This window comes from Rattus norvegicus, chromosome 4 (genome assembly GCF_036323735.1).
Source record: "Rattus norvegicus strain BN/NHsdMcwi chromosome 4, GRCr8, whole genome shotgun sequence".
NCBI lineage: Eukaryota > Metazoa > Chordata > Mammalia > Rodentia > Muridae > Rattus > Rattus norvegicus.
This window is the reverse complement of record NC_086022.1, coordinates 43,396,737-43,468,825: the sequence shown is the minus strand read 5'-3', so window position 1 is coordinate 43,468,825 and position 72,089 is coordinate 43,396,737. Positions and strand designations below refer to the sequence as shown.

At 37.7% G+C, this 72,089-nt stretch overlaps 1 pseudogene; it reads left to right on the top strand.

The window, feature by feature from the left end:
- The first annotated feature begins 40,797 nt into the window (after positions 1–40,797).
- Hnrnpa1-ps53 (heterogeneous nuclear ribonucleoprotein A1, pseudogene 53) lies at positions 40,798–41,885 on the top strand (annotated as a pseudogene).
- The last annotated feature ends 30,204 nt before the right edge of the window (positions 41,886–72,089 follow it).

Genomic DNA, 72,089 nt, shown 5'->3' with positions numbered 1-72,089 from the left:
CCACTCTTAGTCTCAATTCGGTATTATAAATCAGGACATTTTTGAATACAAAATCGAGGATGGGATGTTTCCCAGAATGTCAGCAATGGGTTCCTTGGGTTCAGGGACAATGGTGACAATCCCCTCTGAATTCTTTGTACAGGTTAAGTGAGGATGTATCTGTAGACAGACAGATGGAGTCCCGGATGTTTGACCGAATTGGAAATCTTATGGGATTAAGGTATGGGACTGAGTACTAGAAAAGAATACTGGCGAAGGAACGTGCACTTTGCTATAGTTTTAATATCACCTTGGAACACATTGTCATGGGACTGTATTCCCAAAGGGAAGAAAATTAAGTAGCAAAGACTTCAGAGTTAGCAATGTGACCTCATGTTTGACCCCATACTGTCTCACACATGACTGAGAGATATTGTAACCTAATCCTGCTGCCCTTGAACTCGCTGAAGAATGGTGGTGGGGAAATGTAAAAAATAAATGCTTATCTACAAAACTTTTATGTTTGAAATTTTATAGTCCCCATTTTTTCTGTTCTAAATCTGTACTATTCTGAATCACAAGAAAATGTTGGCACACGAGCATTTACCCACCCCTCCTATGAACTTTGTAACCAAACTTCCTTATATGGTTTCAGTAAAAGACTAGGGCTGAGTCAAGTCTAGGGAGTACTCTGACTCCCAAGATCAGGGGCTCTCACAGTAAGAACAGTCTGTCAGCAAAGTATCTTAATTGTTTTGCTTTCTTATTTGGCTACCAGGTATCCCTAGTGCTTGACCCACAACTCAAGTTGAGGCTACATCTTGGCACATGTGGACAATGTAAAACCTCCCTGATGTCATATATGGGGCAGAACAAATACAAGACTCTATTGGCATATAGCATGCGACATACGACTGGAATGTAGGTTAGAATAACTCAGAACCTGACCAGTTTAGGCATACAACTTGTTAATAAATTACCAGATTTCTTTCTTTTCTTTCTTTTTTTATTGATTATTTTATTTGTGTACATTTCAAATGGTTTTTATTGGATATTTTATTTACTTATATTTGAATTGTTATCCCCTTTTCTGATTCCCTCTGAAACCCCCAAACCTATCCTCTCTTCCCCTTTTTCTATGAAGGTACTCCCCTACCCAGCCAACCACACCCACCTCACCGTCCTGACATTCCCCTATATTGCAGCACTAAACCTTCATGGGACCAAAGGCCTCTCTTCCCATTGTTGCCACAATAAGCCATCCTCTGCTACATACGTGACTGGAGACAGGGATCACTCTGTGTATACTCTTTGTTGGTTGGTTTAGACCTTGGGAGCTCTGGGATGTCTGGTTGGTTATTGTTGTTCTTCATATGGGATTGTGAACAACTTTAGCTCCTTCAGTCCTTCTCCTAATTCCATTAGGGTCCCCATGCTCAGTCCAGTGGTTGGCTGCAAGCATCCGCACCTGTATTTGTCAGGCTCCAGCAGAGACTCTCAGGAGATAACATATCAGGCTCCTGTGGGCTTTCACTTCTTGGCATCAGCAATATTGTCTGGGTTTGGTGGTTTTATAAAAGCTGGATCCCCAGGTGGGATACTCTCTGGATGGACTTTCCTTCAGTCTCTGATCCATACTTTGACCTCATATTTCCTTTAGAAAGGAGCAATACCGGGTTAACATTTTGAAAATGAGTGGGTGGCCCCATCTCGCAAATTGGGACCATGTCTAACATCTATATATGGCCTCTACAGGTTCTCTTTCCTCTTTGTTGGGAATTCAGCTAATGTCATTCCAACTGGGGCCTGGGAGCCTCTTGTTCTCCTGGCATCGGGGACTTCCTAGTGGCTACCCCCAGTTCTTCATTCCCAATTGTTAAAGAACTCTGTTCAATTTCCTGACCCTATGGATATCATCCCCATCTCCTCCAATACATTAACCTGCTCCTCCTTTTTCCCTCCTCTCTTCCTACCAAGTCCTTCCAACCCTCTACCTTCTGTGAGTATTTTGTTTCACTCTCTAAGGAATACTGAAGCATCCATACTTTGGTCTTCAGTCTTCTTGAGTTTCATGTGGTCTGTGAGTTGTATTGTGAGTATTCTGAACTTTTTGTCTCATATGCATTTATCAGTGAGTACATACCATGTGTGTTCTTTTGTGTCTGGGTTACCTTACTCAGGATGATATTTTCTAGTTCCATCCATTTGCTTATGAATTTCATGAGGCCAATGTTTTTAATAGCTGAGTAGTACTCCATTGTACAAATATACAACATTTTCTGTATACATTCCTCTGTTAAAGGACATCTGGGTTCATTCAAGCTTCTGACAAAGTTTGGAGCAGAGACTGAAGGAAAGGTCATCCAGAGACTGTCCTACCTTGGGATCCAGCCCATATACAGCCACCAAACCCAGACAATGTTGCGGATGCCAAGGGGTGCAAGCTGAAGGAACCTGATATAGTTGTCATCTGAGAGACTCTGTCAGAGCATGATAAATACAGAAGCAGATGCTCACAGTCAACCATTGATCTGAGAACAGGGTCCTCAATGGAGGATATGAGGAAGGATTGAAGGAGCTGAAGGGGTTTCCAACCCCATAAGAACAACCATTCCAACCAACCAGAATTCCCAGGGACTAAACCACCATCCAAAGAGTAAACATGGACAGACCCATAGCTCCAGCTACATATGTAGCAGAGGATACATTTGAAATGGAAATAAAAATCCAATAAAGAAGAATTAAATGAAAATAAATAAATAAATCTGCTATAAATGTATTGGAATATGTGTCCTTGTTTTACGTTGGAGCAACTTTTGGGTATATGCCCAGGAGTTGTATACAAGGGTCCTTAGACTAGTACAATGTTCAGTTTTCTGAGGAACCTCCAAACTGATTATCAGAGTGGTTGTGCCGGTTTGCAGTCCCAACAACAATGGAAGAGTGTTCCTCGTTCTCTACATCCTCACTGCATTTGCTGTCACCTGAGTCTTTGAACTTAGCTATTCTGACTGTTGTTAGGCAGAATCTTAGGGTCATTTTGCTTTGTATTTTCCTAATCACTAAGGATGTTAAACATATCTTTAAATGCTTCTCAGACATTGGAGATTCCTCAGTTGAGAATTCGTTGTTCATCACTATGCCCCATTTTTAATAGGGTTATTTGGTACTCTGGAATCTAACTTCTTGAGGTTTTTATATATATTCGATATTAGAACTCTATCTGATGTAGGATTGGTAAAGAGCTTTTCCCAATCTGCCAGTTGCCATTTTTCCTATTGAAAATGTCCTTTTCCTTACAGTAGCTTTGCAATATTTTGAGGTTCCACTTGTCGATTCTTGATTTTAGAGGGTAAGCCATTGGTGTTTCCTTCAGGAAATTTTCCCCTGTGCCCATGTGTTTGCTGCTCTTCCCCACTTTCTCTTCTATTAGTTTCAGTGTATCTGATTTCATGTAGAGGCCCTTGGTACACTTAGATTTGAACTTTGTACAAGGAGATTAAGAATGTATCAAATTGCATTTTTCCACATGCTGACTCAGAGTTGAACTAAAACCATTTGTTGAAAATGCTGTCTGTTTTCCACTGGATGGCTTTAGCTCCTTTGTCAAAGATCAAGTGATCAGATATGTTTGAGTTCTTTTCTGTGTCTTCAATTTTATTCCATTGATATACCAGCCTGTCCCTGTATTAATACCATGAAGTTTGTTACCACGATTGCTCTATATTATATCTTGAGGTCAGGGATGGTGTTTCCCCAGAAGTTCTTTTATTGTTGAAAGTAATTTTTGCTATCCTGGGTTTATGGTTATTCCAAATTAATTTGAAAATTGCTCTTTCTAACTCAATGAAAAATTCATTGGAATTTTGATGGAGATTGCATTGAATTTCTATATTGCTTTCAGCAAAATGGTCATTTTTACTATATTAATTCTGCCACTCAATGAGCAAGGAAGATCTTTCCATCTTCTGAGATCTTCTTTGATATCTGTTTATCCTTTGAATTAGAGGACAGCTACTGATTTGTTTGAGTTAATTTTATATCCAGCCACTTTGCTGAAATTGTTTATCATCTGTAAGAGTTTTGTGGTGGAATTCTGGGATCACTTAATTATACTATCAAATCATCTGTAAATAGTGATATTTTGACTTCCTCCTTTCCAATCTGTTTCCCTCTGACGTCCTTTTGTTGTCTGATTGCTCTGGCTAGGACTTCAAGTACTATATTGAGTAAGTAGGAAGAGAGTGGGCAGCCTTGTCCCTGATTTTAGTGGGACTGCTTCATGCTTCTCTCTACTTAGTTTGATGTTGGCTACTGGTTTTCTGTATATTGTTTTTACTATGTTTAGGTATGGACCTTGAATTCCTGATCTTCCCAAGACTTTCACCATGAAGGGGTGCTAATTTAGTCAAATGCTTTCTCAGCATCTAATGAAATGATCATGTGTTTTTTATCTTTCTGTTAAATAGTGGATTATGTTGATGGTTTTCTGTATATTAAACCATCCCTGCATCCCTGGGATGAAGCCTAGTTAATCATGATGGATGATTGTTTTGATGTGCTCTTGGATTCGGTTTGCAAGAATTTTATTGAGTATTTTTGCATCGATATTCATAAGGGAAATTGGTCTTAAGTTCTCTTTGTTGGGTCTTTGCGTTGTTTAGGTATAAGCATAAATGTGATCTCATAGAATGAGCTAGGTAGTGCTCCTTTGATTCCTTTGTGGAATAATTTGAAAAGTATTAGTATTAGGTCTTCTTTGAAGGTCTGATAGAACTGTGCACTAAACCCATCTGGTTCTGGGCTTTTGACTTTTTTGTTTGGGAGATTTTAATAACTGCTTCTAATTCTTTAGGGGCTGTGGGAATGTTTAGATGGTTTCTCTGATCCTGATTTCAATTTGGTACCTGGTATCTGTCAAGAAAATTGTCCATTTCATTCAGATTTTCCAGTTTTGTTTTCCAGTATAGGGTTTGGTACATAATTGTTTAGATTTCCTCAGTTTCTCTTGTTATATCTCCCTTTCCATTTCTGATTTTCTTGATTTGGATATTGTCCCTATGCCCTCTGCTTAGTCTGGTTTAGGGTTAATCTATCTTGTTGATTTTCTCAAAGAAGCAGATCATGGTTTTGTTGATTATTTATATAGTTCTCTTTGTTTCTACTTGGTTGATGTCAGTCCCTGAGTTTGATTATTTCCTGCTATCTACTCCTCTTGGGTGTATTTGTTTCTTTTTGTTCTACTGCTTTCAGATGTGCTATTAAGCTGGTAGTGTATGCTCTTTCCAGTTTACTTTGGAGGCACTCTCAGCTATGTGTTTTCCATTTAGAATTGCTTTCATTATGTACCACATGTTTGGGTATGTTGTGACTTCATTTTCATTAAATTATAACAAGTCTTTAATTTATTTATTTACTTATTTATTCCTTTCTTTCTATCTTTCTTGATCAAGTTATCATTGAGTAGAGCATTGTTCAACTTCCATGTAAATGTGGGCCTTCGGTTGTTTTTGCTGTTACTGAAGAGCAATTTTAGTCTATGGAAATCTAATAGGATATATGACGTTATGGCAATCTTCTTGTATCTGTTGATGCCTATTTTGTAACCAATTATATGGTCAATTTTGGAGAAGGTACCAGGAGGTGCTGAGGAGAAATATATTCTTTTGTTTTAGGAAGAAATGTTCTATTGATACCTGTTAAATCCTTTTGGTTCATAACTTTTCTTAGTTTCACTGTGTCTCTGTTTAGTTTATGTTTCTATGATCTGTCCATTGATAACAGTGGGGTTTTAAAGTCTTCCACTTTTATTGTGTGAAGTGCAATGTGTGCTTTGAGCTTTAGTAAAGTTTCTTTTATGAAACTTTATGTAGCTGCCCTTGCATTTAGAGCATAGATGTTGAGAATTGAGAGTTCATCTGGGTAGATTTTTTTCTTGGTTGAATTTAAAATGCCTTTCACTATCTTTTTTGATAACTTTTGGTTGAAATTTCATTTTAATCCATATTATTTTAATGGCTACTCCATCTTGTTTCTTGAGAGCACTTGCTTGAAACATTGTTTTCTAGCCTTTTACTCCGAGGTAGTTTCTGTCTTTTTCACTGAGGTGTGTTTTCTGTATACAGCAAAATTCTGGGTCCTATTTACATATCCAATCCTGAGTCTATTGATGTTAAGAGATATTAGGAACCAGCGATTGTTGCTTCCTGTTATTTTTCTTTTTAGATATGGATTTATATTTATGTGGCTATCGTCTTTTGGGTTTGTTGCAAGAAGATTATTTTCTTGCCTTTTCTAGAGTTTAGTATCCCTCCTTGTATTGGCATTTTCCATCTATTTTCCTCTGTAGGGATGGTTTTGTTGAAAGATATTGTGTAAATTTGTTTGTGTCATGGAATATCTTGGTTTCTCCATCTGTGGTAATTAGAGATGGTTGAGTATTATGGGATGATGTCACAGGTGAGGCAGGTACAAGATAGAATGAGGCCTGTCATTGGATGAGAAGGAAGGATGGGCGGGAGAAAAGTTTGAGGGAAGGGTAGGAGACTGAAATGGAAAGGGAGAGGGGAGGAAGGCAGAGAGGCCACCGAGAGGGAAGATGGATGCTGACGTTAAGATTCCACACTGTACCTTTACAGGTTGTTATGAATGGTCTTAAGAGATGGATGTGTACAGGGTTTTGTATGTTTAGGTGGGCAATTATATCTTATCAATTGAATCAAAGGTTATTGTGTTGTGTGTTCTTTTATGTAGCAATTTCAGTGTAACAAAGTGTGAGGCAGGCTAAAGACACTGGGCCGCCACAGAATTGGGACATGTGTTTCTGGTATGGAACACTAGTCTTGGGAACTAGATAAGTAGAGAGATTGCTGCCAGGCTCAGAGCGAGGCCTTCAGCAGCGTGATATGGGATGGAGCAGAGTGGATGAGATGCTTTGCTGACTGAGACTTAAGAAATCTAGCAGATATCTTGGGGCACTGAAGTGCCGGATCTAGTGAAGGATAAAAGACAACATTTTATTTTTTATATTTTATAACAATAAGGAAAAATAGCCTGTGTAGCCATTTGTGATCTCTTAGGGACTATTAACATCTGGCCAGTGTCTTCTAGAAGTCTGGTGAATTTCTAATAGGTCCACCTTTATATGTTACTTGACCTTTTTCCCTTACTGCTTTTAGTATTCTTTCCTGGGTTGTTTTTTTGTTGGTTTTTTTTTTTTTTGCATTTTGTGTTTTGATTATAATGTGATAGGAGGAATGTTTTTTCTAGTCCTGTAGACTTTTGGGTTCTGTAGACTTCTTGAATGTTTATGGGCATTTCTTTCTTTTAGTTAGGGAAGTTTTCTTCTATAATTTTGTTCAAGATATTTACTGGCCTTTTAATTTGAGAGTCTTTGCTCTCTTCTGTACATACTATCCTTATGTTTGGTCTTATCATTGTGTCCTGGATTTCCAAAATGTGCTAAATTTGGAGCTTTCTGCAATCTGTGTTTTCTCTGACTGTTGTGTCAATGTTTTTATGTTATCTTCTACACCTGAGATTCTCTCTTCTATCTCTTGTATTTTGTTGATGAGACTTGCATTTATGACTCATGTTCTCTTTCCTACTTTTTCCATCTCCAGGGCTATCTTGACCCCTTTGTGATCTCTTTATTTTTTTTTCTCTTTCCATTTTCAGATCCTGGATGGCTTTGTTCAATTCTTTCACCTGCTTGATTCTGGTTTTTTTTCCCTGTATTTCATTAAGGGCTTTATGTGGTTCCTTTTTAAAGGTTTCTACCTGTTTACCTATTTTCTCCTGTATCTCTTTAAGAGTGTTATTTATGTCCTTCTTAAAGTCTTGTACAATCATCATAAGATGTGATTTAAAATCAGTATCTTTCTTTTCCAGCTTGTTGGGATATCCAGGGCTTGCTGTGGTGGGAGAACTGGGTTCTGATGATGCCAAGTAGTCTTGGTTTCTGTTGCTTGGGTTCTTGTTCTTGCCTCTCACCATCTGGTTATCTCTGGTGTTAGCTGGTCTTGCTGACTGTGACTAGAACTTGTCCCTCCTGTGAGCCTATGAGCCTGTGATCTTAGCTGTGTCAGATCCCTTGGGAGACCAGCTCTTTCTTGACTGGATTTGGATATGGAGAGCTGTGACAAAATGTTAACTCTTGGGTACAGATGGAAACCTAAAGGATCCTTTCCTAGACTGCTCCACAGTTCCTGTGCCTGTGGACTCCTGGTGGGTCCCACTTGAGCTAGGTATTGGAGCAACAGTAGTGTTCTCTCACCTGTGATCTTAGGTGTGACAGCACTCCTGGAAAACCAGCTTTCCCTGGACAGAATTTGGGTATAGAGAGCAGATGGAAACCTGAAGCTACATTTCAAAGTTAGTCTCCTACCCAGTTTCCCTTTTGTAAACCACCTACCCTATCCCCTGCTTCTATGAGAGTGTTCCATGTGTCACCCACTCACTCCTGCCTTATCACCCTAATATGCTGGAGCATTGTGCCTCCACAGGACAAATGCCCTTCCCTCCCATTAATGCCAGATGAGGGCATCCTCTGTTTCATAAGCAGATGGAGGCATGGGTTCCTCTATGTGTACTCTTTGGTTAGTGGTTTAGTCCTTGGGAGCTCTGGGGCTGGGGAGGGGGAAGGGCAATGTCTGGTTGGTTGACATTATTGTTCTTCCAATGGGGTTGCCAACCTCTTCAGTTCCTTCAGTCCTCTCCCTACTCCTCCATTGGGGTACCCATGCTTAGCATCCACCTCTGTATTTGACAGGCTCTATGAGAGCCTCTCAGGAAACAGCTATATCAGGCTTCTGTCAGCAAGCACTTCTTGACATCAGTAATACTGTCTGGGTTTTCTGTCTGCATAAGGGATATGTCTCCAAGTTGGGCAATCTCTCGATAGCTTTTCCATCAGTCTTTGCTCCACTCTTTGTCCCTGTATTTCCTTTAGACAGGAGCAATTCTGGCTTAATATTTTTTGAGATATGAGTGGGTCCGTTTCTTTTATTTGGGCGTGTATGGATGAGTGAAGCAAAAACTCCCATAAAAATACTAGTATACTAGTATTTATGGTATTGAAATTATTCTGTATGCTGCCAGATTTGCATGGTAAACACTAACATAGCTATAACCTTTTGATATACAGTCATGATCTGCCTTCAAGAAATGTTGGTTCGATAGTCACACAAAGCTTATTGGAGTAACCGACTGATTAAACTTAAGGTTCACTCCATAAGATGTGACACGTGACACATTCATGATATTACTTTGGTAAGCAAGTATTTGAGGCTATGTGGGTCATAGATCCAGGGGAAACCCAAACTGGAGAAATTTGAACACTCAATCCTAGACTGGATGTCTCCATCAAATCCTTCCCCTTGGGGCTAAGGGAACATTGCAAAACCGTGGGTTAAAGACTTCTGTAAGAGTTGGTGTGGATGAAATACACCAAGAAAACAAGACCTTTTAGACACAAGAAAACTGATGCACATATAAACTTACAGAGATGCAGCAGTGTGCACATGGCCTGAAGCCACACAGAGTCTCAGAACTGAGAGGAGAAGTGGACACAAGAACCCATTGCTAAGTTGAATCAATTGAAAGAATTGAGGAGGGATAATAGGAAAGGAATGCTTAAACTGAGGTGGAGGGTTAAGAAGGCAGTATAGTGGAGAGAATTCTTGCAACATATACTAAACATATTCAAAAAGTACTAGGAAATCCTCCAACGATGGAAGCTTCTTAAAATAGATATATGATGGAGTGGTAGGATAGATAGATAGATAGATAGATAGATAGATAGATAGATAGATAGATAGATGAACAGATGATCAATGATAGATTATAAGTGGATATACAGTCATATAGATGTTAGATGATAAATAATAAATAAATATATGATAAGCAGATAGACAGATAGATAATTAATAGGTAGAAATAGATTATCAATAGATGATAGATAGATAGGTGATAAGTGATAGGTAGATACAAAGATAGTTGATAGACAAATAGATTTTAGTTCTTGCTACCCTACAACAGAATGACAGTGCCATCAGTAAACATCATAGAATAACGTAAGACATCCCCAGGATCTGAGAACATGTGACTAAGATTTGTACTAGATAGCCAGTAAAATCTCATATGCCCTCAAACATTACACCATCATATGCTATTGTCATTGCTAGTGGTTAGCCTCTAAAATATAAGACTGTATTGATCGAGGCGCCCCATACTTGAATCATGACACCTGGAAAAATCAAGCTGATACTAACTTGGATGCTTCATCCTTATTGGCTAACTTTATGGTGCTGGCAAGTGCTATGCACACTAGTGGAAGAGAAAAACAATCAACAATCTTACCTACATGTGAACCCTGCAAGCTACAATAATGACTGCCCTGGAAAGGTACTCTCGCTGGTACAATATTGGCATAAAAAAGAATAATCAGCCACTTTCTCCGTACACTGATGAACTGCACTCCAAAAGGTGAACCCATTCGTAGTCTCATTATCAGGCCAGAATCTGTGGCTAGACAGGTCATAATCCCTACACTGAGCTATTATTGTTTGGTAAATGGATACAATGCTAAACTGACTACTAACGATTTGTCTTTATGCTTATAGATTAACACATCTCTTAATCCTCATTAAAGAAACTTCCATTTAAAGTATCAGTTGATTAACACTGAAACCTGCAACTGGTTAAGACTCAGAAAACACTGGAGTGTTCAGGCCTTACTGCTACATCTATATTACAATGCTTCTTCCCAAGGCTCAGGGGACGTTGCCTAAGAGGGCATGGAAAAACTGTAGCCAGGGGATTGGATGACCATAATGTATGTGCACATAAAAACTCCCACAGTTGTGACAACATTCAAAAAACCTATGTAGGCTCAAGGAAAACCAAATCACATAATGAAGAGAAAAGGTAGCCACAAACTCCCATACTAGCTAAGGAGCTACCGACAATTGACACATCTTTAACAGAATGCATTGGTTTTCTTTAAAAGTACAGCCCCTGGTAAACTGACTATGCTCCAGTAGAAAACCATATGCCCAAGAATATACAGACACATTAAATTGGCCTTGAGGAATTAAAAACATTATGCAAAATTGGGTGAGTAAAGAAGTGGGATGGACCTTGGATGAGTTAGGCTAGGGACGAATAAGATTTAAGATCAAAGCACATTGTTCAAACTCTCAAAAATATATGTTATTAAATTACATATTGAGAGGTTGCTGAAGCTTCTATATATGTAACATTTGATGTTTTACTCTCAACTGAAAAACATCAATTTGAGACACAAGGGTGTTTATATAGGCATGTCTATCAATGATTAGATCCTTACTAGTATAAGTATGAGGTTAAATAAAATATAAGTCAAGCTTTCAGAAATATTCTAACAGCTCAAATTTTTCCAGAGGGTAAATATGTACTTATTGTAAGATCTGACTGGAAATTTGTTGTTTAACCCACATCAAAAATTTAACTCATAATTTTCATTTTAGCACGACTTACATAAGTTTCCCCTGACAGCTTTAGATTTACTATCTTCTGTACTTGACTAACGTGTGGATAACAAAGCTGGAAAAAATGAGTGAATAAATTCTTTTATTATTTTATAGTAGAAACTTAAATTAAGCAGCTGAAAAATAAAACACTAAATATAATTTCTTTTACTTAACCTTGAATTCTAGAAATACATACGACTGAGGAGTGTTATGGTTTCCTGGTAAGTCAGTATGCCATAAAACCACTAGGAGACTTTAGCAGTTGTCCTTGAGTTCAAGCCAAGATTAATAAAAACACTAGAACAAGCAAATTTTAGCTTTTAAGTAGTCCTTATTAATGAATATTTTCTGTAATCAGCTTTAGTAATAAAATACTTATTTCATTGAGAATAAACATGTAAAAGTGAGAGTGGAGACCCTACATACAGTATATATTCAGAAGACACTACCTATTGGAAGCTTCAATGGCAATCAAGCAACAGGAGTGAAAGAGATTAGAAAATTCAGACAAAATACCAACCAACAAATTAGGAAAAGATCATTACCAATCCTACATCTGATAGAGGGCTAATATCCAATATATACAAAGAACTCAAGAAGTTAGACTCCAGAGATGTAAATAACCCTATTAAATATGGGGAACAGAGCTAAACAAAGAATTCTCAACTGAGGAATATTGAATGGCCACGAAGTACCTAAGTAATGTTCAACATCCTTAGTTGCACGGAGCCATATTGGATTTGGGCCTAGCCGCTTTTTGACTGCATGGCTCAAAGTGACTAGGTAACTCTGGGCTGTTTAGCCACAGAGACTCACCCCTAAGATGACTGCATTAAGTCTTAAGATTGTTGAATGAAAGCCTCTCCCATGAATTTACAGCACAGGAAGACAACATTCAAGGGATGCCTCAGCTCCCTTAGCAGATACCTGTTACCTCCTGAATCAACACCCAGTGTCTCCACCGCCTGACCTCATCATCTACCGCCTGACCTCTTTGCCTCCAGCTATCACTGCCTGTATCCGCACCTCCCCCTCCTCTGTGTTTCACAAAGGACACTCCCCCTACCTGAAAGCCTTAAAAGCTATAACATTCACCCCAATAAACGAGACCTTGACAACAGAACTTTTGCTTGGTCTCCTTCTTCTCTTCACCCCCATTTTGGCCCACAGGTAGAAAGCCTCTTCGGGACCCTGAATAACTGGGTCCCTGCTGGCGGGGACACTTAGTCATCAGGGAAATGCAAATCAAAACTACGTGGATATTCCACCTCACACCAGTCAAAATGGTTAAGATAAAAAACTCAGGTAACAACAGATGCAGGCAGGAATGTGGAGAAAGGAACACTTCTCCATTGCTGGTGGGATTGTGAACTGGTACAGCCACTCTGGAAATCAATCTGGAGATTCCTCAGAAAATGGATATAATACTAACTGAGAACCCAGCTATACCACTGCTGGGCATATACCCAAAAATGCTCCAACATACAACAAAGACACATGCTTCACTATGTTCATAGCAGCCTTATTTATAATACCCAGAAGCTGGAAAGAACTCAGATACCCTTCAGCAGAGGAATGGATACAGAAAATGTGGTACATCTACACATAGGAGTACTACTCAGATATCAAATACAATTACTTCATGAAATGGATGGAACTAGAAAATGTCATCCCGAGTGTGGTAACCCAATTATAAAAACAAAACAAAACAAAGCACACACGGTATGCACTCACCAATAAATGAATATTAGCCCAAAATTACACAAGATACAATCTATAGACCACATGAAGCTCAAGAAGAAGGACAACCAAAGTGCAGAAGCTTCAGTCCTTCTTAAAAGGGGGATTAAAATTATTCATAGGAGGAGATATGGAAACAAAGTTTGGAGCAGAGACTGAAGGAATGACTATTCAGAGCCTGCCACCTGGGGATCCAGCCCATATATATACAACCACCAAACCTAGACAGTATTGATAAAGTCAAGAATTGCATGCTGACAGGAGCCTGATATAGCTGTCTCCTGAGAGGCTCTGTCAGAGCATGACAAATACAGAGGCAAGTGGTAGCAGCCAACCATTGAATAAGAACAGTGTCCCCATGGATGAGTTAAAGAAAGGTTGAAGGAGCTGAAGGGGTTTTTAACCCCATAAGAACAACAATAGCAACCAACCAGAGCTCCCAGGGACTGAACCATTATCCAAAGAATACACATTGACAGACCCATGGCTCCAGCTGTATATGTAGCAGAGGTCAGCCTTGTTGGGCACCAACGGGAGAAGCCCTTGGTCCTGCCAAGGTTGGATCCCCCAGTACAGGGAAAGGTCAGGGCAAGAAGAGGGGATAGTAGGGGAGGGGGAACACTCTCATAGAAGAAGGGAGAGGGGGATGGGATAGGGGCCTTATGGAAGGAAAGCCAGGAAAAGGAATAACATTTGAAATGTTAATAAAATATATTGAATTAAAAAAAGAAAAGAAAAATTGAAAATGAATCTTCCTCACTGGAACTACAGGACAAGTTATACATTAAAATTGGTTAATATGCCCTGGTTTGTATCCATAATAATGTGAATAATACTCATTATATATAGACTTTTCTTTTCATTCTTCACAGAAATAACTTATTTAATCATATTCCATAAAGTATGATTTTTAGCTTTATTTAAGTATATCATCATCACATCATTGTCTCTGGAGAGAAGAGGCTGCAAATTTTCTAGTCTACGTAAATTGGTATGATTTTCTTCTCTAATTGCCAAGCATTTTCCATCTATCTTAAAAAATGAATAAACCAGGAAACTCAAAACAATGCTTAATATAGCTTTAAAGTGTTACAATGAGAATGGTTTTCTAAGGGTACATGTTCCTGCTAATTTAATTTTCTACTTTTAAGAAAATAAAAGTTTTCTGTGCATTTGGAATAATTAATTATTTTAGTATATAATAGTTTTTATTTGCCATTTGTTTTCTTATTTTAAAAATATTCTAGTAGTTATAAGATACGCTTTCTAAAAGTCATACATATATATAAACATTCTAATTGTAAGAATCATAATTTGAATCATAATTTGTAATATGGCTGAAAGCAAAAATTTGAATATAATTACTGCCTTTCTACTCTCTGAACAAATGCATTATACTTTTTTATAAGTAATATAGCACCTCAATGTTATAAATTTACTAGTCTAGAGTATATCTAATAATGTCACAGGAACATAAAAGTCTTCATTTTTATACTGCCATGAATTCGATAGTCTCATGTTGCAGTAAATGTTTTTAAAAAAAACAACGCTACCAAACCTTGTTAGAGCTGGCTCCTGTGGGTCACGTGGCATCTGTGGGGTAGTTTCATCTTAAAGAGCAAAGCAGCAAAGTGTCTCAACCTGACTCGCCATTTCACATTGCTGGGGGTGGGGAGCTACTCTCTGAGCTCTGGAGCAGCCACCCTCTTATTACTCTCTTGTTGCAGACTCTGCTGACATTCCCAGCATCTGCCCCCTGTGGTTACAGTCACAACTCCCAGTAACCCATTAAAATCAAAACTCAATAAGCTTATAACTTAACAATCAGATTTATATCAGTAAGCTCAAACTCCACACAATAAATTCACAACCAATTGATAATGAAATAAACTAGAAAATGTGGTACATCTACATAATGGAGTACTACTCAGCTATCAAAAACAATGACTTCATGAAATTCATAGGCAAATCAATAGAACTAAAAGAGGTCATCTGAGTCAGGTAAACCAATCGCAACAAAACACACATGGTGTGCACTCACTGATAAGTGGATATTAGCCCAAAAGCTCAAATTACCAAAAATACGCTGCTCAGATCACATGAAGCTCAAAAGGAAGGACGGCCAAACTGCTGGTGTTTCAGTACTTCTTAAGAGGGGAACAAAAATATTCATAGGGAGAGATATGGAGAAAACGTATGGAGCAGAAACTGATGGAATGGCCATTCAGAGCCGGCCCCATCTGGGGATCCAGCCCATATACATACAGACACCAAATCCAGATAGTATTGCTGATGCCAAAAAGTTCCTTCTGACAGGAGCCTGATATAGCTGTCTCCTGAGAGGGCATGTCTGAACATGACAAAAGCAGAGGCGAATGCTAGCAGCAAACCATTGAACGGAGAACAGGGTCTCCATTGGAGGAGTTAAAGAAAAGATTGAAGGAGCTGAAGGGCTTACAACCCCATAAGAACAACACCAACCAGCCAGAGCTCCCAGGGACTAAACCACTACCCAAAGAGCACACATAGACAGATCCATGGCTCCAGCTGCATATGTAACAGAGGATGGCCTTGTTTGACACCAACGGGAGAAGTTCTTGGTCCTGACAAGGCGGGGCTCCCTAGTTTAGGAGAATAACAGGGTGGGGAGGCGGGAATGGGTGGGTGTATGGAGAGGGGAACACCGTCATAGAAGAAGGGGAGGGGGAATGGCATAGGGGCTTATGGACAGGAAACCAGGAATAATATTTGAAATGTAAATTTAAAAAGTCCAATGAAGTATAATAAATAAACTGTCCACCTAGATAAGACAAATTGTCCTGTAAAATTCTATTCCTTATGAATTGTTCATATCTACCGGTGGCCATTTACAACCATGTGGCTCTGGGTTGTCCTTCTCTGTCTCCATCTTGGTTCTTCTCCTTTTTCTCCTCTCTCTTCCCTTCAAATCTCTGTGCCCGCCTTACTTTTCACTGCCCAATCACAGGCCTTGTCTTATCTTGGGCCTACCCTCACCTGTATAAAGAAAACTTTAATCTACAGTCTCATATTTCGTAAAGGTAAAGTTCAGATCGCGATAAATCATAAAGTCTCAATTGATCATCATTGATTATTGTTTATTAATGGTGAATATTTATGATATACAGGGACTAGACAATAAAAGTTGCCAAAGCAACTTATTCTTTCTTGAATTTAAAACTATTTTATTATAAACTTTGTAGCCTGATACAAACTGGAGGTAGGACTGGGAAACACAGTGAACTCACCGAGTGAAGAATGCTCTGAAAACCTCACCATTACTCAGTCATTATGTCATGTTCGAGAGTCAAAGAACTGACCCCAACCCTGAAGATGTGTAGAATCCAGCAGTCATTGCACTGGAAAAAAATATTACTATGCAAAATAGGAATGTTTAACCCCCTCTGTGATATCTCTTCACTAGTGATTCTGAATAGTGTGAACAATTTTGATAGCTCATTCTATGCTAAGTCCAGCCCTGAAATGCACTTAGGAGAATGGCACAGCATATTCACAATAATGTTCCTAGTGTGTCAGGGAATTCCATTTCATTTACAGATGTGTGTCTTATGTGAGCTAACAATCTACTGATTTCCACTTCTTCATCTGGTTTAATATACACATTCAAGTAAGTTATAAAAGTATCATCCATGCTCATAGAGAACATCACTTTAACAAAGTGATACATCTTTTAAAAGAAAGAAAAGTAAACATTATTACATTTATTTCCCTTACTTTTGTGTTTTAAGAAAATCAACTGAAGGAATGCTATGAACATAGAGGTCATTGTCACCCACTTAGAAAAGTTCAGTCTTACAGTCAAACATATTTTAAACACCTTGAGATACCTGTATAATGAGCATAATCTAAAATTAGAGACAGCTTTGTGGAGCAGGTGACACGAGGTAGTTCTTGAAGATGGGAAGAATTTTGACAGGTGGAGACACAGAGGAAAGGCATCCTGGGCTAAGAAACTGACATGGAGAAATGTTCAGAAACTGACAGGTGCACTGGGGTGGATGGAATGTAGGGCATTTGAGATGGAGGAAAGACAGAAACACTATATAGCATTTAAATGTACATTGAACAACACTGAAAGACATTTGGATTTACTACTCACAATAGGAAGACAAAGTTTCTGGTGTTTAAATATAATTTTTATAGTTACTATGGGAATTCAAGAAGAATTTGGAGCATCATAACTAGCAAATTTCTTAAAAGGAATACAAATACCTCAAGTTTCAAAACATTCTGTGCACATTTTACGTTATAATTTTTAATAGTCAGAGAATTTAACATTTAGGACATTTACTTACTATAGCTGTGCTCATGTATTTCAAGATAAAACTTAAAGTTGTAGTCTGTAATATAGTATTAATTTGAACCGAAATGTAGCCAGTTAATATCATCACTTATAAGATTTATTTTTGGTAAACCTTTCTTCCACAAATCTATCATTAAAACAAAGAATATGAGATATTCTTTAATTACTTATGTGTTACAAATTAATTAAATGTTAGCAGTTGATTGCTATTCCTGAAAAAAGAAAATGCATTAAACAGTTTTGGATGTTCTTCATGACTGTTTTTAAAATAGAATGTGTAGAAAGTAGGAAGTACTTTTTTAAGTATATCATATATCCACAAGAACAACTACAAACATTGAAAGTCACATTGGAAAATTCAATAGATATGAAATGAACCATTCTCTTACAGATCAAGAGAGCCACCAAAAAATGTTTGGTTTATTCTTTCTATTTTACTTTCAAATTGTTAATCTGTGCAATATTTTATAAAATAGGGATCATGTATTCTTTTTTCAAAATTATTTATTTCATTGTTTTGATATTTAGTATGATTGCTTCATTTCCCCATCTCTTCCCTCCCTACAAATCCTACAAATCCTCCCATATAATCCTTCTCGCACTTTTAAAAGCCATGGCCTCTTTTTCTTTCAAAATGCTATATACATTTGTGTATGCAATATAATATATATATGTATATATATATTCCTAAATGCATAACTGTTTTATCTGTGAAATATTATTTGTATGTATGTTTTCAGGGTAGACCATTTGGCTCTGGATAACCAACTGGTAGGCTTTTGTTTGCAGAAGACAATTTTCTCCACTCTGGGAAATTATTAGTTGTCTGTTGTCCTTTGTGTAGTGTTGAGTCCTCATGAGCTTTCTCCCACTCACACTAGCTTGTTTGTTGTTCTTTTACATGTTCAGCTCATACTTAGGCAGCCATGTTGGTGAGACTTTATGGGTAGAGTTTCTGACATTATTAGATGACACAGTTGCATAGAAAGCTCTATTCCTTTGGTTCATCTGATCTTTCTGCCTTTTTTCCCCAAAATGATCTGTGTGCCTTAAAAGGAACAAAAATAAGACTTCTAAGAAATTACTCTGGCTACTGAAAATGAGGCCATTGTAGGACTCTGGAGATGTAAAAAGAAATGTGTAGAAAGAAATACTAATATAATATAACATGTAAAATTGAAAAACGACACCTTTATATATTTAGTTTTGAATTTATAGCTTTAGATGCTGATAATACAAATGATACAGAGGTTTAAATTCAATATTATATGAATATTTAAGTTAATAACAATAAGAAATTATAAAGATAAGAGAATAAAGATATTAGTGTTCTCTGAAGAAACAAAACTGATAGATTAGAGGGTATTTAGTAGAGTGAGTTTCATGCAGGTAGTTCAACAATAGTTATCTGCCAAAGGCCAAGATTCTTCTAGATGTTCACTTCACAGACTGGCTATTTATGCAGTCCCAATCTGGTGCTAAATTCCTGGAAGATTCCTGAAAATCTTATGATTTGCAATCTATGTGGGAATCCTGAAGACGCACATTCCAATCCCAGGAAAGGAATGCCTGAGCAACATAGATGAACTTGCCAGCAAGAATGAGGGCAAGAAGGCAAAAACCAAGATGTCCTACTTCCATGTTCTTTTAAGTTGGTAGTCACCAGAAGGTGAGACTCATATTTAGGGTGGGTCCCACATCTCAAATAATCCAATCAAGGAAATCCTTTATGGGATCCAGATGCTCCCTTATTATTTGATTTTACATGTGGTCAAGTTGACAATCAAGATTATCCATCACACACAAAAGATAGTAGAAAATAAAAGGAAAAATACTAAAAGCCAAATTTACTTCTATAGAATTTTTTTTAAAAAAAATGAGAAAATCCCAGCAAATATTAACAATGAAGGAAAATTAGATATGAGATGAAATCAAAACAAGGACTCAAAGAAAATAAAGTACTGTAAGAAATATTGAGCTAAAAGAACAATTTAAAAATCTACAATGCGTTTGATAACATTTAACAATAACAAAGGAACAAATTTCTTAGGAAATATAAACAAGTAAAACTAACAAAAGAAAAAGCAAATGTTTTGACTTGACTTCTCTGTATCACAAAATAAAGTGTTTGAAATCCAACAAATTTTCCCTGGGGGAAAAACTCTAAGCCCAAACTCATTTCATCAAATGTTAAATGAAAGCTTACTTAACGTGCTTTGAAAAATTAAAGAGGTATAAGCCATATTTTATTTTATCATAACATGATAAACATTAAAAGAATGGAAATCATAGGCCAACAATTCTGCAATCACACTGTTGTGGTTTTAAGACTCTTTTGCAAACCTAATGACTTTTCTTGCTGCAGTTCATTATACTGAGGTATTAAGCAAGACACATTTTCATGATCAGTGTTTTCCTGTTTACTTTGTCCCAAGTCTTTAAAGAGATATTGATGGGCTCCCATGGAAGTGAAGGCAGTGGGTTTCCTTATAGGAAGAAGACCTCAATCACCCTTCTGAGTTTAAAAGTGCTTCACAGTAGATAGTGGGCTTGTTCCAGGGAATGAAACTTCCTCATTTTTTTCAACACTGTTTACTATGTTAATATTCCCGACAGCCAGAAACACTCTAATTATCAACAGGAGAATTAGTAAACAACAGTAAAACCAATAAAGACAAAATATCTTAATTCAAAGTAATGCTTGGTAGTGAAAACAAATAGAATATTGGTGCAAGAAATATTACAGAATAACTCTTAAATTTTTATTTCAACATGAAGTCCATTACACAATGTAAAGTACTATGTGATTATATAAAAATTAACACACACACACACACACACACACATACACACACACACATATACACACTCTGTAGCAAAGAAAGAATGAGCATATATATTAGGCAGTTTGAAAGAGTGAAAAATGTAGGGGTAGATTTATTGATTAGAACCAGAATAAAACTTATATACTAGAAATAACAAAATTTTTCCCTTAAAAATCTTGAATTCCATATCAGGGAAAGAGTTGTACAAGGAGAACTCTAAGACACTAAGGAGAGATTGAAGAAGATACCTGATAAAAACAAAGAGCTCCCACAGTTTACTTTCATTAATTTGATAAAGAAAAAAATCACAATGAGTATAACACATTCACAACTCTAGGGCCCTTCAGTTTATTTCAAAGTTTTGTTATTTGTTTTGTACCTTATTGTCCATTAAAAAAGAAATGTCTGCATTAGCATTGGAAAACGAACAGGAAAGAGAGATACAGTAAAAGATATAGATACGATATGCCTATAACCTTAAAATACATGGTTTATTTTATACAACATATCCATAAACTGTATGGGAGCTAAGCTGTCCAAGAGGCTGAGCATGATGTGCATTTGTGTTCATCACAAGCAAGTTCCCTGCATTCTGCACTTTTCCTTTTCGCTCATTTCTCTCTTCCAGTCTCAACTTCTCATCTTTTTCTTACAGCTTTTTTCTTATTTTAACCTCCTGTTCACGTTTCTAAATCTCACTAGCTGTCTATGTTTTCCTTCATTTTTAAATCCCAATAGTTTTGTGCTGATTGTTTCCAGCCCACATTTTGAGAATGGGAAGTTTGCATTCCCGTGGCCTAGCCTCTTAATTATAAGTTCCCACAAAACTCATTAGCGAGAAGAGTCATGTACAGCTGGATAGTAAACAACTCAGTTGAAAAGCTTTATACTCACAGGTATTAAAATAGAGCAGCTTATCATTTTTTTAATATCTGCATCTACACAGATAACCCCTCCCTGCTGGGTAATAGAAATTCTAATTATTCTTCTCTTTCTCTGGTCAACATTCAACCGGCCAATTCAAACTTAGCAATATCACAGAAACTGCTTTACCTTTCAATTTCTTTCTTCCTTCTCCTATTTTAAAGGTGAGAAAGGTTGGCAAATAAAACAAGCTAAAGTCACAGCCCTGGTCAGTGGCAGGAACAAGGCTTGAACCCTAGTTAACTGTCTATAGAGCCAATAGCCATTATTAGCAAAATCAAGCAAACAAAAATTCATGCTGCTAAAAATAATCATTTCTTGAAGACTATGGAATATACAGATAGAAATAATCCATGTATCTGGGGGGTGGTAAATTTTAAAATACAGTGTCAATTCGAGATAGGAGTGGTTGGTTTTATAAGGTACGACCAAGAGATTATTAGTGAAACTGGGTCATTGGTTCTTACAGAAATTTGGCTTTCTTTGGAAACTAAAAATAAGTTGTCATAAACCTCTGGTCTTAACACATTTTCCAAAATTTTAATGTATTGCCTTGTTTTGTGAGGTTTTGTTTTAAGGCACTTTTATTATATGTTCTTAGCCCACCAGCATAAAATTCGTTCCCAGCACAGCTCGATCTCACTCTTGAATATTTTCTCACCATTCTTTCTTTTAATCTTTTATTTTATTACACCTTAAATGATTTTGCAAACAAGAACCACCTTGTTTCAATTTGCTGCCTATTTGAAAACGCCTGAGAAAGGGTGAAGTAAATATGTGGTTCATTATAACTCATGCCTAAATCAAGATTGGCCTTATTTTTGGCTAAATGTCTACTATGTGCTCATTGGCAAGATTTCTTAAAGGCTGAGATCCGGGCCAGCGGCATTACAAAAACTAGAAACATTTTTTGAAATAGGAAGTTTTAGGCATCATACCAGGCTTGTCAAATTAGAAATCCTCCCAAGTGGACCAAAAGCTCTGTGTGATGACACTCTCCCATATCACGAGAGATGTGCCCTTCACAGCATGCCAACAAAAAGTCTTGCATGAGTCTCTTTCATGTCTGATTTCTCCCAAAGACAAGTTTTAATTTACAAGTCTTCACCTTGACTGTACAGCAAAATAAATTAAGAAGGTTTTAAAAATTACAATACCCATAACAGATCCCATAAAGATTGTGTCAGGTAGGAACCAATTAAGGTGTTTTGTTTTGAAATACATCCTCTTTTCCAAAATGTTTTGGTCACAGGCAACATTTAATATCAAATCAATATTTGCAATCTAAATGGCAAGTTCATAAGTTCATCATAAAATTATCAGCTATGTCTAGAATCTCACAGAACTTCAATGTAAACTGTTCTTTAAGAACTTTAATGCAATGAGTAGCCATACTGCCATTTTGAGGAACTAGTAATCTGCTTTTCTCTCTCATTTTACACAACAACATCAATATTAAATAACCCAAAGAATATTTTTAAATAATTGGTGTATAAAGAAAATTACTAGAATTACAGACATTGGAATTTTTTTTTTTTTTTTTTTGCAAATTCTATAAGTGACAATGGGCTTAGAAACCATGGTACAAATCAAAGGCAAGAGTAAGTAGATGACTAGATCCCACTGTCCTGCCATTGGTGCAGGGTCGCATCCTCACATCGTAACGGAGCCCGGTGTGCCGTTGTGCTATGTATGGCCTGCTGCGTCAGAGTGAATTGAGCATTCATTGAAACTTAATGGTACTAAAAAGAATTATGTCAGTGGCTTGTCCTTTTTGCACACGTTTTGGAGAAGTTTTAAGGCAAAATAATATGGTAGCAAATCCTACCGTATCTAAACTAAATGAAATTAAAATTCTTTCAAGAGCACGAAAGGAAGTTTGAGATCTGAAAGTCAAGACCTTGCATCTCCTGGAGAACTCCAAGAGAGTGGGCTCTTCTGGGGAGTCCCTCTGCCATCACAGTAACAGGAAGCCAACTATAATGGTTCTGTGACTGATGTGGAGCAATGCTAATATCAGAGTAATTGGGTGAAAGATAAAATTACCCAGAAAATATGCAGCTGGAAGTCTCTGATAATGATCTAGGGGAACCTGAGTTTTTATAGCTGTAACAAGAGGAAACGCCAGCAGATGGCAGCAAGAACTACTACTCAGTGGGGGAATACAGCCATTTTAGTAAGGCCAGCCACTGTGGCGGATGTGAACTGCAAATGTGGAGGCACCAATGACATAGCTTCACATCATGACTCTCCAGGTGGCCCCTGGACTTTCCATGCCTCTCCAGGAAGAAGCAGAGGTAGAGGGATTGAAGAAATCACTAGCCGACATTCTTTAACTGAATCTATTCTGTTATGAATAGGCTACGTATATCTGTCGGTTACTGGATGGAACAGGAATGATGTCGGGAGGACATTGAAAATACAAGTTAAGCTTGTGCAGTTCAAAGGATAGTGTGAACATGTTACACGTAAAAATATATAGGGATATCTTAAGAGATGACACATTGTTTTTCTATGACAAACATCTAAAGGCAACGTCAAGAGACAGTGTGGGTCACACCTTAAGCCCCTGCTCACACTTGGGTGTATACCCATTCTCTCAGATGTCTTTCGAAGCGTCTCTCAACCTTAAACCTAAATTAAAATATCTTTAATGAGATATTACTCTGCTTTGGAAATAGATAAAAGATAGCAAATGTACCAAGCATACATAAACAAGAAACTTAATTTCCTTATATGCAAAACCACTTGCTTTCCCTTCCCATTTACTTTTCATATGAGAAGTACCAGTAAGAACTGTGACATTACTCCATCTTGAGCATGCCCTCTTTACACAGAACAAACTCGTCAACACAATGAGATACCCGAATTTTTCCTTCCATACGGAAACCTTTTATTCCATCAGATATAGTCAGTATTGAAACATTGGAGTATTGCAATCTAGAAGATGTTTCCTTAAACTAAGCTATCACAGAATCCACATGCAAATTATCCTTCCCCTCTTTGTGAAGGCCAGAGGAACTAAGCATGAAAAGCACTGACTGATTTCAAGGGTCTAATGTCTGGTGTGGCTGCCTACAAAGACCCATTCACCCTAACTCTTTTTTTTTAATAGTAAAGAATTGTTTTTTCATCTTTATTAACTTGGGTATTTCTTATTTACATTTCGATTGTTATTCCCTTTTCCGGTTTCTGGGCCAACATCCTCCTAACCTGTCCCCCTCCCCTTCTATCTGGGTGTTCCCCTCCCCATCCTACCCCCATTACCGCCCTCACCCCAACAATCACATTCACTGGGGGTTCAGTCTTGGCAGGACCAAGGGCTTCCCCTTCCACTGGTGCTCTTACTAGGCTATTCATTGCTACCTATGAGGTCAGAGTCCAGGGTCAGTCCATGTATAGTCTTTGGGTAGTGGCTTAGTCCCTGGAAGCTCTGGTTGCTTGGCATTGTTGTTCATATGGGGTCTCGAGCCCCTTCAAGCTCTTCCAGTCCTTTCTCTGATTCCTTCAACAGGGGTCCCATTCTCAGTTCAGTGGTTTGCTGCTGGCATTCACCTATGTATTTGCTATATTCTGGGTGTGTCTCTCAGGAGAGATCTACATCCGGTTCCTGTCAGCCTGCATCACCCTAACTCTTAAGGATTTTCTTTCCCTGTTGATAAGTAGAAGTAGATGATGCCAGTTAATTCCTCATCAAACATTTAAACGGGATGCGTTTTAAAAGCTAATATAAACATTAACAAAAGAGAATTATCATTGTAGTAATTATAGCCTCAATACTCTCCTAATTTACATTAGCACTTGTTTCCCTACCTTAGTTTGGCTTCCTGATTCTTAATCTTTGGAATTATAGCTTATGTTTGTTCTTTTCTTTTCACTGCTGATCTTGAGAAAGAATGTATTTATCCCAAGTGCCAAGAACAGAGCCTGCCAATAACTGCATATTAGAGAGGCACTCATCTAAAGCTACACTTCGGCTGATGTGACTTTTACTATTTGATGCAAGAACACAAGCAGCGGGATTATTATGTAGTGGTGGAGTTTTATTAAGTCCGATTTTTATAGGACTTTTCCTTACACGGTCACCTGTGATAGACTCCATCTATACCACACGGTAAATTATGTTGTAGACAGATTATTTGGGGCCTCCTCTGGTTGTTCTGCTATGATGCTTTCCACAGATACTTTTGAGATATTTTGATAAGTAACAGGCATGGCTCCTCCCTAGTCCTCGAGTGTAGAGATTGTTTTTATTGTGTACTTACTTTTAGAAATATTTCATTGATTTTTTGATAAACATTCACTTCTTACCAAAGATTAATTGATTTTTGGAATCACTGATAAATGTAGGTAATTTTCCAAAATGATGTGTACCTTTGTTCAATAAAAAGTACCTACTTCAATATTATGCTGTTCATTGTGTGAGTTACATTTTTTAAATTAAATCTTCTATTTTGTAGCTTAGATCTTAGGTAAGTCATAATAAAAAAATTTAAATATAGTTTCCACAGTACAAATGAAAGGGGTCAGTGTTAAGGCTTTTCCTGCCAAGCCTAGTGACTAGGATTCTGTGTGTGGTAACCACTTGCTGGAAGAGATAGCACATATCTACGAGTTGTTCTCTGACTTCCACACATGTGACATTGCACATCTGTCCTATACACACATCTGTCCTACACACACACACTCACACACTCACACACTCTCACAATACACCCACAGACTGCATGCATAGCTTACAAAAAACATAAATGAACATTTAAAAACTTAAAAATATTTTTCTGCAGCACAATATTTACATATTCATTTCTCTATCACTAAAATGAAGAAATTACATTGGTATTGCTTTTTATACATATATCATGCTATTAATTGAAAGCATTCCAACAAAATAACCACAAATAACTTTCCCACAGATGATGCTTATTTCTTTTTTTTTTTTTTTGCTTTCTTTTTTTTTTTTATTAACTTGAGTATTTCTTATATACATTTCGAGTGTTATTCCCTTTCCCCGTATCCGGGCAAACATTCCCCTCCCCCCTCCCCTTTCTTATCGGTGTTCCCCTCCCCACCCTCCCCCCAATTGTCCCCCTCCCCCCAACAGTCTAGTTCACTGGGGGTTCAGTCTTAGCAGGACCCAGGGCTTCCCCTTCCACTGGTGCTCTTACTAGGATATTCATTGCTACCTATGAGGTCAGAGTCCAGGGTCAGTCCATGTATAGTCTTTGGGTAGTGGCTTAGTCCCTGGAAGCTCTGGTTGCTTGGCATTGTTGTACATATGGGGTCTCGAGCCCCTTCAAGCTCTTCCAGTTCTTTCTCTGATTCCTTCAATGGGGGTCCTATTCTCAGTTCAGTGGTTTGCTTCTGGTTTTCGCCTCTGTATTTGCTGTATTCTGGCTGTGTCTCTCAGGAGCGATCTACATCCGGCTCCTGTCGGTCTGCACTTCTTTGCTTCATCCATCTTGTCTAATTGGATGGCTGTATATGCATGGGCCACATGTGGGGCAGACTCTGAATGGGTGTTCCTTCAGTCTCTGTTTTAATCTTTGCCTCTCTCTTCCCTGCCAAGGGTATTCTTGTTCCCCTTTTAAAGAAGGAGTGAACCATTCACATTTTGATCATCTGTCTTGAGTTTCATTTGTTCTAGGCATTTAGGGTAATTCAAGCATTTGGGCTAATAGCCACTTATCAGTGAGTGCATACCATGTATGTCTTTCTGTGTTTGGGTTAGCTCACTCAGGATGATATTTTCCAGTTCCAGCCATTTGCCTACGAATTTCATAAAGTCGTTGTTTTTGATAGCTGAGTAATATTCCATTGTGTAGATGTACCACATTTTCTGTATCCATTCCTCTGTTGAAGGGCATCTGGGTTCTTTCCATTTTCTGGCTATTATAAATAAGGCTGCAATGAACATAGTGGAGCACGTGTCTTTTTTATATGTTGGGGCATCTTTTGGGTATATGCCCAAGAGAGGTATAGCTGGATCCTCAGGCAGTTCAATGTCCAATTTTCTGAGGATCCTCCAGACTGATTTCCAGAATGGTTATACCAGTTTGCAATCCCACCAACAATGGAGGAATGCTTATTTCTAAATTAACGTTGTGATAGAGAAGGGATTAAAAATAATTTTCAGAGTAGGAAGTCTTCCTCAGAGAGAAGCCCCTTAATAAGTTACCCAATATCAAGTAGTTAACCCTAAAATTATAAAAAAAAACAAATAATATTATATAGCCTGCAAGGGTTGTATTTATATAATTTAGAATATATAATAGCATTATTTTATATATGATATAATATATATAGTATTGGAGGAATAGAGACCATGAATTTGAGAAAGAACAAGGCACAAGAAACAACATAGGAAGGGTTGGAGGAAGAAAAGGAAAGAAATTAAGGAAATGATATAATATATTATAATTTTAAAACATGCTTTTCAGAATGACAACCTCCAATTAGCAAATGTAATAAAATAATTTACTTTCGGAGTTTTATTTTGATAATTTTGTTCCATTTTAAACTGTTACATAACAGAGTCTGATTTTTATCTTTACAGACTAAAAATGTTCAAAGGTAAAATCTTTCTGAATTTTCTGGAGAGACTTTTGCACCCTGCTTCCCTGAGCTGACTATATGTTCTCCTTACCATTCTGCAGACTGATTATTCAGTGATCCACAATTAGAGTCAAACTGAGAGGTCAAGGGCTTGGCCTTGGGTAATGTGCTGGAACCAGGAGAGCGGTGATCAGCTATGGAAGACAAACAAATGATTAGTCAGGAGCTTCTTGTTGCCTTTTTCCCATTCAAAGACTAATTTTGAGTTTGAATGCTGATACTAAGAATTTCTCAGAGGCTGAAGAGATGGCTCAGCAGTTAAGAGCACTTCCAGAGGTCCTGAGTTCAATTCCCAGCAGCCACATGGTGGCTCAAAACCATCTGTAATGGGTTCTAATCTGATCTAATCCGATGCCCTCTTCTACTGTGTCTGAAGACAGCTAGAGTGTACTCATACACATAAAATACAATGAACTTTTTTTTCTAAAAATTTCTGCTAGTAGCAGATTTTTCTTACTTAGAGCCAAAAGCTTGACTGGGAACTACCTAAATAGATTACTACATCCACAGTAATGCATAGCTATGGGTCAGGGCAGCCCTCTACAGCAAGTCAAATATACCCATCATCAACCATAACTAGAGTACCTGAGTTCTAGGTCACCCCCAACATTAATTCTAATTTTGAGACAATAAGAAAACATTATGTGAAATAAATCACACTTCTTAATAAGAATTCATGATTTAAACAGGATCCAACCATGATTACCACGGCCCTCTTTAAGAGAACATGACATTGACAGATTTCCTTGTGATGGATAAGTCAGTCAATCTACACTGCCTTTTATGATGTCATTTTGCCCAAATAGAATTATTTTCATTTTTAATCTCTTTACCAATCCAATGAAATTGGTGGCTCAGGGGAAGCATGGGAAGAAAGCTCTGGGGTCAATAATCTGTGGGGTGGATTCATCATTGGAGGTTTTAACATTCCATAATATAACTGACTCTAGTATTCCAAGGGCCATCACCAATGGACAAGAAAGAATAACTTAGTATTCCTACAGCAGGGCCTAATACATACAAACTGTGCAAGCCACCTCCATAATAGTCTACTAACTATTACTATTTGAGTTTTACAATGCTTAATAAACTCTCCATCTCTCACTCTGACTTTGCTCAAATGATTTACTGTATATTTTAAACTACATGAATAATGATGACTATCTAAATATGAGTATGAGTTTATAGAAAAGTATGACTTAGGGGTAAAGGCAATCCTTGCAGCATACTACTAGGACTTCTGCCCCATCCCCTGCATCCATGCAAAAAGTAATGGGTATGGTGACATGCAGTTATAATCTCAATGTTATTAGACTTTAGTCAAGAGTTCACTAGCCAGTCTTCTTCATCAGTGAGCCAGATCTCATTGAGAGAGCTTCTCTCAAACAACAAGGTGAGTGGATCCTGTGGAAATGCATAAGAGGTTGACATTCCTATACACACACACACACACACACACACACACACAGAGAGAGAGAGAGAGAGAGAGAGAGAGAGAGACTCACAGAGACATGTGTGTCTGTGTGTGTGTGTGTCTACATACATGTCTTAGTCAGTGTTCTATTGTAAAGAGACATCATAATCAACTCTTATAAAGGAAAGCATTTGATTAGGGAGGGCTTGCTTATAGTTTCAGAGGTTTAGTCCAATATTATCATATTGGGGAACATGACAGTACATTGGAGGCAGACATGGCAGCAGAGATCTCTAGATCAATCCAAAGGCAGACACAAGAGAGAGAGAGCAACTGGGGCTGGCTTGTGACTTTGAAACCTCAAAGGCTATCCCTGGTGACATACTTCCTCAAACAGGGGCTTTCCTCCTAATAGTCCCACTATCTGATGACTAAGCTTCAAATCTATGAGCCCATGGGGGTTATTCCTATTCTAACCATCCCATTCCACTCTCTGGCCCTGCAGTGGCTTGTAGCCATAATGCAAAGCTGTTTTTAATTCGACTATGAAAGTTCCCAAAGTCAATAATCTCAACATTGTTTAAAAGTCCAAAAGTTCGAAGTCTCTTCGGAGACTCACGTCAATCTCTTACCTGCAATCCCAGTAAAACCAAAATCAGAAAGCAGATCAGATAATTCCAACATACAATGACACAGAATATACACTATCATTCCAAAATAGAGGGGAGTAAAAAAAATAATGGATCAAAACAAGATCTAAAACTTGCAAGGCAAACTCCAAGTTCTGTATCTACATGCCTGATGTCAGATCTCCAACTCTTTTCACCTTTGTTGACTGCAACGCGCTCCTCTTCCTTGGGTTGGTTCCACGTCCTATTGGCAGCTTTCTTTGGCAGGTATCTGGTGACTCTGGCATCTGTGATATCTCTGAATCTCCAAGGCAATCTAGGCTTCCGCTTCACAGCCTCACACAAAGGTGTCTCTAGATCTCCATGAAGGGAAACCACTGACACATGTCTGACCTCAGCAACTTTCCTTAGGCATGGAGGAAGATTCCATAACCCCTTTTTCTTGCATCCTTGTCCAAATCCGGAACTTTGCGGTCAATTATGGAAGTTACGCAGCTTGCTTGGACTGGAACATGGTCCCCTTGTTCAAATACATTTTCACCAGCTAATAGTCTCTGTTTTATTTTTTTTTATATTAAGCATCTTCCAAAACAGAAGAACTCAAAGATATAGAGCCGTCAAGTGTTCCTGTCTTTGATGGAACTGTGTTTGCATTTTTTTACTTATACATTATGCTTGTTGCCATTGTCACTGACAAATCTAACATTTCCCAGATTAAGATCTGTGTCTTCAGGTTTTACCTCCTGACATATTGTTGCTATTAGTGTCTGAAGTGTTCGAATCGAAGACTGTGTGGAAAGCTATACAGATACTTACAGTACCGTAACGCATGAGAATAATATCAAAGGCAATTAAAGTATAAAGGATGTAAAAGAGGATTGGGTAGTTTGAGTTTCGAGTATAACTGGAGAATTGGGTAGGTAGATATAGGAAAACAAGTGTTATGGTCCATATTAACCAAAATAAGTTGTATGAAGAAGCCTTACAGAAATCTATTAGCTTGTAAGCTAATTAAAAATTGTAACACAGTTTTAAAGGGGTTTTAATATAACTATCCTGCAGGGATAGACAATAGTCCTCCAAGATTATGTGAACCATAATGAAAATCTCAGTACCATGCACTTTCTTATGAGTTACTAATCAGAAGCACCAAATCAACACAGATTATTGTCACTGCTCTATTATCATCAAAACTAGATGGTAACCCAAGATATCAGTCAGTTTCCATGCAGGACATGGAGAAATTAACCTTGACTGATCAGAAGTCTCCCTTACTGGATAAGCCATATGATGCCAAAAGGTGCTACATAGGCTGTTGAGTAAGAAAGGACATCTATAGTTTGACCTAGTGCTGGCTTTCGTGTACTATGTTACTGACTTGTCTAGCAAGATTTACCCACTGACACAATAGTGTAATGATGGTCATAGAGATAGGCAAACAGTTTCAAAATTATATCTAGTCAAAATCCAAGTATACGTGTGCATGCTCATCTGTTAATCTTATACAGTCACCTCTCATCTAAGGTTCAAGGAACAACTTGAAATAGTGTAAAATGTAGTCCAGTAACCTTTGGGCATAATGTGGCTGCTATGCATATCTGTTCATAGCAATTGAGGTTACCTGCACAAGGACTGCACAATATTAACACAGTCATAATTCCCCCTCCCTCCAAAGCCCCATTCCTGGGAGAAGAACTATAGAGAATGGGTAGTTGCTGAATAAGAAAGATTCACTCTCCTTTGGGAGGATGCTTCTAGTAGGTTGTCTATAACCAAGTATATGGCCTTACTGTATGAACATATGAGCAATGAGAAACACTAATTTGCCTTAAACAATCATCATTAACAACAACAACAATAATAATAGTAACCAAAAAAAACCCCACACAATGGCATAAATTTGGGGAAAAGTCTGGGTAGGAGGCACCAAGGAGAGTTAGAGAAAGGTAATGATGGATTGATACGATCAAAATATCATATAAATTTTCAAAAACTAATATTTTAAAAGTTCCAAGGGGAATAAAGGTAGATTTACTTTTCGGTTTGTAGAAAATGCATCCACGACAACAGAAACATCATTCCACCATTTTCCACTCATACTGCCTGAATTGTCTTATTTGAGTATGTAGGAATCCCATGGTCTAGGGTGGTGATGATAACACCAAGGGAAAATGGAGTAGGAGTTCACACTATAGCTTAGAGCTTAAGGTATCGTCTATCTCTATTGTTTTCAGTGAGAGTAGAAGAATAGCCATGGAGGAGACTCTGGGTAGTCACCTTAAAGAGCCGTTATGTGATAGCAAAAGTGCCTGTCTGTTAGGTCATCTGTTCAATGAGTGTGATGGAGGTTGCATATGTCTTGCACAAGTACACTTAATTTTTAATAGTTTATTATTTTTAAAATTTTCAGTTCTGCTTCTCTGCATTTTTATACATAATTATACCATCTGCCAATAGCAATGAGTTCACATTTCCCTCTCATGATTATACTTTTACTTCAGTCTCATATCTTACGTCTTTGATTAATTCATCCAGGATAGTCAGATAATGGTGATAATCACAAGCATTCGTTGTCACCTCATTTTAGTTGGATACACCTAAAAATGAAGCCAGGTAGTGAACTGAATAGCAGATTGTCACCAGAGTACCATGTGTTAATTAAAGTTTATAGTTTATAGTATAACAAAAGGTAATTTTAAAAATAAAAAATAGCATAGATTATTCTAGAAAGTTTTTTTCAGAATTTATTAAAACCAACCTCTTTTTTCCTGGCTTCTTAGTAGAAACTAATGCACTAATTATATTTCTAACATTGAACAAACTCTTCAATGTACATGATTTTGAATACAAAATAGGCCAAACAGGCAACCTCCCCAGGAATATTAATTGCTAAACATGTTGTATACACACATTTCTAGCCTTTAAGATATTCATACTGAACCCCAATCCTAATCAGCAAGTTTCTCATCCCACTAAAGAGAACAAATTATAGCCCTTCCTACTGCCAGTAAACAGCAAACAGATTGCTTATTATACAGAAAGAGAAACAACAGATCCAGGACAGACCATGCAGATTATAGAGAAGACATTCACCACCTATAATAAGCAAATAGCAGCAGACGTGTTGCTGAGCACATTAAAGGAAGCCGGCAGACGTAGCATCCAAATGATGACTTGTTAACAAAAATCAAACTCTGAGCAATTATACTAGCAAGCAATTAGAAAAATCGACAAATAAAAGTAAAGATAGCACTACAAAGAGATGGCATGGATCGCGTTCGGTTTTGTGACCATTGTATTCTGGACCTGTCTGTGTTAATCAGTATTGTATCTAGCAATGGAGAGAAAACAGTAAGACACTAGGACTGGTGAGCTGTTGTTATGAGAAGCAATTCAATGATAGAAAGCAGACGGTGTTCTAATACTGTGCCGGAAGGGAAGATGTCTCCAGCTGAGAAGTCAGCAAGTAAATGAAAAGTTTTGCTGAAAGCGTATCCACACACCTTTCACTGTGCGTTAAAAGCATAATAAAGAATATTCACAAACAGGAAGAATTTTGATTATCCCTCAAACTCAACAGACAGAGATAATAACAGAAGGTGACATAATGTGCAGTTATTTCAGGTTACCATATACAACAGAATTCTAGAGAATATACAAGTAATAATTATTTGAGAAGAGCATCCTGCCGTGTAAAGAAGGCTGGAGTTAGTATCATGGAGCTAGTTTAGATATTTGTTATGTGATCATGGTGGTTTTGCTGAGACAATTTTTTTTCATCTGTCATTCAAAGATGATGCCTTGCACAAAATGTATTTGCACAACCTGAGGTAAGCTCAAAAGAAATGGCTTGGTGCCTTATTACTGATGTTAACCTGAGAAATAAAATAGTCAGAGTAATTAGTATTCAAATAGAAATGGAAACTAACACCAAGAGAAGAAAGTTGCATGTCTAGCACTCTACAGAACAAGAGTAATGTGAGAAACAAAATATATGGATAAAATGTGTAAAAACTCAACCCTGACATGCATGGTACTCATTATTAAGATTAGTTCCTTAGGATGGAGAAGAAAAAATGAATGCCAGAATTACAAGTATACTGTGTTTGTGTGTGTGTGTGTGTGTGTGTGTGTGTGTGTGTGTGTGTGTGTGTGTGTGTGTATGAGTTGGTGTTCAAGTTAAGGTATTATAAATCCTCCTATATTCAATTGTGAATCTGCCTTTCTCAAAGAATTCTGTTTTAGTTTCCATAAATCTATGGAATCCTCACAAGAAATAGCCGGTAAGGGACTCCACAGTTTTGGATATCAGCCTGAGCTGCTGTTATTAACTCTATGTGTACAATTAACTGGGTCACAGTGACTCCAGGGTAAGCATTATTTCTGGTGTTCCTGCACGACTGTTTCAGGAGGATACAAATATATCATTAGGGGAACATGTCTATACTGCTAAGCCCCATTCTATCTATTGAGGATCTAATAAAACAAAAAGTAAAACAGAGAACCATTTGGCATTTATTTTTTACCTGCATCTCTACTCAAGCTGGATTGTCTCGGCTCACCCTTTGTTGCCCTTGAACGAGGTTCCTCATGGTTCTCAGGTTTCATGTGCTAAATGGACTCATCCATCAGCTTTGATGGTTCCCAGCTTATAGATACCAGATTTTCAGACGTTTCAGCATCTGTGTCACATGACACAACTCACTGTAACACTGTAACAAAGACACATGCATACACACACACACACACACACACACACACACACACACACACACACCACAGGTATATCCACTCACAAAATCGTACACAGCTAAATACATTTTTTGTTAAACATCAGATCACATGGAAAAATTAGTGGGATAAGATTCTGTCTCCTGGTGACATCACAACCATCGTTGTATAAGCGAGAATATTCTGATGTTCTCCAAGCTACAAATTATAAACAGAATGTAGTGCTGTTGTTACACAATGCCTGACAGCATGGGGAAATAATGCTGGATGCTTCTTTAAGATCCATAGCAATGCTGTGGGCAACCTATATAAGCTAAATATCCAATAGAATATATACTGTGTCTGGGAATCCTCCCAAGCAGACTGTGTATATCTGTTTGCTCTCTGCATGCGATTAAGAAGGTGTGGAGACATCAAATGGTTTTCTCCGTTGCTGTCCATCTGGTCTTCAGAGACGTGGTACTACTGAACCAGAAGGCAAGGTTGTTTCAGCTAGATCTGCATGCCAACAAGCTTGCAGAGTAGCCTGTCTTTACTCCACCAGCTCTGGGGTTTTCAGTCAAGTCTGGTGACATGTAGGTGCTATGGATCTGTACCGGGGTCCTCTTCATGCAGAGCAGGAACTTTACCCACTAAGCCATCTCCCAAGCCTGACTCTGTGCCTGTATTATGGTTATGCCACATTACACATATTTGCTCTATTTAGTTCCTGAGACTCCTTTCCTGTGACTCTGGGTTCTCCGACAGTGGGTTGTCTCATCAGCATTATATAATTTAGGATCAATCACAGTATACAGAGCTGTGGGATTATTGCGGGGGTTTTCACACTCTTTCAAGGTCCTATCTGCATAACCTGAAGTATATTAATTTTAGTAGGCATATCATGTCTTATTAGAGGGTTATTTTGACTATAAAACTTTAAAGGTATTTGTAATTTGATTTTAAATTTTGACTATGAGCCAAATGTTTTAATATCCATCTAATGTTTCCACAGTCTTAGCCTCAAAATACATACCTGGGAATTCTTCCAGAATTAAATAATCTAAATAAGCTACAAATTGTTTTAAGCGGTCATGAAATTTTAACAATTAATGACATTAGAACCATGTTCCATTTGCAATCTGTTAAATACTGACTTTAAAACTCATTTCAGGGCTATTTCGTTTTATGTTTTGCATACAATGTTTTTCCTTCCTTTTCCCTCAGTTCTTAAATATTGACAATGGTCTTTGAAGAGCTCAAAGTTGTAAACACTGGGCTTATGGAATAACACAGATTTACCTGTCTGGATGCTTATGGAAAATAAATAGTATTTGCCATTTGGAGATTTATATATACCATAGTGTGGAGCTTAATGGTAGGTGTTAATGGTGCAGTTTTATTTCATTGATGGCATGTAGAAACTTAATAACAGTCACAATGGTTGCAAGCAGGAAGAGTGGCATCTCTGGAATAGGAGGTGAAAGGGCCTTTTGTAAATAGGACAGAGCAAAGCCAATTCACTGTAAAGTGTAAGACAGGGCCACGGATCTGAAATCAGAGGTGCAAACAGCAGAAGACACCCTTAGAACCTTAACTTGAGAAGTTAGACCTCATACACAATGGTAAAAATAGACCGAGTTTGGGTTTTTTTTTTTTCATTGTAGTTAACAGAGGACCTTGAAGGATATCTCAGGAACTTCAGATTCATCTCATGTCCTCTCCTCTAGGAAGTTGCCTTGACAAAGTCTGCTTTCCAAACTTGATATAAATTGATATAAATGTTGTAATAGAAAAATGATATTGAGTACAGGGTAGAGCCTTATTTCTCAGAGGTATTATGGCAGCCAAAAGAAATGGAAGTGGTAAAAGGGAGGTATTGGAGCAGTGGGTGAGAGAGAAGGAAGGGATTTTCCATGGATGATGAAGACCTGCAAGTCAACAGCTGGATGGGGCTTTATGGTGGTTTCTCATATTTATTTAGTTTTTACTGTGCTGAGGTCAGTGAGTTAATCATTAAAAGACCTTTGCAGCCCAACAATTGACAAGTGGGACTTTCTAAACTAAAAAGCTTCTGCACCGCTGAAGAAAAGTAGTTGGCAAAGAGAAAGCCCATAGAGTAAGAGAATATTTGCCAGCTATACATCTGATGGAGGATTAATATCTAGAATATATAAAGAACCCAAAATACAAAAAATAATCATAAAATCAAATGACTCATCAAAAATGCCAAGGACCTTCACAAAGAGTTCTAAAAAGAAGAAACCAATACCTAAGAAATGTCTCAGAAATATTTATCATTTATCTTCTGTAGCCATTAGGTAATTGCAAATCAAACAGCTTGGAGGTTTTTAACATATCCCAAAGTGGGGGGAAAATCAATAATGTAACCAACAATTTTTGGGAAGGTTGTAGGGGATAGGGGAATCTCGTTTACTGTTAAAGAAATACCAAAGCGGTCCAGCCAAGAAATGATTGTGTATATTACTTTAAAAGCTAAAAATAAATCTTTCATATGATCAATTCATACCACTCTTTAGCCTATGTCCAAAGGACTTGACATCCTCTCCACAGATAATTGGTCAGCCATATTCATTACTGCTCTAGTCAGAATAGCTATGAAATGGAAGTATTGTAAATGTCCTTCAACTGACAGATGAATAAAGAAATGTAGTACATATGAGCAATGGAATATTATTTAACCATAAAAAATGAAGCTATGAAAATTTCAGATAAATGCAGGCAACTACAAAAGATAATATTTGATTGCAATAATCTGGTCCCCGAAATAAAAACACTGCACACTTTCTCTCATCAGAGATGTATTCCTTCAAATCTTCAGATGTGAGTGGATAGCATGTAGTAACTACAAAAACAAGAAAAACAAAAATGACCATTTTCTAAAAATGGGGTTGTAGAAGCAATAGAGACGGGAATAACAAGGTAATACACATAAGGGAGTATATAAATATAGTTACATATCTAGTTTAAATGGAAATTTCCCATCTGGGCAGACAATGCTCACTCTAAGTGCCAAAGACCAACCAACAAAATACTGAACATAAATCATGAGGATCCTTATTGTGGGTTGTTGGTCAGGATTGTCCAAGAGACTCCCAAAACATTATATCCTGTTACTATTTCCTTTGGTTGCCCCACATTGTTTATTCAGTGCCAAATGGTCAGAAATACTCAACACACACACACACCCACACACACACACACACACACACACACACACACACACACACACCATTAAAGATACTGATTGGATTCTAATTACATATTTAGATATAAAAAAAGGACGACATGAATTTTTAAAAGTACAAGAAGTGCAGAGGGATATAAGGGAAATTACCCTTGGCAGGGAAGAGAGAGGCAAAGATTAAAACAGAGACTGAAGGAACACCCATTCAGAGTCTGCCCCACATGTGGCCCATGCATATACAGCCATCCAATTAGACAAGATGGATGAAGCAAAGAAGTGCAGACCGACAGGAGCCGGATGTAGATCGCTCCTGAGAGACACAGCCAGAATACAGCAAATACAGAGGCGAATACCAGCAGCAAACCACTGAACTGAGAATAGGACCCCCGTTGAAGGAATCAGAGAAAGAACTGGAAGAGCTTGAAGGGGCTCGAGACCCCATATGTACAACAATGCCAAGCAACCAGAGCTTCCAGGGACTAAGCCACTACCTAAAGACTATACATGGACTGACCCTGGACTCTGACCTCATAGGTAGCAATGAATATCCTAGTAAGAGCACCAGTGGAAGGGGAAGCCCTGGGTCCTGCTAAGACTGAACCCCCAGTGAACTAGACTGTTGGGGGAAGGGGGACAATGGGGGGAGGGTGGGGAGGGGAACACCGATAAGAAAGGGGACGGGGGGAGGGGGATGTTTGCCCGGAAACTGGGAAAGGGAATAACACTCGAAATGTATATAAGAAATACTCAAGTTAATAAAAAAAATAAATTACAATATCAAGATATAAAATAAAATAAAAGGGCTTTGTGGGTTCTGACCTGTAGGTCCTAGTTCACTTATTACCAAGTACATATTCTTTATCCAAATCTACACACTTAACTCTAGACAAACTAGGAATACTGCAGAAGAATTTTAAACCCTTGGTTAGCATAGATTTTAAATTCTACCAAACTTCTGAGCCTTCTGCATTACTAGATGCATGCATAAACCCACACGTATTCCCTTTTTAGAAGCAGGTCAGCTATATGACCCAGGCTGGCTTCAACCTTCCTACCTGAGGCTGAGTGCTGTGATTACAGTGGTCTCCCACCACACCCATCTCAACTGAGATGGTCCTTCAAGAAAGGACAGTTTATTACTGTTCAAGTTGAAGACCCAAAATGCAAGACCTGAAATAAAGGCTTTAGTAAACACTGATTTATAATAGAGAAACTAAAACGTCTTAATGCCTCGTAGCTATAGCTGAACCACACTGAATAGCCAAGTCTTAATTATGCTTGTATTTTCATGAATTATTCAACTTTCTCTTAAAATGTGTTGGGTGTAGACTTACCCACCATCTGTTGGTATAAAGTTAATAGTTGTATAAAGTGCATTTCTCTTGGCAACACTGCTTTTGAGAATTTCAGGCCTTATCTGCTGTTGTTTAGATATGGTTTGTCCCTACCAGAACACATTCCAAAATTTGATTTCCCATATGGTAGTCCTGCGAGGTGCTGGGATTTTTAAGGAGCAATTAGTTGAAAAGTATATCTACCTTCATATAGTGGTTAACATAGACCCCACAGTGTAGGTGATCTGCCATAACTGAGGGTTGTTATAAACCAAGTACAGCTTCTCTGGTTCATTCTTACTCTCTCTACCTTAGCACATGATCCTTTCTCTGTACTTCTCACCACACTTCAGTTTCCCCACTGTGAATGAAACTGTACAGAGCCCTGAGCACAGTTGGCCGTTTACAAAAAGCACAAGCTAAAATAAACTTCTTTTCTTTAGAGATTGTGCAGCATTGTGGACTTTCTTATAGCCATAGAAACTAGTCTAAGACAACATCCATGTCTAGCTGCTTTCTTCCACTAAGAACTTTTGTGGGATAGAAAAAAAGGGAAGTCTTATTTTATAACTGGTATATTTTTGAAAAATATGATCAGTAGGAGAGTAAAAGAAAAAGACCATGATTTCTAAAGCATTAAAGAGGAAGATTAGAAGCTAATATACATATTTACTATCTACTCATACCTATATCTCTCCAAAAAAAGCATTGCTTTCCAACAATCATTATCAAATTCACAATCCCAATAATTTTCAACTCAGAACCTAAAAATGAATTCCACAAGTAATACAAGAGTGGTCTTGATAATTTCAGATACTTTACTTTAATTTGATGTAGCTGACACTCAATATCAATCAAAATATAAGGAAAATTTATTTTATTGGTCAAGCATATATTTGAAATTTATTATGTGCTAACAACTATATTCGTTAGTTTTTTATTGTTTTGATAAAACACCATGACCAAGGCAAATTATAGAAGGAAGGGTTTACTTGGGACTTACCATTCGAGAGGGACAACAGGTCATCAGTATCATAGTGGATGAACAATGCAATAGGCAGCCATTACAAATAGAGTTGGAAAATGAGAGTTAAGCGCTCACATTCTCCAGACTTCAGGAAAGCAGGAAAACGAGATTAAGTTGAAAAATGGTCAGCAACTTTTTAAAAACTCAAAGCTCATTACCAGTGACATACTTTCTCCAGAGAAAAAGCCTTCTCAGATAATACTAACTAGGGACCAAGTATTCAAATGTCTGAGATTGTGGGGGACATCTCATTCAATTCTGCTTCCTTTCCTTCCCCTCCAATATGTGCATGGTTATATCAATATATTTGCTCCAATCCCAAAAGTCCCCACATTCTTTAAGGCTCAATGCAGTTTAAAAGTCCAGTTTCCTGGGACACAAGGCAAACTATTGATTGTAACCAACCATGAGTTTAAAAATTGTATTATATACTTATAACATATAATGGTAAAGAGTATATATTATCATTGCAAAATGAAATAATAGAGGCAGAATAAAAACATCTGGACCTGTTCTCTCGGTCCCATATTGAACTCGAGTTGGAAGAGGCGAGTCTGGTCTCAAAATGGAGGGCCACGATCCAAAGGAACCAGAGCAGCTGAGGAAGCTGTTTATTGGTTGTTTGAGCTTTGAAACCACAGATGATAGCTTAAGAGAACATTTTGAGAAATGGGGCACACTTAAGACTGTGTGGTAATGAGAGATCTTCAAATAAAACGTTCCAGAAGCTTTGGTTTTGTGTCGACCTACTCTTGTGTCAAAGAAGTGGATGCTGCAATGTGTGCTCGGCCACACAAGGTTGATGGACATGTGGTGGAACCAAAGAGAGCTGTTTCTAGAGAGGATTCTGTAAAGCCTGGTGCCCATTTAACGGTGAAGAAGATTTTTGTTGGTGGCATTAAAGAGGATACAGAAGAATATAATCTGAGAGACTACTTTGAAAAATATGGCAAGATTGAAATCATAGAAGTTATGGAAGACAGGCAGAGTGGGAAAAAGAGAGGATTTGCTTTTGTAACTTTTGATGATCATGACACAGTTGATAAAATTGTTCAGAAATATCACACTATTAACGGGCATAATTATGAAGTGAAAAAGGCCGTTTCTAAACAAGAGATGCAGTCTGCTGGATCACAGAGAGGTCGTTGAGGTGGATCTGGCAACTTTATGGGACGTGGAGGAAACTTTGGTGGTGGCGGGGGAAACTTTGGTCATGGAGGAAACTGTGGTGGAAGAGGAGGCTATGGTGGTGGAGGTGGTGGCAGCAGAGCAGTTATGGAGGTGGTGATGGTGGATATAATGGATTTGGAGGTGATGGTGGCAACTATGGAGGTGGTTTTGGTTACAGTAGTAGAGGAGGTTATGGAGGTGGTGGACCAGGATATGGATATGGTGATGGAGGAGGAGGATATGATGGTTACAATGAAGGAGGAAATTACGGTGGAGGTAACTATGGTGGTGGTGGGAACTATAATGACTTTGGAAATTATAGTGGACAGCAACAATCTAATTATGGACCCATGAAGGGGGCAGTTTTGGTGGAAGAAGCTCAGGCAGTCCCTATGGTGGTGGCTATGGATCTGGAGGTGGAAGTGGTGGATACAGTAACAGAAGGTTTTAAAATAAAACAAACGAACGGCTACGGTTCTCAGCAGGGAGAGAACGAGAAATTGTCAGGAAAGCTGCAGGTTACTTTGAGACGGCCGTCCTAAATGCATTAGAGGAACTGTAAAGATCTGCCACAGAAGGAAAAGTTACTGCAGCTTAAACAGGAAGCCCTTCTTGTTCAGGACTGTCATAGTCAGTTTGCAAAAGTACAGCTATTGATTAATGCAATGTAGTGTCAATTAGATGCATATTCCTGAGGTCTTTTGTCTGTTGTAGCTTTGTCTTTGTCTTTTTCTTTTCATTATGTCAGGTGTATTACCCTGTAAATTGTGGTGGTGGTACCATGAATAAAAAAATTAAGGAATTTTTAACTTTTCAAAAGAAAGAAAAATCTGGACCTAAGCGAGACCAAAATCCAACAGAGCAAACACCAAACTCTCAAGATTCATGTATGTCGTCAAAGGACTTGGACGGCTCTTCCCCTACAGTCTTGCTGCCTGCATGTTTCTTGGGCTGGTTCCACTCCCTGTGTGCAATATTCTTTGCCAGATATGCATGGCTCTGGCATCTCCAACATATTTCCGTACTCACCACACTACAGGCTTCACTTTCACAGTTTCACCTACTGGCCTCTCAGGGACTTGATGCAGGGACTCCCCTTCTACATAGTAGAAACGGGGACTCTTTGAGAGCACAGGGAGGGGTAGGGTGTGTAGTCTATGACTAGTTCACTTTTAAACTAGTCATGACCCTAAAGTCATCACCAAGTGGAGACCACTTCCATGTTTATCGAGCATCTTGAGGTTGATCTCGGCTGCCTTGAATCTCAGTTGCAGCAGCTTCTTTTTGTTAATTCTGGTCGCCAAAAATTCCTAATCTATTTTTTTTTTTCACAAACTGGAAGGTAGCTGGGTGACAACCTTGAGGCCACTATTCCCTATATTCCAGTGTAGAGTAATCCTCCCATTAATTTCTTTATCATTTTTCAGCACAAGTCTTGGCTATGACACACAGCCCAGTTCCCTGGTACTCTGTTGTTATTGGTGTTGTTCAAACTGTAAAGCTTGTAATTTCTCTCTACCTTATTTGTGCTTTTTCCTTATAGATCTGTCTAAGAGTGATTACTGATAACTATGTAACAGAGTCAAATCTCTTCCATTAAATAATTTAGTCCATTAATTTTCAATTTTTCTCAGGTAAAACTGGTAAAGTAAGGTCAAACAGCAGCTACATTCTTATCAAAAATTACATTATTACAGGAAGGACCCCTAGACTATTTGCAATTTCCCCGCTCTGAGCCTTCATGATTCATGCTCTCTAAGGACTATCTTTCGAGATCCTAACAGAACAGTCAGTTAACTACAACCTAGAGTGTTCAGGCACTGTTCTACTTTAAAGTCTCAAAACTCCCCACCTTCTTCTGAAACAACAATGGAATAGGACCTCCCACAGCATTAGCCCAACCTGGTATCAACTTCTGCATTACTTTATTTGCTGTTACTATGGTAAAACATCATGACTGGCGAACTCATAACAGAAAGGGTTGTTTGGGGCTTTAATTCCAGCAGGATAAGGTTTTAGCACCATCACAGTAGGAAAGCAAGCTGGCTTTGGAAATAGAGCTGGAAACTTAGAACTGACAGCTCACATTGTTAACTACACACAGAGAGTCAACTAGGAGAAGTGAGATGGTTTTGAAACCTGAATTTCTGCCTCCACTGACAAACTTCCTAGCAACCCCATCACTCCTTAACCTCCCACAGTGTTACCAACACATATTCAAATGTCTGACCCATGGGATAGGGTGCGTGCCATTCAAACCACCACACTTGCTGTCTGTGCTAGGCTTCAGTGAACTAAATCAAATATGGTTGATGGTCATACAGTTTTCATATATTTAGAAGAGACAGACAAAACAAAATGAAAGAAAACACCCACAAATAATCACACTATGAGTTGCGTAGTTGCAAACTGACTGAAGAAAAGTTGTTCAAACTAAGGCTGTTATGATTGAAAAGTGAGGTAAATTCTTAGAAAATGAAGCAAAATCATTTAGTGTGAAGAATACCCCTAAAATATTTGATTGTAAAAATCACAGCATCAAGTAAAAAAAAAAAAACCAGGAATGAAGTGCTAAATAACAGGTGTGTTATTACACTTGAGACATTTAAATAATAGTTAAGGGGGTAAGCCCTGTATGATAATAAATTACTTCTAAATCCTAGATGTTATTATGGGGTAAACAAATCATACCATTGTGATAAAGAGTACCAAGAAGAGATTCAAAATCAGATAAGATCATAAGCCAGGCCTTTAGAGGGGACATGTGTGTTGAGAATGAAATAGTCAGAAGAATGCAGCCATTTGAAGTGCTGTTGAAAGAACACAAGGGTATGGAGAATGGCCATGAAGCATGGGAATGCGGTCTACTTTATTAGTCCACAAAAGCAGAAACGGAGGTGGGGAAAGACAGAAAGATATAAATCACAGGCAGCTGACAAATAACCACAGTGTTGGAAGAAAGGACTCGAATAGTATTCTATGTGCAATGGCATGGAATGGGAAAAGTTAGAAATGAGTTGAGATTTAAATGGTTTCTCTGGGAAGTAAACATAGCATGGAGGAGTTATTGGTGGATACTTCTGCTCTCTTCCATGCAAGAAGGGATGGTGGGTTGTGGTAGAATACTGGCAGGGGACGGAAGAGAGGGCCTGATGTAAATGTTGAGGGAGAGAAGATTATAAGAATTCAACTATGGACCATTCTCAAATTGGGTCTAGGTGCGTACTGCTGGTGTTTACTGAGTTTGGAAAAGATTTGAATGGAGATGGAGTGGAACCATATGCAGCTCTGAAATTCAGGTAAATCTCTGTCAATCTGCAGATGCCTAGACACATTCTGCATGAAGCAGAGGGTGAGCAGTTAATTGGGTGGGTATAAAGAGAAAGTTAAGAGAAAAAAACTGAGGAGTCCTCAAGCCATAGATGAAAAATGACATGTCCAACAATTTAAGTTTGTATTAGTTACTTTTCTGTTGCTGTGTTAAAACTATATGACCAAGACAACTTACAGAAGTAAGGGTTTATTAAGACAATAAATAAATTTTCCCCACAGATAAAAGTCTATCATGGCAATGGGGTAGATGCCAAGCATGTCAGCTATAACAGGAAGCTTAAACCTTGCCATCTCAATCATAAATGTGGAGAAAGCAAACTGGATGTTGGGCAAGGGTATATACTCTTGAAGTCCACACCCAACAACATATTTCCTCCTGTATGGCCCAAAACTCCTAAATTTCCCCCAAACAGCACCATCAACTGTGAACAAGTATAAAAATGTCAGCTTATGGGACACATTTCTCTTTCAAACCCCTACGGAGTGCAAAGGAAGAAGTGACCAGAATATCCTGAGACATGAGATGTTATGAAAAGGACAGAGAAATATCGCCAGAAAGGTATTGTCACTGAGAAGTTCAAGTCTCTGTTGGCTTTTGTTCATTATTGACTAATTCACAAGAGCTAATTTTGAAAGGCAAAGGACACAGCACATGCCAATAATGGTTCACAACGAACAGACTTTCCTGTTTCATATCTCACTTGAGCCTAACAATATGCGTGTCTTATTTTCTACTGCACTATGGACTTAATGTCATCGGAGCTCATGAGAATTGCTGATGTTTGATGATAAATTCAACATTTATTCTACAAACATCATAAATTTCTCATAAGCGGCTTGTTCTAGATTGCATAATGTAGCTGCAGACCAAACAGTAAGTCTCAGTGTTAAGGCTGTTATTTTCAACCTTCTACCACCTGGATATACATCTGCGATGGATAGCATTCAAAGGCATGGGTTTTAACCGCAGAGGTTATCTTTGTATGTCTTAATTCCCTCCATGTTTCAGAAGGTTAATTCAGTAGTACTATCTACACCCACATTGTTGTATAAGTTTCTTACTTTTGGACACTTTAAATAAATATGACAAATGTAAAAATAATGCATGTTTGACCTTGAGAACCTATTGTTTTTATTTACTAGGCTAAAGACACATAGCACGTATATGATGTATCAGATAAATGAAACATATGCCTTATTGGGAGGATCTTTATATCTTTATCCTTTCAAAAATCTTACCTAAGGTTTGAGATGTCTTATAGTACCAATACTTTTCAAGATATTGAAATCATGAAAATATGTTACCTTTATTTCTTACCTAGTTCCAATATATTTAGGAGTATCCAGTTATCTAAATATTGTCAGTCACTGGAGCATCTATGTGTCCTCAGTCTCATAAATATTTACAATTTTGTTGTTATGGATAAGGTGGGAGTTGTAATTTCTTTGTCAAAAGACTGGCTAAGTCTGCCAATTTTTTTGGCTATTTTATGTATTTATATTTCAAATGTTATCCCCTCTCCTGGTTCCCCCTCCACAATTCCCCTATGGCACCTCCTCCCCCTGCATCTATGAGAGTGTTCTTCTAACCCACCCACTCCCATCTTACTCCCCTACACCAGCGAATCGAGCCTTCAAAGGACGAAGGGTCTCTCCTCCTATTGATGCCAGACAATGCCATCCTCTGCTACATATTTGACTGGAGCCATGGGCTGCTCCATGTGTACTCTTTGGTTGGTGGTTTAGTCCCTGGGAGCTCTGCGGGGTCTTGTTGGTTGATATTGTTGTTCTTCCTATGGGGCTCCAAAGCCCTTCAACTCCTTCAGGCCTTTCTCTAACTCCTCCATTGAGGACCCCATTCTCAGTCCAATGGGTGGCTGTGAGCATCTGCTTCTGTATTAATCAGGCTCTGGCAGAGCCTCTCAGGAGACACCTATATCATACCCCTGTCAGCATGCACTTCTTTGCATCTGCAGTAGTATCTTGGTTTGGTGTCTGTATATGGAATGGATCCTCAGATGGGGCAGTCTCTGGATGGCTTTCCTTTCAGTTTCTGCTCAACACTTTGTCCCCGCATTTCCTTAGACAGAAGCCATTCTGTGTTTAAAATTTGAAGATGAGTGGGTGGCCCCATCCCCAACCTGGGGACTTGCCTAACTCCTGGGATATGGTCTCTACAAGTTGTTCCTCCTCTTTGTCGGGCATTTTATCAAATCTCATCCCCTTTGGGTCCTGGGAGTCTCTTGCTTTCCTGACATCTGGGACTTGCTGGTGGCTACCCCCAGTTGCTACACACCTCTGATTAAATTCCTGACCCTCTGTATATCAACCCTGTCTCCTCTGATACCTGAACCTCCTCTCCCTTTTCCCCCTCCCCTTCCTTTCTTCCTCCCAAGTCCCTGCCACCCTTTACATCCTGTGAGAATTTTCTTTCCTCTCTTAAGAAGGACTGAAGCATACACATTTTAGACTTCCTTCTTCTTGAGCTTCATGTGGTCTGTGAATTTTATATTGGATATTTTGAGCTTTTGGGCTAATATCCACTTATCATTGAGTATGTACCACGTGTGTGCTTTTGTGACTGGGTTAGCTCACTCCGGATGATATTTTCTAGGTCCATCTATTTGCCTAAAAATTTCATGAAGTCATTGGTTTTAATAGCTGAGTAGTACTCCACTGTGTAAATGTACCACATTTTCTGTATCCATTCCTCTGTTGAAGGGCATCTGGGTTCTTTCTAGCTTCTGCCTATTATAAATAAGTCTGCTATGAACATAATGCAGCATGTGTCCTTGTTCTATGTTGGAGCATCTTTTGGGTATATGTCCAGGAGTGGTGTAGCTGGGTCCTCGGGTAGCTGTTTTTCAAACAATACAAAAGGAATCCCACTGTATTTATTAGTTTACCCTTTATCTTCCTTTACTCACTATCCTTTCCTCTAGGAATTTATTTCTGTCTGAAATAATCTATAGATACCACAAAAATGTGGCCTCCTTATCTGTGAAAGAGTCAGATAACATCAGTGTCCAGCTGATTTATCAATATATCTGGCAGTTAGAAGATTATCTGTGGCTCATTTTGAAAGGACATATGTAATATTGATTTTTGTGTCTGGATTCATACAAACTGGACTTGATTGTATAACCTTATATAAGAGGCTCTGGCACCACTGGGCTTCTCAAAATTGCTTTTCATGTGTGCCTTTAAGCTAGATAAAATATACAGTTTTAATTTCTTTACCACTCAAAATAACTATGCTGCTCTCTATTGTTTTTTTTTCTTCATCTTTTCCCTGTTTGAAATTTACGTGGACTGCAGAACACTTTCTTTTTATGATCTGGCCTTCATTGTTGCTATGGCTGAGTCACTCTTAAAACAAGTTCAGTTTCATAGAAATATTTTTATAACTTTGCCCCTAGTGCTTTGCAGTGTTAAAGAGGAATTTCAGAGTAACCTTTAGGTACATCAGGCACTAACTGCAGTCTTTGTTGTATGTGTAGATGAATAACTATTTTGTTTCCACTGAAAGGCGGGGCAGAACTGTTTGATCAAGGATGAGCCAGACAGACAGTCCTCCACATTGCTGTGACCAGCTTTAAAGACATTCAGAAAAGCTTGGAATACTCTGCCTGCTTGGGTGGGTATCACCTCCTTTCAAAAGACAAGGCTGAGATGCCCTGTGGTCAGGGCTTTCCTACCAGCACATCTCATTTTGCTTTCAGTAGTCCAACTGCTTTTTTACTTTGTCCCTAGGTTTCTTTCAGGGCAGGGTCCATTTGTTTATTCAAGACAGGGTTTCTCTTTGTAGCCCTGGCTGTCCTGGAACTTGCTCCATAGACCAGGTCGGCCTCAAAAATCATCCATCTGTCTCTGCCTCCTGAATTCTGTGATTAAAGGTTTGCAGCACCACTGCCAAGACTGTCCTTAGATTTCAGTCACACAACAGAGTAAGCATGACATCTTTTAATCTTCCTTAAGAAAAAAATTGGGGTGTTCTTTTTAGCTATTTTGGTATACTTCTTAAAGTATATTTTTTAGTATCATATGACTTCAATATCTCTATACTTTAATAAAGACTTGCTTTGAATTTTGTAAAAATCATTTTTCTGCCAACTTCTTGAAGTGTGGAGAGGTTTGAGTCACCTCAGTGGATCTGCTTTAATCTGGATGGACCTGGGGATGAAATTTTCAGGGAATCTTTGTATAGTTGCCTGCGTCTCGCTACTTCATTCCATATTCTTATGTAGTCATAAGTAAATGCTTTCATTTCTAAATTTCATTGTCTCATTTAAATGTGTATTATTTACCATTCTTACATTGTTAAAATACTTTACAGATAATACTTCAATATCCGTACATTATAAAAAGCATTTGGGGGCAAAGTTGGTATTCCAAAAAGCAGCATATATTTAATGGGTTTAAGTTAATGAGTTTACAAATACACAAACCCATAAGATATAGTTTCCACTATTTCATATATTTTCATACCATGAGACATAGTATGTGAAACAAAAGGAGAGGTCACACAAAACAAAAACGAATCAACTGGACATTAGCAAGAATAATTACTTTCTGATTTCTAAAACTAGGGTAGAGAACTTGAAACATCTCCCACCTAGAGGGTTTAGATGATATTAATGTGAAGGCATTATAATGAATTCTGCAGAATTAAAACTTTCACTCACCATGTCCTACTTTCATGATGGTCTTCTAAGATCACCTATTGTCCTATTTGAGTTTCTATTGCTGCAATGAAGCACCATGTGCAAAGCAAGTTGGGGAGGAAAGGGATTATTGTGTGATTTACACTGCTTTGTCACTGTTGTTTTCAAAGTAAGTCATGACAGGAATTCAAGCAAGGCTGGAATATCCACAATGGGTTTGTCCCTCCCCCATCAATCACCAATTAAGATAATATCCCACAGTCTTTCCTATATCTCTATCTTATAGAGGCTTCTTAACTTAGATTCCCTCTCAAGACATTAGCTTGTATCAAGTTGACAATACTGGCCATTACTCCCAGCAACACCTATGGCATGAGATTACAGTCAGATTATACTCATTTTCATATTCTAAGTAAACATATTCACTCTTTTAATCAAACCTTTATTGCTCTCCAATTTGCCCCCATCCTCTCTGCAGCCTGATCTATATAGTCTCAAACAAGCTGAAATTGAATTATCAAACTCTAGTATTCAGAAAATCTGAAATAGGAAATTTTCATCAAGTTGGAGGTACTCCTTGTTTGGCCATTGCTGGTACCTAATCTTAGGAAATTCAGGGAAGGTCTATGCTACTAATTTTCCTGGTCAACCTTCTACTGCCTAGTACCAAATATAAATGGATCCTATGATGATCGTCTCAGTACTTTTCTTCGTATGCTCAGCTTGTCATTGTACTCATGGAACTTTTCAATGGAAATACATTTAGTGAGAAGTCATTCAATAAGTTAGAAACAGAATTCTTGTGATAAAAAATAAAAATAAAATCCACCAATTTATTGTGTGAAGATACTCTACTACAATCATTCTTGCATATATCCTGGGCCTGGAGTTCTAATTTTTTCGTTTGTTTATTTGTTTTTTTAAGATTTATTTTTTTATTATATATAACGACATTGTAACTGTCTTCAGACACATCAGAAGAGGGCACCAGATCCCATTACAGATGGTTGTGAGACACCATGTGGTTGCTGGGAATTGAAGTCAGGACCTCTGGAAGAGTAGTCATTGCTCTTAACCGCTGAGCCACCTCTCCAGCTCTGGAGTTCTATTTTGAAATGCCAGCTCTCCCATTTACAAACTCTACAACCCTGTCCTATCCCTTTAATCTCTGACTTAAATAGTGAATTTAGTAGTCAACAAAGTAATTCAAATATTCACCCTAAATTCCTCTTTTGTTTGTTTACATTCTGCTCACTGTTGCCACTCCTAGTCACCCCTCCCACAATCCTCCCTGCTATCCCCCTCCCCTTCTCCTCTGAGAGTGGCAGGCCTCCTAGAAAATCCCCCCACCCTGCCACATCAACCATTAGAATTTTGTAAAGTCATTTCCCTGACATCATCTTGAAGTATAAAGATATCTGTGGAGTATAGCATGGGTATCCTGTATTTTTTGGCTAATATGAGTACTTATAAGTGAGTACATGCCAGGCAAATCCTTTTGGGACTGGGTTACCTCATTCAGGATGATACATTAAGTTCTATCCATTTGCCTGAAAAATTAGTGTTGTCTGTTTTTGACAGACATTGTGTAGTTGTACCACATTGTCTTTATCATTCTTCAGTTGAGGGACATCTAGGTTGTTTTCAGTTTCTGGCTATTATGAATAAAGCTGCTATGAACATAGTTGAGCAAGTGTCTGTGTGGGGTGTTGGAGCATCCTTTGGGTAGATGGCGGAGTGGTATAGCTGGTTATTGCAGTAGAACTAGTTCCAATTGTCTGAAAAATCAACAGATTGATTTCCGGAGTGGCTGTGCAGTTTGCATTGCTACCAAGAACGGAACAGTGTTCTCCTTGGTCCACAGACTTGCAAGCACGTGGTGTGGCTTATGCTTTTGGCCTTAGACCCGTGTAACATGGAATCTCAGAGTCGTTTTGGTTGTGTTCCCTGATGACTGGGAATCTTGAACATGGCTTTAAGTGTTCCTGGGCCATTTGAGAGTCCCGTGTTGAATCCTCTGTTTAGCTCCGTACAGCATTTTTTAATTGGGTTATTTGGGTTGTTGGTGTTTAACTTCTTGAGTTCTTTACAAATTCTGGATATTAGTCCTCTGTTAGATATAGAGTTCAGGAAGATCCTTCCCCAATCTGTAGGCTCCTGTTCTTGCATTATTAACAATGTCCTTTGCCTTACAGAAGCTTTTCAGTTTCATGAGGTCCCTTTTATCAATCATCTACCTTAGAGCCCAAGCAATTGGTGTTCTTGGCAAGAAATTGTCTCCTGTACCAATGCATCCAAGACTATATCCCACTTTCTTTTCTATGAGACTTTGGATATCTGTTGTATTTTGGGGTCATTAATGCACTTGAATTTGAGTTTTGTGCAATGTGATATGAATCTATTTGTATTTTTCTACATGTAGACATCTAGTTAGCAACATTGGTTGAAGATGATTTCTCTTTTCCCATTGTATGGTTTTGACTTCTTTATTAAAAATCAAGTGACCATAAGTATGTGAGTTTATTTTTGGATCATGAATTTGATTCTATTGATCAATGTTTCTGTTTCTGTACTAATGCCATACAGTTTTTATCTCTCTTGCTCTGTAGTACAGCTTGAGGTCAGGGATGATGATTCTTCGCAAAGTATTTTTAATTGTTCAGAAATGTTTTGGATATCCTGCTCTTTTTTTTCTCCATATGAAGTTGAGATTTGCTCTTTAAGGTCTACAAAAATTTGTGCTGTAATTTTGATGGGACATTGAATCTGTAGATCACTTTTGGTAAGATGGTCATTTTCACTATGTTAATCCTAGCCATTCATGAGCATGGAAGCTCTTTACATCTGATATCTTCATTGATTTTTCTCTTCATGTACTTGAAGGTTTTGCCATATAAATCTTTCACTTTCTTGGTTAGAATTACACCAAGATATTTTATATTACTTTTGGCTAATGTAAAGGGTGCTTTTCCCCTAACTTCTCAGCTTGACTTGCGGAGAAATTTTTTATCAGCTGTAGGATTTCTCTGGTAGAATTTTGGGGGTCGCTTATATATACTATTATATCATCTGCAAGTAGCTATCCTTTGACTCCTTCCTTTCTAGTTTGAATCCCTTGATGTTCTTGAGTTGCCTTATTGAGTAGATAGGGAGAAAGTGGGCAGTCTTGTCCTGATTTTAGTGGAATTGCTTTGTTTTTCTCTGTATTTAATTTGATATTGGCTCTTCGCTTATTGTATATTGCCAGTCTACCTACTGGGCACTTATCTGTGGGGATTCTGCAGGGATCCGTGGGGCACTGACCCAGCTGGAGTGGACACAGAGTTATAGCTTTCCAAAGGGAAGCCAGAGCAAGGCTGGGCTGGCTTCAGGCCTCTTCTGCAGCTGCCGCCCTGAAGTTGGTGGCAGGTAGGAGGAGGCAGGAGCCAGTGGGTAGATAGGTGCCAAGGTCGGTGCCACCAAGCAGGAAGTGGCTGCAGTAGGCTCGAGCACCCAGCTGGTTGGGCCTCATTGAGGTCCAGCAATGAAAGCTTCCAGAGAGAATGCTCTTTTCTGGAGTGTTGCAGCTCAATAAGATAGGCACTCTCAGACAACCTTTGGTGAAATGCACATTTTTCCTTGTGGATAGGACCTTATAAATATTTTGAGGGGACTAGAATCTAAAGGCAGATGCTCTTTATTGGCTTGGTCTGAGATGTTAGGGATGGCTCATCTGCATGTAGAAGGACGTCAGGTGTTGTCTCCATATGATGGATTGTCACAGTCTTCTCATTGGGGTGTCATGGTCATGAGTTCTAGGACAGGAATCTAGTTGGGAGTAGATTTAAATGTCTACTGTTCTCAAGTATGAGAATTGTGGGGGGCTCCTGAATCTGCTTGAACTTACAGGTGTTCTGGTGGCATGGGCCACTGCCCCACAGTATATTGCTATAATTATGTTTGATTATGTGCCTGTATATCACTGATCTCTAATAGTTTTAACATGAAGGAGAGTCAGAACTTATCAAAAGCTTTTTCAACATCTAATGAGGTGATTGTGTGATTTTTTTTCAGTTTTTTTATATGGTGGATTACATTGGTGGATTTTTGTATACCAAGCCATCCCTGCATCACTGGAATAAAACCTACTTGGTCATGGCAGATGATGTTTCTGACGTGTTTCTGGGTTTGGCTTGTATTTTGTTGAGTACTTTTGCTTCAATGTCCATAAAAATAATAGATCTGAACTTCTAGGTATTTTGTGGAATAGTTTGAGGAATATTGGTAATAGCTCTTCTTTGAAAGTCTGATAGAATTCTGAACTAAAACTACCTGGCCCGGGATCCTTTTTGGTTGGGAGATTTTGGTAACTGCCTCTCTGCCTTTAGATGTTATAGGGCTGTTTAAATAGTTTACCTGACCTTGATTTAAATCTGGTAAGTGATATCTGTCTAGAAAATCTATTTCATTAAGATTTTCCAATTTTGTGGACTATACACTTTTGAAGTAAAAAATCTAATGATTCTTTGAATTTCTTCAGTGTATGTTGTTATCTTTCCCTTTTCATTTCTGATTTTGTTTACTTGGATACTATCTGTCTTTAACTAATGGTTTATCCATCTTGTTGATGTTTTCAAAGAACCAGCTCTTGGTTTCATTGATTCTTCATTTGTTCTCTTCATTTCTAACTGACAGATTTTAACCCTGATTTTGATTACTTTCGGCCTTCTACTTCTCTTTAGTGTACTTGCTTATTTTTTTTCTAGAGCTTTGAAGTGTACTTTTTTTTTTGGTTCTTTTTTTTTCCAGAGCTGGGGACCGAACCCAGGGCCTTGCGCTTCCTAGGCAAGCGCTCTATCACTGAGCTAAATCCCCAACCCCTGAAGTGTACTTTTAAATTGTTTGTATGAGAACTTTTTAATTTCTCTTGGACACACTTCATGTGATAAACTTTCCTCTTAGCACTGCTTTCACTGTGTCCCATAAAATTGTATATGCTGTACCTTCATTTTCATTGGCTTCTAGAAAGTCTTTAATTTCTTTCTTTATTTCTTCCCTGACCTAGAGATCATTGCGTAAAGAGTTGTTCAATTTCTATGAGTTATTTAGGCTTTCTAATTCTTCTGTTCTTGAAGTACAGCTGTGTTCCATGGTGCTCTGATAAGATACAAGGTGTTATTTCATCTTGGATCTGTTGAGGCTTGTTGGATCCATTTTACTCCAAATGTCTGTTAGTTTTGTTATTTCTCTGTTTATTTATTTTTGGTCTGGATGATATGTCAATTGTTAAGGGTGGAGTGTCGAAATCCTCCTTTATTAATGTATGGGGTTCAATGTGCAATTTAAGCTCAAACAGACAATGTTTCTTTTACCAAAGTGGGTGACCTTATGTTTGGAGTATTCATGTTCAGAATTCAGATAACATTTTGGTATATTTTTTCTTCTAATAATTATAAAATGTTCTTCCCTGTCTCTTTTGATTAATTTTGGCTGAAAATCTATTTTATTAGATACTAGAATGGCTTTTCTAGATTTCTTCTTGTGTCTGTATGTTAGGAAAACATTTTTTCTAACCCTTTACTCTGAGGTAAAATCTTTATTGCTGAGGCATCTTTCTCGTATGCAACAAAATGATGGAACCTGTTTTTGCATCTATTCTGTTAGCCTTTGTCTTTTTATTAGGGAATTGAGTCCATTGATGCTGACAGATATTAATGACCAATAATTGCTAAGTTCTGTTATTTTGATGTTGACATTATTAGTGTGTATGTACTTCTCTTGTTTTTGCCAATATGGAATTACTTATCTCCTGTCTTTTCTTGAATATATGTATCCTCTTGGGTTGGAGTTTTTCTTCTAGTATTTTCTGTAGGGATAAAATTATGGATAGATAATGTTTGAATATGGATTTGTCTTGAAATATCTTGTTTTCTCCATTTATTGATTCAGTTTTGCTGATTATAGGTTGGCATCGGTTCCTTTTTAAAGGTTGCAAGGTATCTGTCCAGGGTCATCTAGCTTTTGGAGTCTCTATTGAGAAGTTGGGTGTAATTCTGATATACCTGACTGTGTATGTTACCTGGCATTTCACCTTGCTGCTTTTTAATATTCTTTCTTTGTTCTATAGATTTTGTATTTGATTATTATGTGGTGGGAGGTTCTTTTCTGGTCCAGTCTTCTTGGTGTTCTATAAGCATAAGCTTCTTGTATGTTTATAGGCATCTTTTTCTTTAGGTTGGGGAAGTTTTGTTCTATGATTTTATTAAAAATATTTTCTGGTCCTCAGACCTGGAACTCTTTACCTTCTTCTATTCCTGTTGTTTATATGTTAGGTCTTTTCATGGTATCCTAGGTTTACTGAATACTTTGTGTCAGGATTTTTTTTTTAGCTTTAACATTTTCTTTGACTGATGGATCAGTTTCTTCTATTGTATCTTTTACACCTGAAATTCTGTCTCTACCTCATGTATTCTGTTGGTCTTAGTTGCATCTGTTGTTCCTCTTCTCTTCCCTAGGTTTTCCATCTCTAGGATTCCCTGAGTTTGTGTTTTCTTTATTGCTTCCAAGTACTTACACAATTTTACTTATTTTCTTCCCTTGTTTACTTGTATTTTCCTGCATATCTTTAAGGATTTAAACCTGTTTGATTGTATTTTCCTGTATTTCCTTAAAGGATTTATTCGATCCCTCTCTAAAGGCCTATATCGTCTTTATAAGATGGGATTTAAGTTCTTTTTTTGTTCTTTAGTTGTATTTGGATATGAAGGGCTGACTGTAGTAGGGCTGTGCTCTGAAACAGTCATATTGCCCTGGATTTTGTTGATTGTGTTCTTTCAAGGACCTATAGCCATCTGGAAAAATTAGGAACCTGAATGTTCCTGTTGTGTTGGGTATTGGGAGGGGTTAACCTCCATGGTCCTGGTGAGGCAGGCCACTGATGCATATCCTTGAACTACATGGTTACAAATCATCAAGTTTGTGTGGGTTGGGATCCACAAATCCAGTGAAGTTGGGTGGAGAAGTGGGAGAATGGAGGTCTGCTAGGGATAGCAGACTGCACAGGGCAGCTTGTAATGCCCACAGGACTCAGTAAGCAAGGCAGATGGGTAAGGAAAGGGAAGCTAACCTGTATGATTCAGGCTCTCCAGGTCTGATGAAGATGGGAGGAAAGGTAAGGAGAAAATGGTGGTCCACAGGGGATAGCAGACTGCTCAGGGCCTCCGTCTTTCCTCTTACTCAAAGTACGACCCCTTGTTTTGCCAAGTCATAGAGATGTAAAAATTCAAAAACTCTCCCTTATGGCATGCACGTACAAATAGTTAATCTACCTTTCTTTCTAAACTGTGAACCAGAAGGGACTTTCAGTATAATATGCAGAAGCAGGTCTCCTTGGGAAAAGGCAAACAAATCAGAAGATTAACTTTGATATAAGCTTGCCTTATTTCTACCTGCAAATTGAATGACATTGCATAGAATTCTTGTCACTCAGAAGCATCCGTCTGCTGTTTTGAATATTTGTTTCTTCCTTGATGAGGGGTAAAATTTGATCCTCTTATTCACGTTCCTTCTCTGATATGTCTTATGCTCTTCATTACTGTTCCACAAATCAGTGATTGCCACTCCATTTAAACATCAGTTCCCATTTGATGATGATTATGATGTTGATGTAGCCAAGCAGAAGAGTCCTTGATTAATCTGTCCATGTGTCAGATTTTTAAGGTCCATCTAATTGAGACCTAGATCATTCATTTTGATTGAGTTACCCAATAATCAGCCAAATTGACTCCTCTCCAGAATTCAGTAGAACTTTTAGCATGGCTAAAGGGCACAGCCAAAAGGTAAGACTCAAAAGAACTAGACTTGATTTTTGTTATTTGTACAGAACGTCAGAGCCAAGGTCACCCCTTTTCTCTATGTTTAAATGTCTAACCCAAGAACGTGATAAATTCAGCAGAGTCTAGATATTACACTCATGTTTATATCCTTGGATTTAGATAATTTTATTATTCTATTTTATTTAATAAGGGGACACATGAGGTTTTTACTATGGAATGACAGTCATGTCTTCGTACTGGATCATTAGTAGAAGTTGGGCATTAAGAGTAGGTGAAGAGGGAGGTTTTTTGTTTAAAATCCTGGTTCCTCAGTTTTTCCATTGTCTCTTGATATCAGTATGAAATATCATTCATAAAATGTTTAAAACTTATTAAATAATGCTTAAAGTACACATTAAATTTCAAATGAGCTAGAATACCTTTTCTTCTATGTAGAGATGATTCAAATACTATTTTGTATCTAAAAGATACCTTTATTTGTATTCTTTTTGCATTTATTGAGAGAAATATAAATAAATTTTATAAAAGCTGTCAAAGGGTCCTAAATGTACTCCTATATAAAATTGCCAAACCCAAAAGAAATTTATACTTTTCTGTGTCTCAGAAAAATCCTTCCTCAATGCTTTGGCTGTTACATGTTGATGACTTTCCTTAACAGGGTATTCAAAGTAAAAGAGGTTTCAGTAAATTAGTACTCATTTACCTTCAATTTAAATTAAGAATATGAGTAAGGCAATGCATACTCATATCTAATACTTGGAAGAATTCATCACAGTGTCACTTGCTTAAAATAAAATTAACATTTAGTATCATTGAAGTCCTATATGTTGGATAAAAGAACAAACATTGAGAAAATAGATGATAAAGACCTGGAGGTATTGTACTATGCAAATGTTAAAAGAGTGCCTATCTTTGTTTGCTTACCATGCTCCACAGTGCAAATAAGCAACAGGACAGGGAATAGCACAGTGTGTTAAATTATTATAGATATGTCAAATAATCACTTTGTCTGATGTTTCAGTCTCTGCTTCAAGGATAGGTTAAAACTGAGTGATCAGTTCTTCAGGGAATAGAAGATAGAGTCTGGCAATTGTGCAATTCCTCCCACTCTGATTGAGATAAACATGTTCATGTTTTTCCCAGCTCATACTACTTGTTGGAAAAATAACATAAAGCAGCATCTATAAGACGCACAAAGATTTAAGATAACTGGACAAGTATAAAGCCATCTGCAATTTTATCTGCCCCAGAGTCATATTATCATAAATCTTTTTAGATGAAACTCTTTTAGTTTGAGTTAATGTAAAAAATGAATCCACAAGCCTCAATCCTCTAAGTCAGTAATATAAATAAAATGTTATAACCCTCAAAATATATAGGAAAATATTATTTTTTCTTTTAATACTAATGTTCATCACTATTCAAGACAAAGTATATTATTTTCCCTAGGAATGACTCCTTATCATAAATTTTTGTTAAACCTTCCAAACGATTCTGAGGGTGAAAATGATTTGAGAACTACTTCCTTAAAGGTTTTGGAATGATACGTTCAAATCTGGCCAGATTTAAAACAATAATCAGTTTTCTTAAATATTACAAAGTATTCTGAGTAGCTTAAAAGTTGAATTTAAAAAGTATGCATATATTAAAAATAGAACAATGAGTAATGCTGACTCAGTAATAAAAAAAACCGACCAACAAGGAAAAACAACAAGACAACTACTCAACTGGTGAGTGTACCATATATTTAAAGACTTGGTGTTCACCATGCTGACTGAAATACAAATGTTAATATGTGATAAGAACATAGGAAATATTTTAAATATTTATGAAAACAGTTTTGTTGTTAAATGACAAAGTCTGAATATTGTACAGTTAATCTCCTCACTGAGGAGATTCTGACCATTCCTGTGTCTCCTGTGTATTGAAGACCATTATTGTGCAAAAAAAAAAAAAAAAAAAGACTTGGTGTTAATCTTTATGTTCTTCTAAAACATTGCAAAGATTTTAAATTTCCAATCTTATTTCACAAGATCAATATTATCTTTTTCCTGAATTCAGAAACAGAAACTTTAGGAAAAGAAAATAGCAGGTAATAACACCCATGATCATAATTGCAGAAGTATTCACCAAAATGAAAATTCAAAAGTACATCTCATCCGGTGCTACTTATCTTCTTGAGGCAAGGATGGTTCAGTCCATGGAAACTTAAAGTGGAAGTAGAATGGGAAACAAAACAAGGCCTAAAATAGTTCCACGATGAAGATATCTCTCTCATATGCTCTGAATGCAAGACAAACTCCACACAAGAACAAACTCATAAAACAAGTGCACAATAAACACTGTTTTTGTGTCAGTACACTCCTATTTTACTATTATGCCTGTCTTATTTCGTGTTTTATTGTTGTGAAAAGATACTAAGATAAAGTCAACTCTTACAATGGAAAACATCTAATTAGAGCTGGCTTACAGTTTCAGAGGTTCAGTCCATTATCATCATGGACTTTTCTTCAACATTGGGAACACAGGGTACCATTCTTTTGCTAAATGGCCCCACTACTCAAAACACTAAAATCTTCATCAATGCAAATGTTTTCTTCCAGAGAAGTAAACAAAGCTCTAAAATTGACAATGAACTACAGGAGACACTGAATGTCAACCCAAGATAATGTTGGGAAAGTCAAAGCTACAAGAATCATACTGCCTGATTTTGAGAAGAAATTGAAGAAACAAAGTTTCACATTTAAGTACAAAAGATCCTCCCCCACCATCAGTAAATAATCCCAAACAATATAAAACCAAAAATTATCATCATTTCTATTTTAAGTTATACTACAGAGTCAAGCCATTGTGATGGGTTAAGTAGGTATGTGTCCCATAGACTCCTGTGTTTGAATACTTGGCAATAACGAGTAGCACTATTAGAAGGTATGGCCTTACTGAAACAGGTGTGCTCACTTTGTTGGAGGAAATGTGTCACTCTGGAGGTAGTCTTTGAGTTTTTTCTATATGCTCAAGCTACTCCCAGTGTGGACTACTCCTGTTTCTGCTGCCTGTGGATCCAGATGTAGAACTTTCAGTTATGTTTCCAGCACCATGTCTGCCTGGATACTACCATGCTTCCTGCCATGATGATAATGGACTGAACCTCTGAAACTGTAAGCCAGCTCTAATTAGATGTTTTCCATTGTAAGAGTTGGCTTTAACTTAGTATCTTTTCACAATAATACAACACTAAATAAGACAGGCATAATAGTAAAATAGAAGTATACTGGCCCAAAAAACAGATGTACTCATCACTGGAATAGAATTAAGGACCTAGATATAAGTCTACACATGTACGACCTCATGATTTTTTTTTACGTACATGAAAAAAGACAAATTGGAGAAACGACAGCATTTTTAACAAATGAATGGTGTTGAAAAAACGGCATATGTCAATGTAGAAGAATGGAACTTTATCCTTCAATTTTACTCCACATACAAATTGAATCAAGGCTCAATATTTAGACCTGTAAGTCTGGAATTTCTACAGAATAAGGTATGTGCTCAGGTGAAGATTTTATGGATATGACTTTAATTATAACTATTCAGAAATAAAAAACACCAACAGATTGAATTGTATAAAATTAAAAATATTTCTGTACTACAGAGAAATTTGTTAAAAGATTGGAGAGACAACCTTGCCAGCTTTATGTCTGACATGATTAATGTCTAGAATATATAAAGAACTCAAAAAGCTAAGCACAGAGAGTATTGGCAGCCTAATTTTAAAAATGGGCAATGAGACTAATATGACGGGTCTCATAAGAAGTAAAAGTAGGCAGGACATATTTTTTAAGTATACATGGGTATACACATCCTTACTAGCAACATGGGATATTAGGTAAAGGTACTTTGAAGCCCCTTTTTCTCCAATTGGAATAGCTAACTTTAAAAAGACAAAAAGTGAGGCCATGAAGCAGAGGACCCTTTCCAATGTCTAAGGAGTACGGATCAGTGCAGCTACTGTGAAAATCAGTGTGGTGCTTCCACAAAATCTAGAAATAGATCTTCTATTTTGCCTCTCTAGACTACTCATGAGCATATACGGAAAGTCTGTATCCATACTACAGAGATCCTTGCTCATCTGTATTCATTACTGAACAATACCTAAGACACAGAAACAGCCATGATGTGCTCAACTGAAAAGCAGTTAGTAAAACCTTGGTACCTGTCTTCGTTAGGGTTGGACTGCTGTGAACAGACACCATGACCAATGCAAATTTTATAAAGGACATTTAATTGGGGCTGGCTTACAGTTTCAGAGGTTCAGTCCATTGTCATCAAGACTGGAGCATGGCAGCATCCAGGCAGGCATGGTGCAGGAGAAGCTGAGTTCTACATCTTCACCCAAAGGAAGCCAGGAACAGACTGAGTATCCTCAGCCAGCTAGGGTCTCCAAGCCCACCCCCACAGTGACACACTTCCTCCAACAAGGCCACACCTTCTAATAGTGTCACTCCCTGGGCCAAACCTATGCAAACCATCACAGTAACTGTATTCAATAAAACTTTATTTGGCTTTAAAATTATAAATTTTGTAATAAATAGATATAACTGGAGAGAATTTAACTGAGAGGGTAACCCAGATCCAAAAAGACAAATGATGCATGTTTTCTCACATGTATAGATTCTAGCATTGAATCATAAAATTTTTATGCTTAACTTTGAGTACCTATAGAATTCTGGAAACTAGGGGGGAAATCTGTTAGAAATTATGTGGAAATTTTTGCTGACATATAAAAACAATGACTTTTTTGATATGGTTCCAAAGGCAGAAAGATTTCTTCAGACTAGAACTCTATTGTAAAACACAGGAAGATAAATTTGAAGAGGTACCCTAAAGCAAAAAGAGCATTGCTTGTAAGTTATACATCCAATAAGAACACATATTCAATACATCCAGAAAAATAAAAACAAATAGCAAGAAGTTGAATAACCTAATTTAAAATATGCAAAAAACCCTAAAAGACATTCTTAGGAGCAGGCGTACAAGTAATTTTTATATAGAATACTAGAGACTTTTAAAAACATTCAGAAGCCAGCAGCCCTCTAGAAACTAAAAATTAAAATCGCTACGTGATATTAGCTGTTTTAGGTATTCAGTAACCCCACGTTTAATTGAGTCTGCACCTCAAAAACATAACTGCCCTCTCACTCTCATTGCAACATTATTTTACAATAAGTAAGGCAAAAAAACAACTTAGCTATCCATTGATGGAAGGATGGATAGATAAAGAAAAAATTATCTATGTAGCTATACAGATGGTGTATTAATATGATTTTGAAGTTATATTGTTATTTCTGTCTTTTATGACATGCTGAGATACCCCTAGAATAGAAATATTTCACTATCTCAGTTCTGCCTGAAACTTTAGTAAGTGGAGTGCGGAGGAACAAATTATAGAACAGTGGGTTTCAGCAGCTGGAATCCAGAAAAACATGAACGCATATTGGTCAAGGATATGGAGTTTCAGTGCTGTGTGGTGAGCACATTCAGGGCATACCCTGTATAGTGGGTGACTAAACTTAATTTTCATTAAAAATGAACAAAAACAATGTTTAAAATGAAATTGTTTAAGGTGATGATTATGACAATCAGTTTGACCACAGTAATTATTTTACAATAGACATATGCCAGACATCATGAACATATTAAATATTCGTTAATTTTACCACCTATGTGCATATACGAAATAATAGTAATGCAATAATGGAATGAGTTGATTCCTCCCATATCAATGACTAACTAAGGAATGTTCCCACATGCTTGCCTACAGGCCAACAGGCTAAATCTTATAAATGGATTTTTCTCAATTTGCGTTCCCTCTCTCTTGATATTTTAATCTTGTGGTAACTTGAGAAAATCAGAAATTGAAAAACTGGGCAGGGATGGATCAAGTGGTAAGGCAAATATTTTGAGTGAGACCCCTCTATTGTCAACTAGAGATACTGAGGACTGTGCCTTCTTACTGGGAAACATTCAAAGACTGTACAAAGGCATCTCTCAGCACTGTACCTGCTGCCACTATACCATTCTGATTTTGACATAATTCCCACTCCTAAGTTTTCCCAATAATCTCAAATCATTTTCTGCTCCTTCCTCACTGTTCAAACAGGAAAAATTCTACCTTTTAAGTCTGAATCGGAATTCTAGAAGATATCTTTTCTTCTGCACTCCATGTCATTACCACAGCATATTTTAGTCTTGAGCTAAAATTTATAAGTTTGCTGTTGCTGTTTATATTTTTCTGGAAAATAGATAGACAGACATTATTTTTAAAAGGTAGTTCAAAGAGTTAACAGGAAACTGACTTCATCTACAGTCAAAAGCAGTTAACATGAAGAATACTGCTATGACTTCGATTGCAAATAAGGAATTTGGAGGATGTCTATAGTACTTAAAGAATTTAAAGGATCTTGGAAATGAAATCAGTTCTTACAGTTTTCTCATAGAAAATTGTATAGAGGTGTTTCATTGCATCTTATTACATACTTACTGCAGAATATATACTCATTTCTAAATATAGGCACATATCACCTGGTGTTCACATGTGGCTAATATAAGCAAGAAGCTCTGTAGGTACTATGAAGAGTGTTATGGAAAATATTCTGTTTGGTTATCTTCCCTAGAGGAAGAGAACCAATAGAATATATATGGAGTTTATTTGGTTGGCTTATACAATAGGGAATAGGTGCAAAAGCACATACTGTGTGCTATATAGAATCATTCTGTGGAATTATAAAAGTCAATGTCTTAATCTAAGATTAAAAGTCTAGAACTTTTCTAGACTTTATTGATTTGCTGGTGTTATTCTCACAAAAAGACCAAAGAAGATAGAGTTTAATGATCTTTGTTGATGGAAGATGGAAACAGAAATAGACACTCGTTCAGAGAGATGGAAGGTTGAAAATTGATTTCTCTTCCTCTCCCACCATTTTTCCATAGAAGCCAACAATCTATCAGATAATGCTGTCTGAATCTATGTCAGGACTTTTACCCTTAGCTATGTCCCAAATATTAAATCTCTCTGGACATGGCCTAAAAGACACAACCAGAGCTATGCCTCATCATATGATAGGGGATTCTGCATATGGTGAAGTTTACAATGATGATTATTATCAAAATAATGATATAATGAAGAACTGAATAATGTTGGTTAGTAATGATAAAATTAAGGTACAAGGATAGATATTTGTATTTCCTTTGTTAGTGAACAAAAAAGGTCTGTATGTAAATGACTTTGCACATAGTTCTAGAAATATAACAAGGCAAATAGGACCCTCTTCTAAAAGCTATTTAGGAGAACTATCTGGAAGGGACAAGTATAACTATGAACTTCTCTTCCTGGCTTCTTTGTTCCCTGAGATGTAATTATTTATTGCTAAATACCTAGGCCATAAGCTTTGTCTTATTCTTCCACAGATTAGCTCAGAATTTATGTAACCCATTTATTCTCTATGTCTGCAACATGGTTGGCTACCTCTTCTCAGTTTCATCCCTCTGACTTTCTCAAAGTTCTGGGTGAATCTCCCACTCCTATTTCCCAGAATCCTATCTCTTTCTGCTCGATGTCCCACCTTCCAACCCTACCTCAACTTACTTGCATTGAGTCTTAAGAACTGAGGCCTAGGCACTATCAGTGTTTCAAAGAAAGAAGTTAGAATGTGAAATTGATATATGTGAAGGGATGTATAGGCAGAAGGATACTGTCCTCAAGAAATAAAATATTTTCTTCTTCAATACTTTGAACTCTGACCCTGATGGCTAGGATTTGAGGAAAACCTACAGCTCCTAAATTTATTTTGACAGTCTAAATATAAGGAATTTGTGTTGTAAGGGATGCAACACCCACTATCACTACCATCCTAGCTTATGTCAGTGCCTTCAGTAGGTCCATATAAATCCAGAAGCCACCTTATTCTGTAGAGTTCTACAACATGTTACCGAAAACAGTGGGAAGTAGATCAGAGGTGAAAGAAAGACAAGCAGGAACTAGCATACCCTGTGAGTCTGCACTCTTACTTCAGAAGCAATTTCAGCAGCAGTAGTTAACCAGAACCAAATAAACACCTAAACATGTTACACATGAGGAGTTAATAAGATTTCACCCATTAAAAATTTAAATGCCTATAAAGCTCCAAAGCAATTTGATATTTTGATCTATTACCTCAAAGACAGGCTGTGTTCATGCCGCATGGAGTTATTTAGCTTTTATTTTTCACACATACACACACACACACACACACACACACACACACACACACACATACAATGGTATCCTGAGGGCTTAAAGACATTCCTATGCTGTTCATGTGAATAGCTTTGCATATTGTCTATTGTTCTTGTTAAGTCCGCAATTAAGATTAACCACCATAGAGCCATTCATACACGACTCTGAAATTGAAGAGTAGAACATCTACCTTGTAATTTAGTTTTGATATGAGTACCTATGGCATCTTCCAGGGAGTTAAACACTAAACACACATCTTCAGGCTTCTCCACACTTCCTGGTGCTCACAAAAGACCTGTGGATATCCATTGTACTTTATTTCAAACTCTGATGCTTTCTGCCCTTTTATCCCCATAGGGAGCAAAGTCTCATTAGCTTGAACAAATGTATTCCCTACTGCTCCAGTCCATTTCTTCAACTGCTCAGGTTCTTGAGAAGTAGTGTTTGGTGTCCCTGCAAACACCAGCACACTGTGTTTGCCTGCATCACTGCTTTGTTTCCTTGAATTACTATGGCATTGAGGGCTGTGATGATAATGATAAATCTACAATTCACCTTTTAGTCCTAAGTGTCCAGTCTACTTGTTCTTAACAGAAGGCACTGAAGCAAATGTTTAGGCCGAAAGAATCCACTTAACGGCAACACGCCGAAAATACAAAAATAATAGAAATGAAAAGGCAGACCACAGGAGGAGATTCAAATAATCACATGCTTTAAACAATGAACTCTATGAATTCCTGCTGGAAGACCTAAGTAGGTCACCTAATCCATGGCTTGCTGTGCTGTTGGATATGAAGCTTGATAAAGGAAGAGAAGAAGAAACAGTATGAGTTCCATCTCCATAACAACAGAGGAGAGAACAATTATGAGAGGCTCTTGTCTGACACCTCCACAGAAGCAGTTTTAACCCCAACAGAAATGACGGTGACACAGCAAACCACAGCTGACTTCTGTACAACAGGAGCAAGGAGGAAACTTTCCCCTTGTAGAAGACAGAAGACTCTGATCCATGGAGAGAGTCACTGGAAATACCAAAGGACTGAGCTAACTCCTGAAAGAAAAATGCATATAGTGAGCTTTAAAGGAGATGTCATTGCAGTATATACTTGAGGAAAGATGAGACAGCATGACCAGGAAGCAGAAGAGGAGTATTGCTGACTTACCTGTTTTAGCAATGATGCATCTTGTCTTAGATGTAGTATTGTAAGCTCTACAGTGACACATGAATAAAATAACATTTTAAAACAGCTTTTGTTCTTTTTAATTTTACAGAAATACAAAAAAACCTAATTAATCCAAGTTAAACATTTAACTCCATTTCTTGCAAATCCCAACTAGACTCTCTCTGTGTATTTTCTTCTCTCCAACAAATATTTTTTTTAATCTAAGTAATCTTATTATGTTTACTTTTTAGATATTCAAGGGAATTTATCTAGAAGAATCATCTTGAGAAAGTTTCTTTCTTTTTCTTTTCTTTCTTTCTTTCTTTCTTTCTTTCTTTCTTTCTTTCTTCCTTTCTTTCTTTTTTGTTTGTTTGTTTGTTTGCGAAATCTGACTGAATCTAGTAACCTAATTTAGAAACTCTGACCCGGGAACATTTAGACTTGACCTTTTTTCAGCCGCAAGGGAGCAGAATCCAGCTCCATAATGCTACCCTCAGCAGCAAAAAGAATTCCCATCATCATTTAGGGACCTTGACTGGGAATTCACTGTAGAAACCATGGTTCTCAGATTCATTATCAAGAAGAATTTCAGACCAGCAAGAATGAAACCAAAGTTGGAGTTTTCATTAAAGATGTTTTAACCTACACTTTAAACTCTTCTACCACAAAAGTTTCCAGAAAGACTCTGGGGGTGAGTCTCTCCCCATCTTTGCCTTTTCATATCTGACAAATTTTGAGCTTTTGCCCCCTCTTTTTGCTAACAAAGAATATATTGTAAAAGACTTCTAGTAGAATATCCAATGTGTTAGTAATCACACCTGTCTCTGATAATAATGGGACTCAATTCCTGAGACCTTTTTTCTCTTTTATGTAAACTGACTTTTCAGTTGTCTGTGTAATTTGCCTATAAACAAAGATTAAAGAGAAAAAGATGATTAAAAAAAAACCAAAAATATTTTCAACTTTACTAGACACAGCCTACATGTCATGCAACATGAATTGAGATGCTAGGTTTTACAAGTAAAAAGCTAAGAAGCTAGTGAAAGAGTACCAATTCAACTAACGTATGTGTAGATTTATCTCACACTAAATGAATCCATTCCTAATATCTGGGACATGATTTATGTCTTCTTTTAAATTTGTGGCATAATTAAATTATCACAGGCCGTCCTGTTGCAGAAATGTGATCGAATGCAAGCAGTCTTTAGAAGAGGTTGTTCAGCACTGGTGCTGCCCTTTGAAGAACTTCAAAGTGTCACAAGAATGGCGATGAATCATACTTCAATGAGAGCCCAGCCCAGCCTCGCACCAGCTATCACCAACTGTGTATGAATTCAGGCAGACTATGGGAACTCAATAAGCATTTGCTTGCCTGTTTTTAAAAAGGAGTAATTGCAATACCAATTTACTTCTCCAGGCATTAGTGGGGACCTGATGAGTTAACCAGAGACGTGTTCTCTGCCCAGTTCCCAACACAATTCGAGTAATGAACAAATGATGCCATTTTATCGCATTGGAAAGGATGAAGTCCAGTTTTTTCATGGTACTCTGTTAACAAAATATGACTGTAATTTCAGTTCGATGGAAATTATTTTGTCAATAAAGGCTTGCTATTTGTGGTTAAAAAAATGATTCTTTTTTGTATTTGAACTCTGCATGATTTCTTATAATGTTGCTAAAAATTGTACAGATTTCTTTTCACAATACACAAGTTTCCCATCATCTTCCTCCTACCAACCCACATTCAACCTTTACCTGCACCAGTCACCATTCCACAAATGGCACATGTCCATGTCTTGTGCTCAAGATAGAGTCATTCCCTCTGTCTGGGTTGCCTTCTCTTTCTCATGTTTTACCTCCTGGCAAATTTTATGACCCAGCTCAAGTACCTTATCCTGTGATTTTTCACATTGCCTCCATAAGCACCATAAGCAAAAATACTTAGTGTTTCCTTTGTATGTCAGTTATCATAACAAAACATGAAAGAGTGTGTTCCCATGTTTGTCTCCATTATGTGACCTATAGCAAGCAAGAATAACATTGTGGTTGCCATTTGATGAGCACGGAACATACTGCTATTTTTTTGTACCTGCTTGTTAATATCTACCAAACAAGTTAGTTAATGGCCAATAAACACTTAAAGAAATATTCAACATCCTTAGTTATCAGGGAAATGCAAATCAAAACAATTCTGAGGTTCCGAATACCTTACTCCCATCAGACTAGCTAAGATCAAAAACTCAAGGGACAGCACATTCTGGTGAGGATGAGGAACAAGGGAAACACTTCTTCATTATTGGTGGGAATGCAAACTTGTATAATCCACTTTGGAAATCCACTTAGTGGTCTCTGGGAAACTAGGAAATAGATCTACCTCAAGACCCAGTTATACTACTCCTAGGCATACATACCCAAAAGATATTCCACCATACCACAAGGACTTCGTCCACTATGTTCATAGTAACTTTATTTGTAATAGCCAGAAACTGGAAATAACCCAGATGGCCGTCAGGTGAAGAATGGATAAAAAAGAAAAAATGTAGTTCATTAAAAACAAGGAAATAATGAAATTTGCAGGCAAATATATAGAACTAAAAAATACCACATTGAGTTGAGGTAACCCAGACTCAAAAGGACATGTAAGATATGTATTCACTTATAAATTGATATTAGCTATAAAGTACAGGATAGCATGCTACAACCTACAGACCCAATGAAGTTAAATAACAAGGAGGGCCCAAGTAAGGATGTTTGTATCTCACTCAAAGGGGAAAATAAAGTAGTCTGCGGAGACAGATGGAAAGAAGGAACTGGTTGAGAAAGAGAATGGAGAAGGGATTAGGGGGAGATTAGGATCAGGAGAAAAAGGGAGAGAGAGAATAGAAATTAGGCTGGTGGTACTGGGGGGGGTGGGTATGGGGGAGACAGAAGGCAAGAAACATCTCTAGGATATGCCAGAAATCTGGAAAATGAGGAAAGCTCCTTGGAGTCTATGGGGGTTACTCTAGCTGAGACTGCTAGCAATGGGAATATTTGGAACCTGAAGTGGCCCCCTCATGAAGCTAGGCAGGGTTCCCAATAGAGAGAAGGATATCAATCCACCCACACAATCTTCAAAATTTGTCCTACCTACAAGAAACACAGGGACAAAGTAGGAGCAGAGAATGAAGAAATGGCCATCCAATAACCAGCCCAACTTGAGACAATTCCATGGGCAAGAATCAATCCCTGACACTATTTATGGTACTATAATATGCTTTCAGACAAGATCCTAATGTAACTGTCCTCTAAGAGGCTCCACCCAGCAGCCTATGGAAACAGATGCAGAGCCCCACAGACAAGCATAAAACAAGCTCCAGTAGACTTGTGTAAGAGTTGGGGAAAGGATTGAGGGACCCAAAGGGGATAGGAACTCTACAAGAAGACCAACAGCACAGCGTCAACTAACTTGGACCCTTGTGGTCTCCCAGAGACTGAACCACCAACCAAATAGCACACATGAGACAGACCTCAGCTCTCCATAAATGTAGCAGATGTACATTTTAGTCTTTCTGATAGTCCCCCCAAAAAACAGAGTGGGGCTGTCCCTAAATCTGTTACCTGTCTGTGGCTCCAATTCCCCTAACTGAGCTACCTTGTCTGGCCACAGCAGGAGAAGACACACCAAATCTTGCAGTGACTCTACCATGTGTTAGAGTCGCATGATACCCAGGAGGGCCTCTCTCTCCTCAGAGGAAAAGAAAGGGGGATGGGGAGGGTCTGTCATCGTAGAGGACCAGGAGAAGGCTGCAATCTGGATATTAAGTGAATAAATACATTAATAGGAAAATAAACTAAAGGAGTTTGTTGTAACATTTACCAGTCTCTGACTCTACCTTTATCCAAACTGTCATTACCTGCATGCTGTTTTCTCCACGTTGATCGGCCTTCTCTATCTGGTTCCAGAGAGGCAGCTACACTCATATTTCATGTATCCTAATCCTCCCATCATTTACAAAGTAAATTCAAGATTATGTCATTGCATTATATAACCTCCTCTAGTCACTTTCTATTGTGTAACCTACCAAATACTACACTCAAATTCTACTCAGTCTTGGTATTATTCTTTGCTTTTTCTCTTGAGTTTGCTTATATGGAATATTTTGACTTTGCGTGCATTAGGGGTATTTTTATCTCTATTTGTGAATAAGCATTTGGTAGATGGGCCAATTCAGTATTATTATTATTTCCTTCTGATTTGATTGAGAGTTTTAAGTTGATTTATGTGATAGTGATTACTTATTTTGAAAGCAGGAAGAACATGAAATGGGGCAAAAGCAAACACATATGGCTGAGCCATCCTTACTTAGAAAGCTATTTGCTGTAGTAGAAGGCCAACAGCCTTTGAAAACTAAAATAAGCACTTGGCCTCAGCTTTTCCACATGTGCGTCTCCTTCCCTGTTCATGGCATCTACCTCTGCCATTTATACTCATCAATCTTGAATGCTTTCTGAAGTAGAAAGCAGTTTTATGGAAACCCTCTCTGCAAAATGTCCCCAAATTCTTCATTAGACGCTAGAGGAACATATCACTGTGTCCTCCAGTGGGGACTTCTCCGGAAGCATCAGATTTCATGCGTGCTAAATCCTGAGAGGATTTGAATTTTGCCAGAGATTAAAGTCTCAAAATAGAAAACTAAAGTTCTGCAGTGGATTATGAAACTCCAGCAGGAAGGGGCAGGAGCTGACATTTCATGTTACATTTATTAACCCCGAAACCACATTCGCCAAGGCCTCTTCCCAGGTGCCAACTAAGAGGCAAAACCGAAAAGTAATTAACCTTCTCAGGACTTGAAACCTAGCTTCTGTTAAACACCTTCAAGAGTGTTGAGAGTACAGTGAACACTATACAAGCACGTATTATTTCTTTACATTAAATCGAGGATTTTCTGGCCTAGTGGAAACGTGATAAACTTCAAATAAACGTTTTACAAGATTTCTACAGTTACAATTCTATTAAGCTTTCTTGCAATTTTTCCCATTATTTTTATGGTCTAGAATTTCTTGCAAATATGTAGGGTAGATGGAGGTCATAGTAAAACAACAACTTTTATCTGTTAAAATAATGAAATAGTTTAATGTAAATTTGAAATCTTTGTCATAGACAATTGTAGGGATGCATACCTTTAATCCCAGCATTCCAAAAAGGTAGGTGGATCTCTGAATTCAAGGCTAGCCTGGTCTACAAAGCAAGTTCCAAGCTAAACATAGAAACTTTATCTTGAGAAAAAAATAATAATAGCAATAATAATAAATCTAAAAAAGACAGAAAGAAGGAAATTTCCTTGTCATAATACCCTCTAGCTTCTTATGCCCTCATACAAGGGAGTTGATTGATTCTCCCAATGTCATAAAACTTCTTGATAACCAAATG